Raw genomic sequence first — 71,885 nt, 5'->3', positions numbered from 1 at the left:
AAAATTAGTTATTACAGTGCAGAAGGGAATCCTCTGAAATCTCGCCGTACACATCCGAGTCACGCAAAATACGGACGGACAATAACCGCTACTGCCCTAATAAAGTGCAATCACCCTGTCCCTGTAAACCCTAACAATGTATAAAGTGCATACGAAGGAAGGCCTGATACTGATGGGGACTCCCCATCCTCCATAGTGTACAGCCCCCACACCCCTGACCACCTCACCTTGTGTATAGTTCTGTACTGATTAGTACTTACCTGCAGTTTACATGTTGTATAGTTCTGTACTGATTAGTACTTACCTGCAGTTTACATGTTTTACGTTACACGTCTTTGTTTTCTTCTCTCTTTTCTTGAACAGCCGCCACCAAAGATACCAGATAAGCAGCTGGATGAGAGAGAACATACAATAGAGGAATGGAAAGGTAATGTCTGGGCTCTAACCCTGCGCTCTCTCTGTGGTCATGTGACACACAGCACCAAGAGCGGCCGGCATCTCTGTGGTCATGTGATACAGCACCAGGAGCGGCAGGCATCTCTGTGGTCATGTGATACAGCACCAGGAGCGGCAGGCATCTCTGTGGTCATGTGATACAGCACCAGGAGCGGCAGGCATCTCTGTGGTCATGTGATACAGCACCAGGAGCGGCAGGCATCTCTGTGGTCATGTGATACAGCACCAGGAGCGGCTGGCATCTCTGTGGTCATGTGATACAGCACCAGGAGCACACAGCATCGGGAGCGGCTGGCATCTCTGTGCTCATGTGACACAGCACCGGGAGCGGCCGGCATCTCTGTGCTCATGTGACACACAGCACCTCCTACACATTCCTGCATTTATGCTCATGGTTGGCGTTTCTCCCGGCTTTAGATGTTCTCGGTGGTTTGTCAGGTCTGATCCTCTCTGTATTGATGGTTCGGTAATGGTCATCCAATGGTCATTTATGTTCCGCGTTCCTTTGATTTTGGCACATCCCTAGATGAGATCCCCAGAAAACCACAGATAGGAATCCCCTGTATCATCATGGCATGCCCACCTGTGCCAGGCTCCTCCCTCCAGTGGGCGCCGTCACCTGGCTCGCTGTTGCTGTGGGAGACTATACACCAGTATATTGGACCGCTCTGTCACACCAACCCCTCCGATACCCCTGAGGGAATTCTGAGGGCATAACCCTCTCCCTTCTTCCAGGCTCTGGGGGAACAACCTGTCTTCATTGTATTCTGTAGGTTACAGTTCACATCTAGCGTCGCTATTCTGCTTTATCAGTTTTATATGTTGTGTCTTACAGAGCTAATATACAAAGAAGTCCTGGATTGGGAGGACAGAGCAAGGAACGGTGTTATCCGGGGGCAGCCCGCACCTTTAGGTTGGTTTCATTTGCACAATGTTGCCCGGATAATGTGTGTTATGTGTATAATGTGTGTGATGTGTATGATGGGGACGGGTGGAGCAGGGGGGTACAATGCACCTGTCATTATTGATGTACAGAGGAGGGGACTGTGGGGTGGGTGGCTGCTAGAAGGCAGACAGACTTTTATCCTGTAGTGTCGGTATTACAGAACTGTAAGGCTACAGGAGAAAACTTCCAACTCTGAAAGTCATTAAAGTGATACTGCCCCCCCTTTACTCTCACTTAATTTCATCAGTGGACAGTGTCACCTGGGCGCTGGGGAGAGGGGGCCTAACTGCCGTGAAACCCCGCCTAGGTGACACTGTCTATATAGGAGAGGGCCTAACTTCCGTGAAGCCCCGCCTAGGTGACACTGTCTATATAGGAGAGGGCCCCAACTGCCGTGAAGCCCCGCCTAGGTGACACTGTCTATATGGGAGAGGGCCCAACTGCCATGAAGCCCCGCCTAGGTGACACTGTCTATATAGGAGAGGGCCCCAACTGCCGTGAAGCCCCGCCTAGGTGACACTGTCTATATAGGATAGGGCCCCAGCTGCTATGAAGCCCCGCCTAGGTGGCATAGGCCATAGGCTGTATCCATGCTTTTCTGGCAGCCCTTGGGTGGCATCCAGTTTCCCACACCGAGGGTTCGGCCATGGGACCAAGCCTGGGCACTCTTCTTACATTTGCTCATTGCTGCTTTGGAGGAATTGTCTGTGATCAGGGAGAGCGCCCCTCTTAGTTGTGTCAGGCAGTGCAAGTACAGAGTTCTGCCCATGTGACTGGGATATGTGGGGATGTTTGTGTTTTTTTAGGAACGTGATGTAGTTTGAGGACATTTACTGCAGCTAAGTCCCTTGTCTGTTTTCTCATAGCACAGGTGCAGCAGTGACTGATGGCTCCCAGCCTCAAACCTCCTCCTCATCGGCCGATGCTTCCTCCATGTCCACAGACCCGACGCTGCCCTCAGACACAGACAGCAGCCTCGAAACCTCCGCAGGGGCCCTGGGCTGCTGTCGATGATTCAGCGGGGAAACCGAAGGGGAAAGGAGGAGGTGGAGAGGGTCCTCTAGGGTAGCACTCAACCATGGCAACGGGATGCAACGTCTATTATTGTAGAGTCAATATTATTAACCCCTTAGCTACCAGACCCCCCGGTTGCGTTGCAGTTGCGGGAGAGGGGGTGGGCAAGGTCTAAGAGTTGACCTGGAGAGGAGCCTCACGATACAATGCACTCCCTGCCAGGCCTATGATGGTTAACAAAAAAGTGTAGTTTAATTTTTATTTTTTTATTTTTTGTGCTGTACTTTGAACACTTAAGTGCTGGAGGGTAAAAGCTGCCATAAATATGTATTGTATTTTTATTTCCATAGTGTGAGGACGGGATTGGGGAGGGGGGGCTTAGCGCTCCGACTTTTCAGAAAAGGTCACTTTGGTCCTGATTGTCTTGAAATTTTTACTTTTTTCATTTGATTTTTTTTTTTTCCGTTTCTTTGCTGGTGCTGCTCTTGTTTTTTTGTTTTATCCTCTAGAATTTTACAGGTCTCTTCCATATTGTAATAATTTAAAGTTGTTGTTTTTTTTTTTTAATTGTATGCGTTTTATTCACACCTAACGTTTATGCCTCTATTTGCCAGTAAACCAAAGGGAGGCAGCGCTCTTACCCACTACTTCATGTTGTATCATTGCCTGTGCTGTTGAGGTGTTGGTGCATCCACTCTTGCAAAGTCAGGAAACCTGTAAGATTTTTGTCATGTGAGTGAATTTTTGGCCTTTTTTTGTTGGTGGAGCATTGGGGGAGGTGCGTAGGCCGAGGCCATCCACATTGATACTGCACTTTATCAATGCACTTGTGGTCAGCGCGCTTCTGTCTAGTGCATGTAAGTAATGACTTTTACCGTTACCAATGCTTTCCGCTGTGAAGGGGCAGGATCTCCTCTGTGTTTCCTTCCTTTGTAAATCCTCATTTTCCCTCCGTGTTCGGTGTAGTCAGAGATTGGCCATGCTGAGTTTTCTGTGGCCTACTCTCCACGTGATGCCTGACTTGACCACGATACTTGATACATGTGCCCCCTATGGTGCTAAGCAGTTCATCAGCTTACTGCAATACAATCTGCGGTGGCAGCATGGGGTGGACGTTGGGCTGATGTAAAAATCCTACGTTTAATTCCTCTCAGGAAACTGAACAAATAGTTTTAGATGGTGGCAGCCATGTTGTGTGTGGAAATGCAAGTTATTTATTTTTTTATTCAGGGTTGGGTAAGGGTAGAAGTGTCTCTCTAGATAGGTACTGCATAGTACAGACGTGGTTGGACTGTGAGAATGAATGCACCATAGATGCCTCCCATGTCACACCTACAGAATGCATAGGACACGTTTCACGTTTGCCAGGGCCGGCCTGCCATGGAGAAGCAATCTTCACCTTGTTAGAGTCCTTTTTGTCCGTCTAAATGCACCGTATCACTGCTTTTGATTCCTCTTCTGTTTACGTTAGCAGTGTAGATCAATCATTCAGCCGCCTGTGTGCGCTGCCCATGCTGTCGACAGGCGCCCAGAGCAGCACGGCCATTTATATGATCACAGACTTGTAATAAAAGATCAATGTTGGGGAAATTCTGTCTGTTTTGTTATAGTGTGTGTATTTACTGTATATAGCACCCCCTGTGCCTTTAAAGGGGTACTCTGGGCTGGGGGGCTTTTTCACCTATGGCCGGGAAGGAGGTGGATGAGGGCAATGACATCCACTTACCTCCCCGCTTCCAGTGTGACTTCTCAAGTCCGCTCATGCAGTCTGTGGCAGAGGACTTGAGTGGACTTGAAACTTCACGTCTCAAGCCTGCGTTAGAGATCAAGGAGCGGTGCAATCCGGGATCCAGCGATGTAAACGGGGAGATAAGTGGACGTCGTTGCTCTCATTCACCTCCCCGGCCATAGGCAAAAAAGCCCCTCCGCCAGGAGTACCCCTTTAATAATAATAATGCACTGATAATAGTTGATTCTGCGGCACTTCATACATTTTGCCAATTTTGGTCCCTGTCCCTATTAGGGCTTACAATCTAGATTGACCTATCTGTATGTTTTGGGAGGAAACTGGAGAACACTGTGGGAACCCCCACAAACATGGAGAGAACATACAAACTCTTTCCAGATGTTGCCTTTGGACCCAGGACCTTGGCACAGCACGGTTACAGTACTAACCATTGAGCCGCTGTGAGCTGGTCTCGTCACATCAGTCCTGTCCCCAGTGGGACACCTCAGATTATCTTATGAGGATGTACACAGTGGAGTCCATTATTGTGACCATCATCTAATACAGAGTGACGGACGGGTGCGGAGTGACTCTGTATGGTCCTGATAGCATGGCTCCAGATACCGGTGACAACTAACTGCATCACACACAGACATCTGACTGTATTGCTTGTTATATTGTTTTACTGGACTATTTCATCCACCCAGAGGAGACAACTGGCATGAATAGATGTACGTGATCTTCAAGGTTTGATTCATACCCAGATTTTTTTCAGGGCCCCCAGACCATAATGCTGCCACCTCAGTGACTAGATAGGGAAAGTTCTGCTACTAAGTAAAATACTTTCACTCCGTGCACATTGGGAGCATCGTTTCTTTATGTAAAGGGCAGTTCTCCGATGAGTGGCAGGCTGGTGGCCGTGTGGCTATTATTTGTCAGCCAAAAATTGATGGACTACAATTAGAAGATAAATTCCATTGGAAAAAGTGTAAAATAATTACAGTTATAGTTTGGGATGGCTGAGTGACCTGTCCGTTGTCTGCTTTCTGTGCAGTACTGCTTGAGATTACAATGTGCCACCCTATTGCATGTTACACTGGTCCAATGTGCCACTCTGAAACCTATCGCCTTGGACGTTACTGATGGGAAGGTTACACTGGTCATGGTACAGACTTGTAGAGACCAGTTTATACAGCGTGGATGGATGCCGCAAATATAAACAGCCCACCCCATTGTAAATTTAGCAAATAAACCTAATTTACAAACTTTTAGCTGTTTACAAAAAAATAATACAAATCCTTCAACACAACTAAAAGTTTCCCTAAATGTAAGATAAAAGTCCCTGTATTATAAATTCTGCAGCCCGGAGTTATTTACCCTTAGGGCCGAGCGTCCTTAGTTCTTAGATTATATCCTGCAGCAAACACAATGTATAGTGGGCAGCAGCTTCTGCATTTAGTATGTGTCTTAAAGGGAAAGTGTCACCTAAATTTTCATTTACTGATTAGAGTCAGGTACTAAAACTTGTTCTTTTATGCTAATCTGTTTATATTTTCTGACTTTAAATTTAACTTTTTTCACTTTTTGTACATTGTTATGGGGGCAGCCATATTGCCAGCATTTACCCTAACGCCCTATGACGGCACCCCTGGAGAGCGCCTCCCACTGCAGGAGATAAAAGCTAGACACACATCTCAGTTTAGGTTTCTGGTCCTGCAGATGGGAGGCCTGGGAAGAGCGCTCCTGTTTGGGAATGAAGCTGAATACTTTTCCAGGGCTGCAGGCCCTCCGTTTGCTGCTTGCACAGTGGGGCTCCCTGCCGGCATAAGTCTCCTCCTTGGAACAGCTATGAAGCCTACTGGGGGTCTCATCGGACTGCCGCTCGGCTGTGTTTCTAGCTTGGGGCATAGCAGGTAGTGGCAGCACAGGACATCCAGGCATCCATGTGCGTCTGTTCTGGCTTCACGGGACTCTGAAGTCGGCGCGCGTACAATGTGCTAGTGACATCCGGCGCCGCTTGATGACGACTTCTGGGTTGGTAACGTCACTTCTGGCGCTGGGCCCGGGAAAGAGGCGTCTGAGGCCTTGTTGGTGTCCGGAGGCACCGACACCCCCACCAGCCAGCCCGTTATCCATACAGCCAGTCTGGTACACTTCCTGCAGCCATCAGGAGGGGACAAAGGACGCCATGAGAGGAGAGAGCATGATAAAAGCGATAGAAGGAGCTCCAGGACCTCTAGTCCGGTCCCATTTAGGTTGGGTGAAAGGTCCTTGTTTTTTTTTTTATATTTAGTAATTGGGTTTCTTGCTGTTTGTTTTAGAAATCTCCCAGCATAGATGCATTAATGCATAGATGCCTTGGTGGCTAGTGAGTCTGCAGCTCTGCCTGATAGTATTAAAAAGATCATCAAAGCTGAAGTAAAATTGTCTATCAGCAAGCTGACTATGCCTGCCCAGCCAGATATTGTGGGTCCAATCAGCAGATTGGGCTGATTTACAAGAAGGTGAAGTTTAGGCTAATGCATCCTCTGATGAAGAAGGGGAATCTACATCTGGTAAGCCGTAATTCCCTGCAGAGGACACAAATCGGCTCATAAAAGCAATTAGAACTTCCATGAAAATAGAAGACCTCAAACAACCTAAATCTGCTGAGTATGCTCTGTATGAAGTGTAAGGTCCGAAGAAAAGTCGTATTTCTTCATCAAAATATTAAGTCTCATAAAAAAGGAATGGGATAATTCTGATAGAAATTTTACATTCCCCGCTTCTTCGAGAGGAAATATCCCTTTGAAGAATCGGATTCTGAAGGTTGGGAGAAAACACCTTCAGTTTATGCCACCGTATCCAAAATCACAAAGAAAGATAGCATACTGTTTGAAGACCTTGGGTCCCTTCCTGATCCTATGGATTGGAAGGCGAAATATTACAATTGTAAAAACTTGGGAGGAAGCGACAGAGGCATTAAGAACAAATGTGGTTCCTACATGCGTTGCCCGCTCTCTGAGCATGGCTGGGAGACCTAAAAACTCAGTTATCTAAGGGTGGTATTACACGAAGCGATTTTTTTCAATTAACGATTAACGATAAACGATCTCCAACGATCGCAATAGCGGTTGCCTAATAATCGTTCGTTTTACTACACGGAAAGATTATCGGTTATATTGGAGCAACAAAATTCAAGAACACTCCCCTTTCAATTTGTGAATGAACAGGGAACGGCTAACGACATCTTATTCAAACGAACGATGTGCGAACGATGTGTAAAAGACAAACGATAAAAATAGATTCAAAACCTATTAAACGACCAACGACCAATCGTTCGTCGTTTAATCGTTGTCTACTATTACACTTAAAGATAATCGTTCAAATACGACCGATTGAACGATTATTCGAACGATAATCGCTTCGTGTAATACCACCCTAAAGATCATGCAAAGGCTAAAATCCTTGAAGATTTCCTGGTATTATCTAAAGCAGCTGACTTCCTAGCAGATGCCTCTGTAGACTCTAGACAGCTAGGGCTGCTGCACTATCCAACTCTGCAGTCTGAATAAAATCCTGGAAGGGGGATGCGGCATCCAAGGGTAAATTATGTGCTATACCCTGTGATGGAGAATTCCTCTTCAGCCCAGTACTAGATTCTCTTCTTGAAAAAGCCTCAGATAAGAAGGGTTTCCCAGCTCAAACGAAATCGCAAGAGTTTTTTCAAGTTAAAAGACCATTTAGATCCTGCAAGGACACTAATAAAAGGTTTAAAGTCTCCGGTAAAGTTTTATTTCCAGGAAGGACAAGTCTAAAGACTCCCAGCAATGGTGGTTGTCCGGTGGGGGGTGGCAACTGTCCTTTTTCGTCCCAGCCTGGAGGGAAATTTCCTCCAGCCCATGGGTCCTGAGTACCATCTCCTGTGCTCTGCTGTTGGAGTTCAATAGCTTCCCAACAGACAGATACTTTTCCACCAGAGTATTGTCAGACAGCAAAACAATCAGGTCTGGAGTTGGAAGTCTTGACTTTGGTAGACAAACGTCCTGACCCCGGTATATCCCTCAGAACAGTGGAAGGGATTTTATTCCTCTTAGTTTTTGGTCACGAAGCTGAACGGCTCATATCGTGTGATTATCAACCTGAAAGGTCTAAATCATTACCTAAAGTACAAACATTTTGAATGGAGTCCCTAAAGTCTGCTATACATCTATTGTTTCCAAATTTCCTGATAGCCTCAATAGACTTGGAAGACGCCTATTATCACATACCAATTCATCCCTTTCATCAAAAGTTTTTCAGTGTTTCTCTAATGGCCCTATTCCACGGAACAATTATCGTTCGTTTTCGGACGATATCGACCGCTACGGACGATAATCGTTCCGTGGAATAGAGTGCAACAATCAGCCGACATCGTTCATGTCGGCTGATCGTTGCAGTCGCTTGTTTTTCAACATGTTGAAAAACAAGCGACTGATATAGCAGCGATCTGCTGCCGTTGCTCCGTTGAATAGGAGCATCGGCAGCAGACGCTGCTATATCCTATGGGCTGCCCGGACGATCAGCGATCCTCCGAGCAGCCCCCCCGCAGCTCCCCGCCGCCCCTCCCGTACTCACCCGCTCGCTGCAGCCGCGTTGAATAGCGGCGGCAGCGAGCGGCGAACGAGGAGCAAACGAGCGCTGACAGCGCTCGTTTGCTCCTCCAACGACCCGTGGAATAGGGCCATAAGGCCAATGGACTCATTTTCAGTACAAAGCTCTTCCCATCTGGGTTTCTCAAGCTCCAAGAGCCTTCACAAAAGTAGTCGCAGATATGGCACTCTTTAAAAGAAGAAGGATACAGTACTGGTTCCATACTTGGACAACTTCCTACTAATAGCAGATTTTGTCCACACTCTTCATCTCCATCTTGATCAGGCATCTCAAGTGATAAAGTTGTTGGGATGGAACATAAATATCAAGAAATCCAATTAATTCCATCCCCTCTGGATTTTTCTGGGGGTGCTCCTGGATGAACTTTCTTCCAGAGGCTAAACAGCAGGCAGTGAGGAACAGAGTTCAAATGCTTTTTCTAACTTACAGGCCATCCTTGAGAGAGGCTATGTCAGTCTTGGGACTTTTAACTTCCTGCATCCCAGCACTAAGATGGGCACCGATCAGGTCAAGGGAGTTACAAAACAATATCCTGACAGCCTGGGATGGGACTCAGGAAACATTACATCTTCCATTTGCCCTCTCTTCCAAAGCCAGACTGTCACTGCAATCTCCAGAACCTCTCTACAGGGATTCATTGGTGTCCTTAGCCAATGGTGAGGATAACCGAGGATCCCAGTCGGTGGGGATGGGGAGCTCACCTAGGCAACCATCTGCGCCAGGGTTGTTGGACTCCTCAAGACTGAAACAATTCTTCAAACTTCAAAGGGTTACTGGCCATTATGAGGGCACTGAGGGACTTGAAATATCAAATTCAAGACAATCATGTTCTAATTTATTTGGACATGACAACAGCTGTGTCATATATAAACAAGTAGGGTGGAACAAGGTCTCACCCTCTCTTGAGTCTGTTCTTTCAGATTTTTTCCTTTGCAGAGGAGACTTTGAAGTCGCTAACAGCCGTCCATTGAAAGGGAAAGAAAATCAAGTTGCAGATTTCCTAAGTCGGGTCCATCTGCATCAGACAGAGTGGTCGCTGAACAGTCAAGTATTCCATCAAATAACACAAAGGTACGGTTCTCCAACAATAAACCTCTTTGCTACAAGAGAAAACAAGAAGGTTCATAGGTTTTGCTCTCTCAACCCGCTGGACTTTCCGTCAACAATCGATACCTTCTCCCTTCAATGGGGAAAAGAAAGGATATGCCTCCCTTTACTCCCTTCTGCCTCATCCTCAGGATCATCAAAAAGGTACGGCAGGACAAAGCAACAATTCTTCTGGTGGCACTCTTCTGGTCCAGAAGGCCATGGTTCTATTATGTAAGGACACTATCAGTAAGTCAGCCGTGGGTGCTCCCAGAGATCAAGGATCTCCTGTCGCAGGGTTCCCTGCATCTACAATTGACTGTTTGGATGCTGAACGGATCATTCTAAAAAGAAGAGGGTTTTCAGATGCGGTCATAAACACCTTACTTGCCAGCAGGAAAGATGTGACGTCAAATATCTATTTTAGTGTGTGTTGCGAGGTTTCCTTTAGATTTTCTCAGGGTCAGTAAGACCTTTTACACAAACCAAATATTCTGCTCATTCTTAATTTTCTGCAAGCAGGTTTGGAGACGGGCCTCAGCCCCAGTACCTTGAAAGTACAGATTTCTAAATTGCAAACTAACAGAAAACACTCTTGTAGAGAGGTTTATAACAGCAGCCTCTCGTTCAGTAACCTACGCTCCATTTGAGCCTTTATCTTTCAATTAAACTGCTTACATCAAGATGACCTTTTTACTAGCAATCACAACGGCTAGAAGCGTAAGTGAAATCCAGACCCTATCAGCCTTCCCTCCATACACTCAGGTCTTGGGTGATAGGGTGGTGATGAAAACTTTTTTTTTTTTTTTTTTTTTTTTTTTTTTTTAACAAAAGTTGTCTCAGAGTTTCACAAAAATCAGGAAATAATCTTACCTTCCTTCTGCAGTAATCCTAACAACCAGAAAGAGATTATTTTTCATACTCTAGACCAGTGCTTCTCAAACTGTGAGGCGCCCCCTAGTTGTTGGTGAGGCCCAGCTGGGGAGTCAGTTTTCACAAAAGTAACCTATGATCTGCACAGTCCTTTTGCTGTTTGCAAAAATGTCCATTTAAACAACATTATTAATTTATTGTGTACTTGCTTTATTAGTATATAGAACGTGGAAGATGGGTGAAAGGTAGCTCTAGTATTATTTTCAGCTTTTAAATGGACTTTCACAACAGATGGTGAGGCCCCGGCCCTATTAGTCAGTCTGGTGAGGCCCAGGCATTGCCCTGGTCTGCTGGGTGAGGCTCCAGTAGAAAAAGTTTGAGAAGCGCTGCTCTAGACGTTAGAAGATGCCTTCTAAAATATTTAGAAAAAACAAACGAATTCCGTCTGAAATTCTTCTGTTACAATTTTTGGGCCCTAACAAAGGCAAGGCTGCATCAAAAACTTCTGTGAGCAGATGGATCAAACAAGCTATCTCACTAGCATACACCAGTTGGGGGGGAAAGTCCTTCTTCCTTTTTTACAGCTCACTCTACTAGACCCATAGCAACATCCTGGGCTGAGCGAGCACACGCTTCCTTGGACCAGATCTGTAAGGCAGCCACGTTCCTTAAACATTGCAGATTACAGGTAAGACCACGGTCAGATGTTTACTGCGCGTGTGCCGATTGTCTCGAGCACGTATCCTGTTTACTGTGCAGGCGCAGAAGAGGTGACGAGACCATCGCAACAGCGCCTGCGCGGGAATTCGTCAGAAAACTGAAGACGTCAATCAAGTTCCAGGAGGCGTGGATGGGCGGTGACGAGAAGAGGACCTCATGAATAAGTTGGACTCGTCCGTCGTCTCCTATGGACGTTAGACTCATCTCAGCTCATTACCATAATTACCAAAGCAAATTTTCCCATAAGAAATAAGAGGAATGCAAACAATTGGTTCCAAACCCAAAATATGATTTTAAATTCTAAAAAAAACATGTAGAACAGATGAAACAAACAATGAAAGTCAACTGGACTGAGGGAGAGGTGATCTCCGTGTACCTTTACCCACCCAACCAAAGAACCCACACACAAACACGGTTAAATGGTAGAAAAAGGCCACGGCTTTATTGTAAACAACCATCATTTAACATGTATTCCAAGAAATAGAATATGTAATAAAAACATTATTACTTTATAAACTAAAAATATTCTAGTGCAAACTGTAACTTATCCCCTGCTACATAAAGTTCAGAGAGGGGGGTTTCCCGAAGGCACACATCCAGCAAACACCAATACTCACAGTCGTGACACACCTGACCTGCGGACACCCATCTTCCAGACCTACATCGCCCTTCCCGGGAACCCTGTCCAACAGGAATTTTCTTTTAAACTTCAAGACACCGTTATTAATATCACTCCTTCCTCAATTGCCTTTGGTTGAACTCCCAGCACCTTACTGAATATGTGATATTATAAGTTACTGTACAGTAATGGAGAAGATGGGAAACACAAGGGCCGACAGAGACTGCAGGGAGCAGGAAGGAGCAGGACAGATGTGGGCACATACATGCAGCGCTCTCTGTCCGGGGAGAAAGGGGTTACAGCTATGGAGAGATTACCTCCACAGTCCTGTCCCCTGATGTAAGCCCCAGCCTGAAGTGGATCTGCTACGATTTGGAAGGTGAGGGAGACTTCCTGGGTCAGAGTACAGGGCTGTAGACCCCGCTATGCAGACCATGCCCCTCCCCCACTCACTCTCCCACCCAGTACAGGGAGCTCTTACACCAAAGCAATGCTCTTACACCAAGTCACTATTTGGAAAATCTGTGATCTCTTCTTACAAAACACTCTCAATCCAAGTTACTCTTAAACCGAGGTACCAGTGTATATAGAAATAAAACTTGGCACACCAAGACAGTAACCGATATATAATACTTTATTAAGGATCACGAGTAATAAAATAATAACAAATCACAAAATACAGAATTCCACCCCTTAAAAACAAGGAAAGTCACCGGAGCTGTGAAGTATAGTGAGAAGAAGCAAAGGGCGCATTCTGGTGTGGTATAACCAGATGTAGGAGAGACCAGCATGCCAAGCTGTGCCCCACTCCCCTGGATGGAGGTGCTAAGGAGTGGGCAGACCACTGCCACCCTCCCAGAGACAACCATACCAACCCCGACGTAGAAGCAGCAAACATCCGCTTCAGACCCGCGGACTAAATTCCCTCGTCAATAGGAGGCGCTGGTGTGGTAGAACATTAGAGTAGAATAGACACATAGAAAACGCAGCCATAATGATGCTCGCTGCAACTCCGCTGACACCCCGACTGACTTCAATGATGACTTATTGACAGCAAGGCGTTTGGGCCTTTCTCAGGCTATACAAACACACACACTCCTCATATATATACCCTAGGACGGCGGCTGAACACTGGCGTCTGATGACCACTTCCGGGTCACGCACATTCACCGACACGCTTGTGCAGTCCAACTATATCCGAAAATCTAAACTTGACATTCAGCTTCTTTAAAAGAAATAAAATCTCCTATTACCATTTCCATGTTCCCGCCGTCCGTCCTTCAGTCGCTCGCAGTTTGGGATACGGGAGGCGGATCTGCCCTTTGTCGCTCCTCACAGCGCAGTCTGCGGAGAGAAGGTGGAAATCCCATAAGGAGCGCACTGCGCAAATAGCGTCCGGATGGTTCACGGCTCATCATATGTTATCATTGTACAACACAGGGGCAGTGCCCCGCAGGCCCCCTCTCTGTGTATATCAGTGTGATGCGGGGTCCCCCCTCTCTGTGTATATCAGTGTGATGCGGGGTCCCCCCTCTCTGTGTAGTATCAGTGTGATGCGGGGTCCCTCTCTGTGTATATCAGTGTGATGCGGGGTCCCTCTCTGTGTAGTATCAGTGTGATGCGGGGTCCCTCTCTGTGTAGTATCAGTATGATGCGGGGTCCCTCTCTCTGTGTAGTATCAGTGTGATGCGGGGTCCCTCTCTGTGTAGTATCAGTGTGATGCGGGGTCCCTCTCTGTGTAGTATCAGTGTGATGCGGGGTCCCCCCTCTCTGTGTAGTATCAGTGTGATGCGGGGTCCCTCTCTCTGTGTAGTATCAGTGTGATGCGGGGTCCCTCTCTGTGTAGTATCAGTGTGATGCGGGGTCCCCCCTCTCTGTGTATTATCAGTGTGATGCGGGGTCTCCCCTCTCTGTGTAGTATCAGTGTGATGCGGGGTCCCCCTCTCTGTGTAGTATCAGTGTGATGCGGGGTCCCTCTCTGTGTAGTATCAGTGTGATGCGGGGTCCCCCCTCTCTGTGTAGTATCAGTGTGATGCGGGGTCCCTCTCTGTGTAGTATCAGTGTGATGCGGGGTCCCTCTCTGTGTAGTATCAGTGTGATGCGGGGTCCCTCTCTGTGTAGTATCAGTATGATGCGGGGTCCCTCTCTGTGTATATCAGTGTGATGTGAGGTCCCTCTCTGTGTATATCAGTGTGATGCGGGGTCCCTCTCTGTGTAGTATCAGTGTGATGCGGGGTCCCTCTCTGTGTAGTATCAGTGTGATGCGGGGTCCCCCCTCTCTGTGTAGTATCAGTGTGATGCGGGGTCTCTCTCTGTGTAGTATCAGTGTGATGCGGGGTCCCCCCTCTCTGTGTATATCAGTGTGATGCGGGGTCCCCCCTCTCTGTGTAGTATCAGTGTGATGCGGGGTCCCTCTCTGTGTATATCAGTGTGATGCGGGGTCCCCCCTCTCTGTGTAGTATCAGTGTGATGTGGGGTCCCTCTCTGTGTAGTATCAGTGTGATGCGGGGTCCCCCCTCTGTATAGTATCAGTGTGATGCGGGGTCCCCCCTCTCTGTGTAGTATCAGTGTGATGCGGGGTCCCCCCTCTCTGTGTAGTATCAGTGTGATGCGGGGTCCCCCCTCTCTGTGTAGTATCAGTGTGATGCGGGGTCCCTCTCTGTGTAGTATCAGTGTGATGCGGGGTCCCTCTCTGTGTAGTATCAGTGTAATGCGGGGTCCCCCCTCTCTGTGTAGTATCAGTGTGATGCGGGGTCCCCCCTCTCTGTGTATATCAGTGTGATGCGGGGTCCCCCCTCTCTGTGTAGTATCAGTGTGATGCGGGGTCCCCCCTCTCTGTGTAGTATCAGTGTGATGCGGGGTCCCCCCTCTCTGTGTATATCAGTGTGATGCGGGGTCCCCCCTCTCTGTGTAGTATTAGTGTGATGCGGGGTCCCCCCTCTCTGTATAGTATCAGTGTAATGCGGGGTCCCCCCTCTCTGTGTAGTATCAGTGTGATGCGGGGTCCCCCCTCTCTGTGTATATCAGTGTGATGCGGGGTCCCCCCTCTCTGTGTAGTATCAGTGTGATGCGGGGTCCCCCTCTCTGTGTAGTATCAGTGTGATGCGGGGTCCCTCTCTGTGTAGTATCAGTGTGATGCGGGGTCCCTCTCTGTGTAGTATCAGTGTGATGCGGGGTCCCCCCTCTCTGTGTAGTATCAGTGTGATGCGGGGTCCCCCCTCTCTGTGTATTATCAGTGTGATGCGGGGTCCCCCTCTCTGTGTATATCAGTGTGATGCGGGGTCCCTCTCTGTATAGTATCAGTGTGATGCGGGGTCCCCCCTCTGTGTAGTATCAGTGTGATGCGGGGTCCCTCTCTGTGTAGTATAAGTGTGATGCGGGGTCCCTCTCTGTGTAGTATAAGTGTGATGCGGGGTCCCTCTCTGTGTAGTATCAGTGTGATGCGGGGTTCCCCCTCTCTGTGTAGTATCAGTGTGATGCGGGGTCCCTCTCTGTGTAGTATAAGTGTGATGCGGGGTCCCTCTCTGTGTAGTATAAGTGTGATGCGGGGTCCCTCTCTGTGTAGTATCAGTGTGATGCGGGGTTCCCCCTCTCTGTGTAGTATAAGTGTGATGCGGGGTCCCACGCGGTGTAGTATAAGTGTGATGCGGGGTCCCTCTCTGTGTAGTATAAGTGTGATGCGGGGGTCCCTCTCTGTGTAGTATCAGTGTGATGCGGGGTTCCCCCTCTCTGTGTAGTATCAGTGTGATGCGGGGTCCCCCCTCTCTGTGTAGTATCAGTGTGATGCAGGGTCCCCCCTCTCTGTGTATTATCAGTGTGATGCGGGGTCCCTCTCTGTGTATTATCAGTGTGATGCGGGGTCCCCCCTCTCTGTGTAGTATCAGTGTGATGCGGGGTCCCCCCTCTCTGTGTATATCAGTGTGATGCGGGGTCCCCCCTCTCTGTGTAGTATCAGTGTGATGCGGGGTCCCCCTCTCTGTGTAGTATCAGTGTGATGCGGGGTCCCTCTCTGTGTAGTATCAGTGTGATGCGGGGTCCCTCTCTGTGTAGTATCAGTGTGATGCGGGGTCCCCCCTCTCTGTGTAGTATCAGTGTGATGCGGGGTCCCCCCTCTCTGTGTATTATCAGTGTGATGCGGGGTCCCCCTCTCTGTGTATATCAGTGTGATGCGGGGTCCCTCTCTGTATAGTATCAGTGTGATGCGGGGTCCCCCCTCTGTGTAGTATCAGTGTGATGCGGGGTCCCTCTCTGTGTAGTATAAGTGTGATGCGGGGTCCCTCTCTGTGTAGTATAAGTGTGATGCGGGGTCCCTCTCTGTGTAGTATCAGTGTGATGCGGGGTTCCCCCTCTCTGTGTAGTATCAGTGTGATGCGGGGTCCCTCTCTGTGTAGTATAAGTGTGATGCGGGGTCCCTCTCTGTGTAGTATAAGTGTGATGCGGGGTCCCTCTCTGTGTAGTATCAGTGTGATGCGGGGTTCCCCCTCTCTGTGTAGTATAAGTGTGATGCGGGGTCCCTCTCTGTGTAGTATAAGTGTGATGCGGGGTCCCTCTCTGTGTAGTATAAGTGTGATGCGGGGTCCCTCTCTGTGTAGTATCAGTGTGATGCGGGGTTCCCCCTCTCTGTGTAGTATCAGTGTGATGCGGGGTCCCCCTCTCTGTGTAGTATCAGTGTGATGCAGGGTCCCCCCTCTCTGTGTATTATCAGTGTGATGCGGGGTCCCTCTCTGTGTAGTATCAGTGTGATGCGGGGTCCCTCTCTCTGTGTAGTATCAGTGTGATGCGGGGTCCCCCCTCTCTGTGTATTATCAGTGTGATGCGGGGCGTCCCTCTCTGTGTAGTATCAGTGTGATGCGGGGTCCCTCTCTGTGTAGTATCAGTGTGATGCGGGGTTCCCCTCTCTGTGTAGTATCAGTGTGATGCGGGGTCCCTCTCTGTGTAGTATCAGTGTGATGCGGGGTCCCCCCTCTCTGTGTAGTATCAGTGTGATGCGGGGTCCCCCTCTCTGTGTAGTATCAGTGTGATGTGGGGTCCCTCTCTGTGTAGTATCAGTGTGATGCGGGGTCCCTCTCTGTGTAGTATCAGTGTGATGCGGGGTCCCTCTCTGTGTAGTATCAGTGTGATGCGGGGTTCCCCTCTCTGTGTAGTATCAGTGTGATGCGGGGTCCCTCTCTGTGTAGTATCAGTGTGATGCGGGGTCCCCCTCTCTGTGTAGTATCAGTGTGATGCGGGGTCCCCCCTCTCTGTATATTATCAGTGTGATGCGGGGTCCCTCTCTGTGTAGTATCAGTGTGATGCGGGGTCCCCCTCTCTGTGTAGTATAAGTGTGATGCGGGGTCCCTCTCTGTGTAGTATCAGTGTGATGCGGGGTCCCTCTCTCTGTGTAGTATAAGTGTGATGCGGGGTCCCTCTCTGTGTAGTATCAGTGTGATGCGGGGTCCCTCTCTGTGTAGTATTAGTATGATGCGGGGTCCCTCTCTGTGTAGTATCAGTGTGATGCGGGGTCCCCCCTCTGTGTAGTATCAGTGTGATGCGGGGTCCCCCCTCTCTGTATAGTATCAGTGTGATGCGGGGTCCCCCCTCTCTGTGTAGTATCAGTGTGATGCGGGGTCCCCCCTCTCTGTGTAGTATCAGTGTGATGCGGGGTCCCCCCTCTCTGTGTATATCAGTGTGATGCGGGGTCCCCCCTCTCTGTGTAGTATTAGTGTGATGCGGGGTCCCTCTCTGTGTAGTATCAGTGTGATGCGGGGTCCCTCTCTGTGTAGTATTAGTATGATGCGGGGTCCCTCTCTGTGTAGTATCAGTGTGATGCGGGGTCCCCCCTCTCTGTGTAGTATCAGTGTGATGCGGGGTCCCCCCTCTCTGTGTATATCAGTGTGATGCGGGGTCCCCCCTCTCTGTGTAGTATTAGTGTGATGCGGGGTCCCCCCTCTCTGTATAGTATCAGTGTAATGCGGGGTCCCCCCTCTCTGTGTAGTATCAGTGTGATGCGGGGTCCCCCCTCTCTGTGTATATCAGTGTGATGCGGGGTTCCCCTCTCTGTGTATTATCAGTGTGATGCGGGGTCCCCCCTCTCTGTGTAGTATCAGTGTGATGCGGGGTCCCCTCTCTCTGTGTAGTATCAGTGTGATGCGGGGTCCCTCTCTGTGTAGTATCAGTGTGATGCGGGGTCCCTCTCTGTGTAGTATCAGTGTGATGCGGGGTCCCTCTCTGTATAGTATCAGTGTGATGCGGGGTCCCCCTCTCTGTGTAGTATCAGTGTGATGCGGGGTCCCTCTCTGTGTAGTATCAGTGTGATGCGGGGTCCCCCCTCTCTGTGTAGTATCAGTGTGATGCGGGGTCCCCCCTCTCTGTGTATTATCAGTGTGATGCGGGGTCCCTCTCTGTGTATATCAGTGTGATGCGGGGTCCCTCTCTGTATAGTATCAGTGTGATGCGGGGTCCCCCCTCTGTGTAGTATCAGTGTGATGCGGGGTCCCTCTCTGTGTAGTATCAGTGTGATGCGGGGTTCCCCTCTCTGTGTAGTATCAGTGTGATGCGGGGTCCCTCTCTGTGTAGTATCAGTGTGATGCGGGGTCCCCCCTCTCTGTGTAGTATCAGTGTGATGCGGGGTCCCTCTCTGTGTAGTATCAGTGTGATGCGGGGTCCCTCTCTGTGTAGTATCAGTGTGATGCGGGGTCCCCCCTCTCTGTGTAGTATTAGTATGATGCGGGGTCCCTCTCTGTGTAGTATCAGTGTGATGCGGGGTCAGGGAGGGGTCTGTATACAGGGAGGGGTTGTCCTGTGGGGTCTGTATACAGGGAGGGGGCTGTCCTGTGGGGTCTGTATACAGGGAGGGGGCTATCCTGTGGGGTCTGTATACAGGGAGGGGCTGTCCTGTGGGGTCTGTATACAGGGAGGGGGCTGTCCTGTGGGGTCTGTATACAGGGAGGGGCTGTCCTGTGGGGTCTGTATACAGGGAGGGGGCTGTCCTGTGGGGTCTGTATACAGGGAGGGGGCTGTCCTGTGGGGTCTGTATACAGGGAGGGGGCTGTCCTGTGGGGTCTGTATACAGGGAGGGGGCTGTCCTGTGGGGTCTGTATACAGGGGAGAGGACTGGTGTGTGGGGTCTGTATACAGGGAGGGGCTGTCCTGTGGGGTCTGTATACAGGGGGGGCTGGTGTGTGGGGTCTGTATACAGGGAGGGGGCTGTCCTGTGGGGTCTGTATACAGGGAGTGGGCTGTCCTGTGGGGTCTGTATACAGGGAGGGGGCTGTCCTGTGGGGTCTATATACAGGGAGAGAGGACTGGTGTGTGGGGTCTGTATACAGGGAGGGGCTGTCCTGTGGGGTCTGTATACAGGGAGTGGGCTGTCCTGTGGGGTCTGTATACAGGGAGGGGGCTGTCCTGTGGGGTCTATATACAGGGAGAGAGGACTGGTGTGTGGGGTCTGTATACAGGGAGGGGCTGTCCTGTGGGGTCTGTATACAGGGAGGGGGCTGTCCTGTGGGGTCTGTATACAGGGGGGGCTGGTGTGTGGGGTCTGTATACAGGGAGGGGCTGTCCTGTGGGGTCTGTATACAGGGAGGGGCTGTCCTGTGGGGTCTGTATACAGGGAGGGGGCTGTCCTGTGGGGTCTGTATACAGGGAGGGGTTGTCCTGTGGTGTCTGTATACAGGGAGGGGGCTGTTGTGGGGTCTGTATACAGGGAGGGGGCTGTCCTGTGGGGTCTGTATACAGGGAGGGGGCTGTCCTGTGGGGTCTGTATACAGGGAGGGGCTGTCCTGTGGGGTCTGTATACAGGGAGGGGGCTGTCTTGTGGGGTCTGTATACAGGGAGGGGGCTGTCCTGTGGGGTCTGTATACAGGGGAGAGGACTGGTGTGTGGGGTCTGTATACAGGGAGGGAGCTGTCCTGTGGGGTCTGTATACAGGGAGGGAGCTGTCCTGTGGGGTCTGTATACAGGGAGGGGCTGTCCTGTGGGGTCTGTATACAGGGAGCGGATAACTGTGGGGTCTGTATACACGGAGGGGCTGTCCTGTGGGGTCTGTATACAGGGAGGGGTTGTCCTGTGGGGTCTGTATACAGGGAGGGGGCTGTCCTGTGGGGTCTGTATACAGGGAGGGGGCTGTCCTGTGGGGTCTGTATACAGGGAGGGGGCTGTCCTGTGGGGTCTGTATACAGGGAGGGGCTGTCCTGTGTGGTCTGTATACAGGGAGGGGGCTGTCCTGTGGGGTCTGTATACAGGGAGGGGGCTGTTGTTAGGTCTGTATACAGGGAGGGGGCTGTCCTGTGGGGTCTGTATACAGGGAGAGGTTGTCCTGTGGGGTCTGTACACAGGGAGGGGGCTGTCCTGTGGGGTCTGTATACAGGGAGGGGGCTGTCCTGTGGGGTCTGTATACAGGGAGGGGGCTGTCCTGTGGGGTCTGTATACAGGGAGGGGCTGTCCTGTGGGGTCTGTATACAGGGAGGGGCTGTCCTGTGGGGTCTGTATACAGGGAGGGGCTGTCCTGTGGGGTCTGTATACAGGGAGGGGCTGTCCTGTGGGGTCTGTATACAGGGAGGGGCTGTCCTGTGGGGTCTGTATACAGGGAGGGGGCTGTCCTGTGGGGTCTGTATACAGGGAGGGGGCTGTCCTGTGGGGTCTGTATACAGGGAGGGGGCTGTTGTTAGGTCTGTATACAGGGAGGGGCTGTTGTTAGGTCTGTATACAGGGAGGGGCTGTCCTGTGGGGTCTGTATACAGGGAGGGGCTGTCCTGTGGGGTCTGTATACAGGGAGGGGGCTGTCCTGTGGGGTCTGTATACAGGGAGGGGCTGTCCTGTGGGGTCTGTATACAGGGAGGGGGCTGTCCTGTGGGGTCTGTATACAGGGAGGGGGCTGTTGTTAGGTCTGTATACAGGGAGGGGCTGTCCTGTGGGGTCTGTATACAGGGAGGGGCTGTCCTGTGGGGTCTGTATACAGGGAGGGGCTGTCCTGTGGGGTCTGTATACAGGGAGGGGCTGTCCTGTGGGGTCTGTATACAGGGAGGGGCTGTCCTGTGGGGTCTGTATACAGGGCTCTGGTCACCCGCTCCAGGGATACATGTTACTGCCTATAAATAACTATAGGAGTAACAAGAAGCGAGGTTAGTGCAGCTCTCCTATGCTGTGACAGGCGGCGGCCATTTTGTCAGAGCCCATAGAGCGCGGAAGTAGTTGGCCCCGCCCCCTCACCCTCTAGTAAACAACGCTCCGGCGTCCACCAATCACAGCCTCGCGGCTCATAAGGAAATAACTAGAGCGCAGGACTCGGGGCAGCCTGACATGGGCGGAGAAAAACTTTTCAGCCAATCACAGGGAGAGAGGTACGCAGCCGCTATTGACGTCATTGTCGTAACCGTCCAATCAGAGCTGACTAGGCCCGAGAGCTAGTTGAGTGAAGTCCCGAGGAGAGGCGAGCGAGCGGAGGCGACAGCGGAGGAGACTGAGCGCAGCGTATCGCGATAGACGGCCCGATCGTATGTGGGTGGGGCCAGGGACGACATCTCCACCCCTTCATTGCCAGGTAGGAATAAGAGTCAGCCGCTCGCGCCCGTCAGTCCTGGTTCTCATATCGACCCGGAATAGAAGCGACTATCGCGATCCCGGCGACTCCTGACACTGTCTGTGTGTCACCTGAGGGGGTCGGCTATCGCCAGGGGCCCCCATCACCAGTGTATGACCAGGGCCCCCCCCCCCCATCACCAGTGTATAACCAGGGCCCCCCATCACCAGTGTATGACCAGGGCCCCCCCATCACCAGTGTATAACCAGGGCCCCCCATCACCAGTGTATGACCAGGGGCCCCTATCACCAGTGTATGACCAGGGGCCCCCATCACCAGTGTATGACCAGGGGCCCCCCATCACCAGTGTATGACCAGGGCCCCCCCATCACCAGTGTATAACCAGGGCCCCCCCATCACCAGTGTATAACCAGGGCCCCCCATCACCAGTGTATGACCAGGGGCCCCTATCACCAGTGTATAACCAGGGGCCCCCATCACCAGTGTATGACCAGGGGCCCCCATCACCAGTGTATGACCAGGGGCCCCCATCACCAGTGTATGACCAGGGGCCCCCATCACCAGTGTATGCCCAGGGGCCCCCCCATCACCAGTGTATGACCAGGGGCCCCCATCACCAGTGTATGACCAGGGGCCCCCCATCACCAGTGTATGACCAGGGGCCCCCATCACCAGTGTATGACCAGGGGCCCCCATCACCAGTGTATGACCAGGGGCCCCCATCACCAGTGTATGACCAGGGGCCCCCCCATCACCAGTGTATGACCAGGGGCCCCCCATCACCAGTGTATGCCCAGGGGCTCCCATCACCAGTGTATGACCAGGGGCCCCCATCACCAGTGTATGACCAGGGGCCCCCATCACCAGTGTATGACCAGGGGCCCCCCATCACCAGTGTATGACCAGGGGCCCCCCATCACCAGTGTATAACCAGGGGCCCCCATCACCAGTGTATGACCAGGGGCCCCCATCACCAGTGTATGACCAGGGCCCCCCATCACCAGTGTATGACCAGGGGCCCCCATCACCAGTGTATGACCAGGGGCCCCCATCACCAGTGTATGACCAGGGGCCCCCATCACCAGTGTATGCCCAGGGGCCCCCATCACCAGTGTATGACCAGGGGCCCCCATCACCAGTGTATGACCAGGGGCCCCCCCCATCACCAGTGTATAACCAGGGCCCCCCCCCATCACCAGTGTATGACCAGGGGCCCCCATCACCAGTGTATGACCAGGGGCCCCCCCATCACCAGTGTATGCCCAGGGGCCCCCCCATCACCAGTGTATGACCAGGGCCCCCCCATCACCAGTGTATAACCAGGAGCCCCCATCACCAGTGTATGACCAGGGGCCCCCCATCACCAGTGTATAACCAGGGGCCCCCCATCACCAGTGTATGACCAGGGGCCCCCCCCCCATCACCAGTGTATGACCAGGGCCCCCCCCCCCATCACCAGTGTATGACCAGGGGCCCCCCCCATCACCAGTGTATGACCAGGGGCCCCCCCCCCCATCACCAGTGTATGACCAGGGGCCCCCATCACCAGTGTATAACCAGGGGCCCCCATCACCAGTGTATGACCAGGGGCCCCCCCATCACCAGTGTATGACCAGGGCCCCCCCCCCCCCCATCACCAGTGTATGACCAGGGGCCCCCATCACCAGTGTATGACCAGGGGCCCCCCCATCACCAGTGTATGACCAGGGCCCCCCCCCCCCCCCCATCACCAGTGTATGACCAGGGGCCCCCATCACCAGTGTATAACCAGGGGCCCCCATCACCAGTGTATGACCAGGGGCCCCCCCATCACCAGTGTATGACCAGGGGCCCCCATCACCAGTGTATGACCAGGGGCCCCCATCACCAGTGTATGACCAGGGGCCCCCCCATCACCAGTGTATGACCAGGGCCCCCCCCCCCCATCACCAGTGTATGACCAGGGGCCCCCATCACCAGTGTATGACCAGGGGCCCCCCCCATCACCAGTGTATGACCAGGGGCCCCCATCACCAGTGTATGACCAGGGGCCCCCATCACCAGTGTATGACCAGGGGCCCCCCCATCACCAGTGTATGACCAGGGCCCCCCCCCCCCCCATCACCAGTGTATGACCAGGGGCCCCCATCACCAGTGTATGACCAGGGGCCCCCCATCACCAGTGTATGCCCAGGGGCTCCCATCACCAGTGTATGACCAGGGGCCCCCATCACCAGTGTATGACCAGGGGCCCCCATCACCAGTGTATGACCAGGGGCCCCCCCATCACCAGTGTATGACCAGGGGCCCCCCATCACCAGTGTATAACCAGGGGCCCCCATCACCAGTGTATGCCCAGGGGCCCCCCCATCACCAGTGTATGCCCAGGGGCCCCCCCATCACCAGTGTATGACCAGGGGCCCCCATCACCAGTGTATGACCAGGGGCCCCCATCACCAGTGTATGACCAGGGGCCCCCATCACCAGTGTATGACCAGGGGCCCCCATCACCAGTGTATGACCAGGGGCCCCCATCACCAGTGTATGACCAGGGGCCCCCATCACCAGTGTATGACCAGGGGCCCCCATCACCAGTGTATGACCAGGGGCCCCCCATCACCAGTGTATGAGGAGGCGGTGTATACACTAGACTGTGCACTGACCAGAGGCGGTGTATACACTAGACTGTGCACTGACCAGAGGCGGTGTATACACTAGACTGTGCAGTGACCGGGGGCGGTGTATACACTAGACTGTGCACTGATTAGGGGCGATGTATACACTAGACTGTGCACTGACCAGAGGCGGTGTATACACTAGACTGTGCACTGATTAGGGGCGATGTATACACTAGACTGTGCAGTGACTGGGGGCGGTGTATACACTAGACTGTGCACTGATTAGGGGCGATGTATACACTAGACTGTGCACTGACCGGAGGCGGTGTATACACTAGACTGTGCACTGACCAGAGGCGATGTATACACTAGACTGTGCACTGACTGGGGGCGGTATATACACTAGACTGTGCAGTGACCGGGGGCGGTGTATACACTAGACTGTGCACTGATTAGGGGCGGTGTATACACTAGACTGTGCACTGACCGGGGGCGGCATATACACTAGACTGTGCACTGACCGGGGGCGGCATATACACTAGACTGTGCACTGACTGGGGGCGGTATATACACTAGACTGTGCACTGACCGGAGGCGGTGTATACACTAGACTGTGCACTGACTGGGGGCGGTGTATACACTAGACTGTGCACTGACTGGGGGCGGTGTATACACTAGACTGTGCACTGACCGGGGGCGGTATATACACTAGACTGTGCACTGACCGGGGGCGGTATATACACTAGACTGTGCACTGACCGGAGGCGGTGTATACACTAGACTGTGCACTGACTGGGGGCGGTGTATACACTAGACTGTGCACTGACTGGGGGCGGTGTATACACTAGACTGTGCAGTGACCGGGGGCGGTGTATACACTAGACTGTGCACTGACCAGAGGCGGTGTATACACTAGACTGTGCACTGACCAGAGGCGGTGTATACACTAGACTGTGCACTGACTGGGGGCGGTGTATACACTAGACTGTGCAGTGACTGGGGGCGGTGTATACACTAGACTGTGCACTGACTGGGGGCGGTGTATACACTAGACTGTGCAGTGACCGGGGGCGGTGTATACACTAGACTGTGCACTGATTAGGGGCGATGTATACACTAGACTGTGCACTGACCAGAGGCGATGTATACACTAGACTGTGCACTGACTGGGGGCGGTGTATACACTAGACTGTGCACTGACTGGGGGCGGTGTATACACTAGACTGTGCAGTGACTGGGGGCGGTGTATACACTAGACTGTGCAGTGACCGGGGGCGGTGTATACACTAGACTGTGCACTGACTGGGGGTGGTGTATACACTAGACTGTGCAGTGACCGGGGGCGGTGTATACACTAGACTGTGCAGTGACCAGGGGCGGTGTATACACTAGACTGTGCACTGACCAGAGGCGATGTATACACTAGACTGTGCACTGACTGGGGGCGGTGTATACACTAGACTGTGCAGTGACTGGGGGCGGTGTATACACTAGACTGTGCAGTGACCGGGGGCAGTGTATACACTAGACTGTGCAGTGACCAGGGGCGGTGTATACACTAGACTGTGCACTGATGCTGCAGTTGTATACAGCCCTCTATGTATTGGTGATTCCTGCAGTAGGTAGGTGACCTCGGGTGGTGGATGACATGTGGGTGTGGTGTTTTTATCACCGCAGACACACGATCCTGTTAGTAGAAATCCCTTTTAGCAGTAATTGGCTTTAGTGTCGGCTTCTTGTAGATTAGTCTGCGCTCTGTGATATCGCCTAAAAATACAAGGTTGTGGGTGATTTTTTTTAATTTTTATTTTCCTAAATAAGCAGAAAATTTCACTTCTTACCTGTGAAATATCACCTCAAACAGTAACAGTGCCCCCCTGTGCCCCCCATAGAGTATAAGTCTACCCTGTGCCCCTATATAGTATAGGTCTCCTCTCTGCCCCCATATAATATAGGTCTCCTCTCTGCCCCCATATAATATAGGTCTCCTCTCTGCCCCCATATAATATAGGTCTCCTCTCTGCCCCCATATAGTATAGATTTCCACTCTGCCCCCATATAGTATAGGTTTCCACTCTGCCCCCATATAGTATAGGTCTCCTCTCTGCCCCCATATAGTATAGGTCTCCTCTCTGCCCCCATATAGTATAGGTCTCCTCTCTGCCCCCATATAGTATAGGTCTCCTCTCTGCCCCCATATAGTATAGGTTTCCACTCTGCCCCCATATAGTATAGGTCTCCTCTCTGCCCCCATATACTATAGGTCTCCTCTCTGCCCCCATATAATATAGGTCTCCTCTCTGCCCCCATATAGTATAGGTCTCCGCTCTGCCCCCATATAGTATAGGTCTCCTCTCTTCCCCCATATAGTATAGGTCTCCTCTCTGTCCCCATATAGTATACTTTTCCTCTGTGCCCCCATATAGTATAGGTTTCCTCTGTGCCCCCATATAGTATAGGTTTCCTCTGTGCCCCCATATAGTATAGGTCTCCTCTGTGCCCCCATATAGTATAGGTCTCCTCTGTGCCCCCATATAGTATAGGTCTCCTCTCTGCCCCCATATAGTATAGGTTTCCACTCTGCCCCCATATAGTATAGGTCTCCTCTCTGCCCCCATATAGTATAGGTCTCCTCTCTGCCCCCATATAGTATAGGTCTCCTCTCTGCCCCCATATAGTATAGGTCTCCTCTCTGTCCCCATATAGTATACTTTTCCTCTGTGCCCCCATATAGTATAGGTTTCCTCTGTGCCCCCATATAGTATAGGTCTCCTCTGTGCCCCCATATAGTATAGGTCTCCTCTGTGCCCCCATATAGTATAGGTCTCCTCTGTGCCCCCATATAGTATAGGTCTCTTCTCTGCCCCCATATAGTATAGGTCTCCTCTCTGCCCCCATATAGTATAGGTCTCCTCTCTGCCCCCATATAGTATAGGTCTCCTCTCTGCCCCCATATAGTATAGGTCTCCTCTCTGCCCCCATATAGTATAGGTCTCCTCTCTGCCCCCATATAGTATAGGTTTCCTCTGTGCCCCCATATAGTATAGGTCTCCTCTGTGCCCCCATATAGTATAGGTCTCCTCTGTGCCCCCATATAGTATAGGTCTCCTCTCTGCCCCCATATAGTATAGGTCTCCTCTCTGCCCCCATATAGTATAGGTCTCCTCTCTGCCCCCATATAGTATAGGTCTCCTCTCTGCCCCCATATAGTATAGGTCTCCTCTCTGCCCCCATATAGTATAGGTCTCCTCTCTGCCCCCATATAGTATAGGTCTCCTCTCTGCCCCCATATAGTATAGGTCTCCTCTGTGCCCCCATATAGTATAGGTTTCCTCTGTGCCCCCATATAGTATAGGTCTCCTCTGTGCCCCCATATAGTATAGGTCTTCTCTGTGCCCCCATATAGTATAGGTCTCCTCTCTGCCCCCATACAGTATAGGTCTCCTCTCTGCCCCCATATAGTATAGGTCTCTTCTCTGCCCCCATATAGTATAGGTCACCTCTCGCCACACAAAATGTAGACAGACAAACAAACAAACACAATGGAGGATAGTCAGCTAGCCGAGTCAAAACCAAACGGACAACGGAGTACAAAATCAGAAAGAGAGCAGATAGTCGGAGGTCAGAACACGGTCAAAACAATAGCGAGGGTTAGGACAGGGAACTCTGGAGAGCAATGGCAGGTGAGTTGCTGACATTACCCCCCCTCTTATGAGGGGCCTCAGGAACCTTATCAGAAGGACCCGGCCTGGAAGGGTTACGCATGTGGTATTGCCGAACAAGGTGAGGTGCATGCATGTCTCTGCTCACCACCCAAGTTCGATCTTCCGGACCAAAATATTTCCAGTGAATTGAGTTAATACAGAGAAATCTGGACCCAACGAGAATCCAAAATTCTTTCCACTTTGTATTCCAGCTCACCTTGAACGACCAAGGGAGCAGGGAGAGTAGATGGTAATACAGGGTTAACATACTTTTTAACAACGTTTTATGAAAAACATCATGGATTTTAAAACTCTTGGGCAATTGCAATTTAAAAGAAAGCGGATTAATGATTTTCACTATCACATAAGGACCGATGTTTCTAGGAGATAGTTTACCAGAAGCAGTTCTCAATTCCAAAGCCAAACCTTATCCCCTACCACGTATTCTGGGCCAGATCTGAGTCTTATGTCGGCTTGTTTTTTAAAACCTTTTTGGGCTGTGCACAGTTTTCTATAGATCTTTTCAGCAGATGGATTAACTGATTCGGCGGCATGTACTGATGAGCACCTCGGATTAAACTAAAAATTACAGAAGAACAGCGACATGTTCAGAGATTGGCTTTCTCAGTTATTCAATGCAAATTCAGCTAGAGGCAAGTATTCCTTCCACTTGTCTTGTAAACCTGCAACAAAACACCTCAAAAACTGTTCCAAGGACTGGTTACCCTTTCTGTTTGACCATTGGATTGAGGATGGAAAGCGGAGGAAAAAGACAAAGAAATACACAAACGACCACAGAATTCTTTCCAGAATTTAGATATGAATTGCAACCCCCTATCAGATACAATATTCTCAGGAACACCACGGGGGCGCAAAATATGGTTAATGATTAAGGAAGCTAATGTTCGAGCACTAGGAAGTTTACTGAGAGGAATGAGGTGACACATTTTTGAGAATCTGTCAATGACGACCCAGATCACCGTTTTCCCTTTGGAGGGGGCAAATCCATAGATATGTGGGTCCAAGGTCTAGCAGGCAGCGGTAGGTGTTGATGCAAACCCTCAGGGAGTCTGCGAGATACCTTGGACCTGGCACAGATCTCACAAGCTTCCACAAATCACTCAGTATCCCGAGCCCATGAAGGCAACCAATAATGTTCGGATAACAGATATTTAGTACCAGCTATACCTGGATGACCTGCTAACATGGAGCAATGTGTTTCTTCAAGAACTCTTAAACGAAGTTTGGGAGGAACGAAGAGCTTGTTTTCAGGGGTATTCCTAAGGGCCAGGGACTGAGACTCTACCAATTGGGCAGCGAGATCGGACTGTAGAATGGCTACCACAACCCCGGGAGCTAAAATAGTCTCTGATTCCCTGGTAGGGACCTTGCTGGTATCAAAGCTACGGGACAAGGCGTCAGCTCTTATGTTTTTGTAACCGGGTCTAAAGGTTATCTCAAAATCAAAATGTGTAAAAAAGAGAGCCCATCTAGCCTGGCGAGGAGTAAGACGCTTGGCCTTGTCGAGATACACCAGGTTTTTGTGATCTGTTAGGTCCTTAATTTTGTTCTTAGCCCCCTCTAGAAAATGTCTCCATTCATCAAATGCCCATTTTATGGCAAGGAGCTCTCGGTTGCCTTTGCAATAGGTCTGAGATTGGTGAGTGTCTCCGGACCCTGTGAAAGAACAGCTCCCACCCCCACCTCCGAGGCATCTACTTCTATCACAAAAGGTTTTTTGAAGTCAGGTTGAGTCAAGACCAGTGCCACCGAAAAACATCTTTTAAGCTTGTCAAATGGCTGAATGGCTTCAGGAGTCCAGTTTACCAAATCAGCCCCTTTCCTACTTAGATCAGTTAGGGGTTTAGCAATTACAGAAAAACCCTTAATAAATTTTCTATAGTAGTTAGCGAACCCCAAGAATCTTTGCAAAGCTTAAAGACAATTAGGGCGCTCCCATTTTTCAATAGCTGCCACTTTTATAGGGTCCATTCAAAAAGAATTTGGTGTGATTCTGTACCCCAAAAATGAAACCTCCTGAACACCGAACACACACTTTGACAATTTTGCAAATAAATGATTTTGTCTTAAAAGTTCCATAACCTTACGGACATCACCGGTCAGTAAAGAAAATCAATATGTCATCCAAATACACCACTACAAATTGTCCTAGGTATTCACAAAACACATGATTTACCAGGTGTTGAAAGACCGCGGGCGCTTTGCATAATCCGAAGGGCATAACAAGGTACTCGAAGTGCCCCTCGGGAGTATTAAAAGCAGTCTTCCACTCATCACCCTCTCTTATCCTGATCAGATTGTAGGCCCCCCGCAGGTCAGTTTTAGAGAATCACTTAGCCCCAACAATCTGATTAAACAAATCAGGAATAAGAGGAAGAGGGTGCTGGTTTTTTTAACCGTAATTTTATTTAGCTCACAATAGTCAATTTAGGGACGCAGGCCCCCATCTTTTTTCCCCACAAAGAAAAATCCCGCACACATAGGAGAAGAAGAAGCGCAAATATGACCTTTACGTAAACTATCTTTGACGTATTCACGCATTGCCTCTCTCTTTGGCCTAGTCAAATAAAAAATTCTTCCCCTAGGGTATTTGGACCCTGGAACCAAATCAATAGTACAATCATATGGATGATGTGGCGGTAAGACAGCTACTGCTTTTTCATCTAGCACATCGGCAAAATCGGACAAAAACTCCGGGATTTCTCCTACTGGAGAACAATCTGCGACATTCAGCGCAACACAATGCGAAGCACAGTTAGGTCCCCATCTGATCAATTCCCTGGTGGACCAATGAAATGTTGGGTTGTGTTGTGCCAACCAAAGTAACCCCAGAATAATGTCTGAAGACAAATTGTCCATAACTAAAAATTCCAACGACTCAAAGTGAATTGAACCCACCCTTACATCAAGAGAGGGAGTTATATATTTCACCTTACCCTGAGCCAATGGGGTAAAATCCGCTCCAGTAATACTCAGCGGGCACTTAAGCTGAAGCGGACATACCCCAGAGAGGACCAGAACCCAGAATTAATAAAATTAGCAGATGCCCCACAATCCACATGGGCAAACCCAGAAATGCATTTCTCACCCCAAAATAGTGAAATGGGCACCATTAATTTATTTTTCTTATCGAGCGGTACCTGTGTGCCTGAATGACCCCCTCGACAATCATTCAGGCGCTGGAGTTTTCCGGCGGTGATCCAGGTCTGGAGGTACATTCCTGTACACGATGTCCGGCCTTTCCACAGTATAAGCACAGATTGTGCTGTAGTCGATTCATCTGTCGCTCCATAGGTTCTTCTTGAGATAGTGACAGAGGAGAAGAAGACTTAGAAGAAGAAACAACAGAGGACAGGGCTTTAAAAGAATCAGGCGTCTGTCCCGCATAAGTTTATCAACTCTTATAGCTAAGGTCATGGTCTCCTCCAAGGTCTCTGGAGGGGGGTAGGCCACTAGTAAGTCCTTCAACTGGTCCGAAAGACCCAGCCGAAACTGATACCGCAAGGCAGAATCATTCCAGGTGGAAGGGATACACCACTGCCAGAATTCTGTGCAGTAGTCTTCTACTGGTCTCTTACCCTGACGTAAGGAGGTTAGTTGGCGTTTGGCCACCACAGTCTGGTCACGGTCATCATACAACAGCCCTAGGGCTGAAAAAAACTGAAGTCAACTTAATTGCATTGGGAGGTATGAAAAATGCCCACTCCTGCGGTGGGTCTTGTAGAATGGACATTATAATTCCCACTTTTTGGCTCTCATCCCCAGAAGAGCGAGGGCGGAGCCCAAAAAATAGTCTACACCCCTTTCTGAAGCATTGGAAAAATTTCCTATCTCCCTTAAATTTTTCAGGGAGCTGAACAGGTGGTTCTGGACGTGTGGGGGTTGTCATGGTCACCTGACGGGGTGTAGCCTTAAGGGCTGGCAACAAACTAGACTTATACTGGAACAGGAGCCCGGACCAGCTACTATTGGTCCGGCCTCCTGAACCCAGATACAACTCAGCTGATACACTGCAGACTGCCCCTCTGCCCTCTGCAGACCGATCTGCCCCTCGGCCTGAGTGAGATGCCGTTCAGCTGCAGGCTGGGCGGCCGCTAGGAGTGACACAGAGCCGTGGTGTCCCTGGTTGCTAGGGACGCTGTCGGGTCTCTGTGACGTCACTCAGCTCCGGCGTGCAAGGCAGCGCTGCATCCCAGCGCCGTCCGCTGGACCAGAGGCTGAGGAGGACGCCGCTGGAGCCATCACAGGTGAGTTACTGACAATAGGTCTCTTCTCTGCCTTCATATAGTATAGGTCTCCTCTGTGCCCCTATATAGTATAGGTCTCCTTTGTGCTCCCATATAGTATAGGTCTGCTCTCTGCCTCCATATAGTATAGGTCTCTTATGTGTCCCTATACAGTATAGGTCTCCTCTGTGCCCCCAGATAATGTAGGTCTCCTCTGTGCCCCCATATAGTATAGATCTCCTTTGTGCCCTAATATAGTCTAGGTCTTCTCTTTGCCCCTATATAGTATAGGTCCCCTCTGTGCCTCCATATAGTATAGGTCTCTGTACCCCCACATAGTATAGGTCTCCCCTGTGCTTCCATATAGTGTATTCTCTGTGCCTACATATAGTATAGATCTCCTCTCTGCCACTATATAGTATAGGTCTCCTCTGTGCCTCCATATAGTGTAAGTCCACCCTGTGTCCCTATATAGTATAGGTTTATTCTCTGCCTCTATATAATATAAGTATCCTCTGTGCCTCCATATAGTATAGGTCTCCTCTCTGCCCCCATATAGTATAGGTCTCCTTTGTGCCTCCATATAGTATAGGTCTCCTCTGTGCCTCCATATAGTATAGGTTTCCTCCGTGCCTTCATATAGTATAGGTCTCCTCTGTGCCTCCATATAGTATAGGTTTCCTCCGTGCCTTCATATAGTATAGGTACCCTCTGCATCAATATAGTATAGGTCTCTATAAGTCCCATTTTTGCCCCTTTATGGAAGCACACAGTTGAGCTATACTATATAGTATAGGTATTCTTTGTATTTCCATATAGTATAGGTCTCTTCTGTGCCTCCATATAGTATAGGTCCGCTCTGTGGCCCATATAGTCTAGGGCTCCTTTGTGCCCCCCTATAGAATAGGTCTCCTCTGTGCCCCTATTTAGTATAGGTCTCCTCTTTGCCTCCATATAGTATAGGTCTCCTCTCTGCCCCCATATAGTATAGGTTTCCTCTGTGCCCCCATATAGTATAGGTCTCCTCTCTGCCCCCATATAGTATGGGTCTCCTCTCTGCCCCCATATAGTATGGGTCTCCTCTCTGCCCCCATATAGTATAGGTCCCCTCTGTGCCCCCATATAGTATAGGTTTCCTCTGTGCCCCATATAGTATAGGTTCCCTCTGTGCCCCCATATAGTATAGGTCCCCTCTGTGTTCCCATATACAATTGTGCTCAAAAATTTACATACCCAGCAGAATTTTTCCTTTCTTGTTCTTTTTTCAGAGAATATGAATGATGCCACAAAAACTCCCCCCCTCCTCATGGTCAGTGGTTTATTCATAATGACAACCAAAAACATCCAAATGACCCTGATCAAAAGTTTCCACCTCCCATTCTTTAATCCCCTGTATTACCCCCTCTAGCATCAATGACAGTTTAAAGATTTTTTTGGTAGTTGTGGATGAGGCTCTTTATGTTCTCAGATGGTAAAGCCGCCCATTCTTCTTGGTTTCTGTAAAGTCCTGGGCTGTCCTGCATGAACAGCGCTCTGGAGATCTCACCAGAGTGGCTCAATGATACTGAGGTCAGGCTGCACAATAAGGAGGCGCGTGAAGAAAAATGGACTGCATGGTCGGGTCACCAGAAGAAGCCATTACTGCCAACCAGCCCAGAGACACAAGCCTCAAATTAGCCCAGAGACACAAGCCTCAAAATAGCCCAGAGACACAGGCCGCCAAAGAGCCCAGAGACACAGGCCACCAAAGAGCCCAGAGACACAGGCCACCAAAGAGCCCAGAGACACAGGCCACCAAAGAGCCCAGAGACACAGGCCACCAAAGAGCCCAGAGACACAGGCCGCCAAAGAGCCCAGAGACACAGGCCGCCAAAGAGCCCAGAGACACAGGCGGCAAAACAGCCCAGAGACACAGGCTGCGAAACAGCACAGAGACACGGGCCGCCAGACAGCCCAGAGAAATGAGACGCCAAACAGCCCAGAGAAATGAGACGCCAAACAGCCCAGAGACACGGGCCGCCAAACAGCCCAGAGACACGGGCCGCCAGACAGCCCAGAGACACGGGCCGCCAAACAGGTCAGAGACACGGGCCGCCAGACAGCCCAGAGAAATGAGACGCCAAACAGCCCAGAGACACGGGCCGCCAAACAGCCCAGAGACACGGGCCGCCAGACAGCCCAGAGAAATGAGACTCCAAACAGCCCAGAGACACGGGCCGCCAAACAGCCCAGAGACACAGGCGGCAAAACAGCCCAGAGACACGGGCCGCCAAACAGCCCAGAGACACAAGCCTCAAAATAGCCCAGAGACACAGGCCACCAAAGAGCCCAGAGACACAGGCCGCCAAAGAGCCCAGAGACACAGGCGGCAAAACAGCCCAGAGACACAGGCGGCAAAACAGCCCAGAGACACAGGCTGCGAAACAGCACAGAGACACGGGCCTCCAAACAGCCCAGAGAAATGAGACGCCAAACAGGTCAGAGACACGGGCCGCCAAACAGCCCAGAGACACGGGCCGCCAAACAGCCCAGAGACACGGGCCGCCAAACAGCGCCAAAGCAGAGACTAGCCTCAAAACTTCTGGAACAAGGTAATTTGGAGCGATGAGACCAAATTCAAACTTTTTTGCCACAACCATAAATGTTACATTAGGAGAGGTGTCACCAAGGCCTATGATAGTAACATTGTTAATAAGGTTGAAAGAAGACAAGTGTCCATCAGGTCCAACCTACAGAAACCCTACTGTGTTGATCCAGAGGAAGCAAAAACCCCTATGAGGCAGTTGATAATTGCCCCATCACAGGGAGAAATTCCTTCCCAACTCCAGTGGCATCGGAATAATCCCGGGATCAGCGTATCACCAGAGATACAAGGGCCCTATTACATGGAGCAATAATCGACAAATTGGCCTGACTCAGCCGATTATTGCTCAGAGACAACGATCAGCCAATGAAATGATCACCGGCTGATTGTTTCTTTAGGCCCAAACCTAAAATCATGGGGTGCCGACCGAGCATCGCTACATATAATAGCCGCAGTGTTCCCAGGCAGTGATTGACTGAGCGTCCAGACAGGCTGCTCTGAAGCTGCAGCGCATGGGATTGTGGAGGAAGCAGACCGCAGGAGGAGCCCTGGACCGAAGATGGGTAATGTATACTGTTTGAGCAAGGGCTGCAAGGACATCAGTAACGATGTCCATGCAGCCCTTGCTAAATGATAATCCAGCAGTGTAATAGGCCCAGTAGACAAACGCCTCCATCGGCCTATGTAATAGGACCCTAATGCCCTTAACTTGTAGTATTATAAAATGGAAGGAACACCATTCCTACTGTAAAGTGGTGCATCGCTGATGTTTTGGGGATGTGTAAGCTACAAAGTTTCAGGAAACTTGGTCAAAGATGAAGGAAAGATGAATGTAGACGGTTATCAGCAAATACTGCACTCAAATGTGCACTCATCAGCCCGGAATCTGCACATAGGACATACTGGGACATTCCAAAAATGACAATGATCCAAAACACAAGGCCAAGTCAACCAGTCATTGGCTACAGCAGAACAAAGTGAAGGTTCTGGAGCGGCCATCTCAGTCTCCTGACCTCGGTATCATTGAGCCCCTTTGGGGAGATCTCCAGCGCGCAGTTCATGCAGGACAGCCCAGGGATTTACAGGAACCAAGAAGAATGGGCGGCTTTACCATCTGAGAACTTAAGGAGCCTCATCCACAACTACCACAAAAGACTTCAAGCTGTCATTGATGTTAGAGGGGGAAATACACGGGATTAAGGACTGGGGGATGGGAACTTTTAATAAGGACCATTTTGGATTTTTTTGGTTGTCATTATGACAATAAATAAACCACTAACTATGAGTTGAAAAAAGAAAGGAAAAATTCTGCTGGGGTATGTAAACTTTTGAGTACAACTGTAGTATTGGTCCCCCCTGTGCCCCTATAAAGTATAGGTCTCCTCTGTGTCTCCATATAGTATAGATCACCTCTGTGCCCCTATATAGTATAGGTCTCCTCTGTGTCTCCATATAGTATAGATCTCCTTTGTCCCCCATATAGAATAGGTCTCCTCTGAGCCCCCATATTGTATAGGTATCCTCTGTGTCTCCATATAATATAGGTCTCCTCTGTGTCTCCTTATAGTATAGGTCTCCTCTGTGTCTCCATATAGTATAGGTCTCCTCTGTGTCTCCATGTAGTATAGGTCTCCTCTGTGTCTCCATATAATATAGGTCTCCTCTGTGTCTCCATGTAGTATAGGTCTCCTCTGTGTCTCCATATAATATAGGTCTCCTCTGTGTCTCCATGTAGTATAGGTCTCCTCTGTGTCTCCATGTAGTATAGGTATCCTCTGTGTCTCCATATAATATAGGTCTCCTCTGTGTCTCCATGTAGTATAGGTCTCCTCTGTGTCTCCATGTAGTATAGGTCTCCTCTGTGTCTCCATGTAGTATAGGTCTCCTCTGTGTCTCCATGTAGTATAGGTATCCTCTGTGTCTCCATGTAGTATAGGTCTCCTCTGTGTCTCCATGTAGTATAGGTATCCTCTGTGTCTCCATATAATATAGGTATCCTCTGTGTCTCCATGTAGTATAGGTCTCCTCTGTGTCTCCATGTAGTATAGGTCTCCTCTGTGTCTCCATGTAGTATAGGTCTCCTCTGTGTCTCCATGTAGTATAGGTCTCCTCTGTGTCTCCATGTAGTATAGGTCTCCTCTGTGTCTCCATATAATATAGGTCTCCTCTGTGTCTCCATGTAGTATAGGTCTCCTCTGTGTCTCCATGTAGTATAGGTCTCCTCTGTGTCTCCATGTAGTATAGGTCTCCTCTGTGTCTCCATGTAGTATAGGTCTCCTCTGTGTCTCCATGTAGTATAGGTCTCCTCTGTGTCTCCATGTAGTATAGGTCTCCTCTGTGTCTCCATATAATATAGGTCTCCTCTGTGTCTCCATGTAGTATAGGTCTCCTCTGTGTCTCCATGTAGTATAGGTCTGTACTAAGCCCCCTCCTATGTAGGTAATTGTCCCATGTCGGCATCCCCCTATAACAAACAAACACTGGTTCCTGGGCAGGATGGTTTCTTCCTGGTGATTACTCCTGATGGAGCTGTAGGCCTAGTACGGCTGCACCCGGAGGTCTTTGTTCTCCAGTTATTACTCCTAATGGAGCTGTAGGCCTAGTACGGCTGCACCCGGAGGTCTCGGTTCTCCAGTTATTACTCCTAATGGAGCTGTAGGCCTAAAACTGCTGCACCTGGAGGTCTCGGTTCTCCAGTGATTACTCCTGATGGAGCTGAGGCCTGGCACAGCTGTACCTGGAGGTCTCGGTTCTCCAGTGATTACTCCTGATGGAGCTGAGGCCTGGTACGGCTGCACCCAGAGGTCTCTGTTCTCCAGTGATTACTCCTGATGGAGCTGAGGCCTGGTACAGCTGCACCCGGAGGTCTTTGTTCTCCAGTGATTACTCCTGATGGAGCTGTAGGCCTGGTACGGCTGCACCCGGAGGTCTCGGTTCTCCAGTGATTACCCCTGATGGAGCTGTAGGCCTGGTACGGCTGCACCCGGAGGTCTCGGTTCTCCAGTGATTACTCCTGATGGAGCTGAGGCCTGGTACAGCTGCACCCGGAGGTCTCTGTTCTTCAGTGATTACTCCTGATGGAGCTGTAGGCCTGGTACAGCTGCACCCGGAGGTGTGGGCTGTGGTGTGGACACGTGCGCTCTAATTACTCACATGTTACTCATATGTTGTGTCATCTTCCTTCTTGGATACATCACTCATAGGGACGGGCAGATTCTTTACCTTTCTGGTTTGGGTTCACATGAGGTCCAGCGAGACAGAGAAGACGCAGAGTGGAAAGCAAGCAGCAGACCTTACTCCACTCTGGGGCTCCAAAATCTCATGCAAATCCCCCCCACACACACACAAACCTCCGTCCAGGCACCCCTCTTATTAATTGGAAGACTGGAGAGTAGGGACAGAGGAGTCAGAATTGGATAGAGGAGTTTGGAGGAGGAGAGAGGGCTCTTGGAAAATGGTATAGAGGAGTCTGGAAGAGGATCGAGCATTCTGGAGAAGGCCAAAGGATGAGCAAGCAGGGGCCATATTATAGGGGATTAAGAAGTAGTGGGTATATGGCTGGTGATGCCCCTTGGACCCCTGTTGTGGGAATGTTTGGTGATGTCCATGCGGCCCCCAGTAATGTGTGGGGGTTGGATTGGTCATGACATGTCTACTGCATGTTATGCCGTCACCCCTGAAACTGTGGCCACACGTGCTGTGTGTGATAGTCTTTATACACTGCCACTGCTGGAGGGTGGTAGTGCCGAGCTCAGTGCCAGCATGAGAACAAGCCTGGGCCTAGCACCCAGCATCGCTATCAGCCTCCTACAGTGTTACTGAACGTGCCTGATTATGGTTTACACCTGTGTGTTGTATGTACTTTATATGACGTCTCGTGTCTCGGTGTAGTGTGTAGTTTATATGACGTCTCGTGTCTCGGTGTAGTGTGTTGTTTATATGACGTCTCGTGTCTCGGTGTAGTGTGTAGTTTATATGACGCCTTGTGTCTCTGTGTAGTGTGTAGTTTATATGACGCCTCGTGTCTCGGTGTAGTGTGTAGTTTATATGACGCCTCGTGTCTCGGTGTAGTGTGTTGTTTATATGATGCCTTGTGTCTCGGTGTAGTGTGTTGTATGTACTTTATATGACGTCTCGTGTCTCGGTGTAGTGTGTAGTTTATATGACGTCTTGTGTCTCGGTGTAGCGTGTTGTTTATATGACGTCTTGTGTCTCGGTGTAGCATGTAGTTTATATGACGACTTGTGTCTCGGTGTAGTGTGTTGTTTATATGACGTCTCGTGTCTCGGTGTAGCGTGTTGTTTATATGACGTCTTGTGTCTCGGTGTAGTGTGTTGTTTATATGACGTCTCGTGTCTCGGTGTAGTATGATGTTTATATGACGTCTCGTGTCTCGGTGTAGTGTGTTGTTTATATGACGTCTTGTGTCTCGGTGTAGCGTGTTGTTTATATGACGTCTTGTGTCTCGGTGTAGCGTGTTGTTTATATGACGCCTCGTGTCTTGGTGTAGTGTGTAGTTTATATGACGTCTCGTGTCTCGGTGTAGCGTGTTGTTTATATGACGTCTTGTGTCTCGGTGTAGCGTGTTGTTTATATGACGTCTTGTGTCTCGGTGTAGCGTGTTGTTTATATGACGCCTCGTGTCTCGGTGTAGTGTGTTGTTTATATGACGTCTTGTGTCTCGGTGTAGTGTGTTGTATGTACTTTATATGACGCCTCGTGTCTCGGTGTAGTGTGTTGTATGTACTTTATATGACGCCTCGTGTCTCGGTGTAGTGTGTTGTATGTACTTTATATGACGCCTCGTGTCTCGGTGTAGTGTGTTGTTTATATGACGTCTCGTGTCTCGGTGTAGTGTGTTGTTTATATGACGTCTTGTGTCTCAGTGTAGTGTGTTGTTTATATGACGTCTTGTGTCTCGGTGTAGTGTGTAGTTTATATGACGCCTCGTGTCTCGGTGTAGTGTGTTGTTTATATGACGCCTCGTGTCTCGGTGTAGTGTGTTGTTTATATGATGCCTCGTGTCTCGGTGTAGTGTGTTGTTTATATGACGCCTCGTGTCTCGGTGTAGTGTGTTGTTTATATGAAGCTTTGTGTTTGTTATATGATGTGTGGCTGTAGCGTTTTGTTCATATGATGTGTTGTGTGTTGTTTATATGACGTCTTGTGTCTCAGTGTAGCGTGTTGTTTATATGACGTCTTGTGTCTCGGTGTAGTGTGTTGTTTATATGACGTCTTGTGTCTCGGTGTAGTGTGTTGTTTATATGACGTCTTGTGTCTCGGTGTAGTGTGTTGTTTATATGACGTCTTGTGTCTCGGTGTAGTGTGTTGTTTATATGACGCCTCGTGTCTCGGTGTAGCGTGTTGTTTATATGAAGCCTTGTGTCTCGGTGTAGCGTGTTGTTTATATGACGCCTCGTGTCTCGGTGTAGTGTGTTGTTTATATGACGCCTCGTGTCTCGGTGTAGCGTGTTGTTTATATGACGACTTGTGTCTCGGTGTAGCGTGTTGTTTATATGACGTCTTGTGTCTCGGTGTAGTGTGTTGTTTATATGAAGCTTTGTGTTTGTTATATGATGTGTGGCTGTAGCGTTTTGTTCATATGATGTGTTGTGTGTTGTTTATATGACGTCTTGTGTCTCGGTGTAGTGTGTTGTTTATATGACGCCTTGTGTCTTGGTGTAACGTGTTGTTTATATGACGCCTCGTGTCTCGGTGTAGTGTGTTGTTTATATGACGTCTTGTGTCTCGGTGTAGCGTGTTGTTTATATGACGTCTTGTGTCTCGGTGTAGCGTGTTGTTTATATGACGCCTTGTGTCTCGGTGTAGCGTGTTGTTTATATGACGTCTCGTGTCTCGGTGTAGCGTGTTGTTTATATGACGTCTTGTGTCTCGGTGTAGCGTGTTGTTTATATGACGTCTTGTGTCTCGGTGTAGCGTGTTGTTTATATGACGCCTTGTGTCTCGGTGTAGCGTGTTGTTTATATGACGTCTCGTGTCTCGGTGTAGTGTGTTGTTTATATGACGTCTTGTGTCTCGGTGTAGCGTGTTGTTTATATGACGTCTCGTGTCTCGGTGTAGTGTGTTGTTTATATGAAGCTTTGTGTTTGTTATATGATGTGTGGCTGTAGCGTTTTGTTCATATGATGTGTTGTGTGTTGTTTATATGACGTCTTGTGTCTCGGTGTAGTGTGTTGTTTATATGACGTCTTGTGTCTCGGTGTAGTGTGTTGTTTATATGACGTCTTGTGTCTCGGTGTAGCGTGTTGTTTATATGACGTCTTGTGTCTCGGTGTAGCGTGTTGTTTATATGACGTCTTGTGTCTCGGTGTAGCGTTTTGTTCATATGATGTGTTGTGTGTTGTTTATATGACGTCTCGTGTCTCGGTGTAGTGTGTTGTTTATATGACGTCTTGTGTCTCGGTGTAGCATGTAGTTTATATGAAGCTTTGTGTTTGTTATATGATGTGTGGCTGTAGCGTTTTGTTCATATGATGTGTTGTGTGTTGTTTATATGATGCCTTGTGTCTCGGTGTAGTGTGTTGTTTATATGACGTCTTGTGTCTCGGTGTAGCGTGTTGTTTGTATGATGCCTTGTGTCTCGGTGTAGTGTGTTGTTTATATGAAGCTTTGTGTTTGTTATATGATGTGTGGCTGTAGCGTTTTGTTCATATGATGTGTTGTGTGTTGTTTATTTGACGTGTGGCTTTAGTGTGTTGTTTATATGATGTTTTTTGTATTGTTTATATGACATGAGACTGTAGCGTGTTGTTCATATGATGTGTTGTGTGTTGTTTATATGACGCTTTGTATTGTTTATATGACGTTTCGTTGCAGCGTGCTTCACCATGTCATCGTTGTCTCTCTGCAGGTTGTGCATTAATCCAGGAGTGCAGCTCGGACACGGACCCCCGCCCCCGGTGTCATCAGCCACATGGATTACCAAGGGATTACTGCAAGGAGGGAGACGGACTAATAAGAGGAGGGGGCCAAGGGCTGCAAGACATTGCTGCTCCCCTCACTCTGGAGATTGGAGGAGGGGAGGCTTTCACTATCAGAGACCCCCGGATTCTTAGGCACTGACATGTGGGGAGGTCTGTAATAGCCGTGTTTCTCGCCTTGCCTCGGAGTGCGCTGTGGGGATATGCTGTACCCCCTGGTCCCATCCGCCCATCCTCACCATGCCTGCAGGAACTGTCAAGTCATTCAAACCCAGCAAGTACATCCCGGTCTCCGCAGCCACCGTCTTCCTGGTGGGCTCCACCACACTCTTCTTCACCTTCACGTAAGTGCGACCGTCTGTGCTCTCTCTGTGGCCCTCCATGCTGCCGCCCTCCTTATATACCTCGCTTTATTCTCTGTTACCTGTTCCTCCCCACGTCTCCTCCTTTATTCTCCATGTATTCCTCCGACTGACACCCCCATCTGGCCCTTTAATTCTGTCCCAGATTTTGGGATTACTCAGTATATACAAACCATCTAAAGAGATTACAGCCGTCTGAACCTCATGATATATCCATCAGGGCCGGAGCGCTCCAGCATAAAACATCTCCGTGACCTCCCCGTAATCGTCTGGTCACGTGACCACCAAGCGGGGATCATCTGCTGCCGCCCACCGGGATGAATAGGAGGAGAGAAGAATCATAACCTGGAAAACAGGGAATATAGCACCTATAATATAATGCAAAAGTAGTACAAATCACTATCCGTCATATAACTAATAGTCAGGATAATGACAATGGGTGAAAGATTATCAACTAATAGAGACTGAAAGTAAGTAAATAGCGGTGACGTACCCTGCGAGTCTAATAGTGAAAGGAAAAAACTCTGACTGTATATCCAGGGAGCTAAAGGAAACACAAAAATATCCTAAATTTATAGATGTACATGCAAATAATTCCTGCCACAAAGTGCGAATAACAACCACACAATAGAATAAACAACAAAACAATCGAAAGTGCATCAGCTGGACTTTGTGTGAGTATATGACATAACCGTACGACCTAAGGGAAGACAGGCAGCACTTCTATACAATCACATAGTCAGGATGTCACCCAGGACCCTACGCCTACTGTCACACCCAAATGGTGACTATGTCCGGGTGATCCTGTTATATATAATATAGTATATACCTGTAGGGATCCGGATACAGGGGTAACCCCATCATATATAATATAGTATATACCTGTAGGGATCAGGATACAGGGGTAATCCCATCATATATAATATAGTATATACCTGTAGGGATCAGGATACAGGGGAAACCCCATCATATATAATATAGTATATACCTGTAGGGATCAGGATACAGGGGTAATCCCATCATATATAATATAGTATATACCTGTAGGGATCAGGATACAGGGGAAACCCCATCATATATAATATAGTATATACCTGTAGGGATCAGGATACAGGGGTAACCCCATCATATATAATATAGTATATACCTGTAGGGATCAGGATACAGGGGTAACCCCATCATATATAATATAGTATATACCTGTAGGGATCAGGATACAGGGGTAACCCCATCATACATAATATAGTATATACCTGTAGGGATCAGGATAGAGGGGTAACCCCATCATATATAATATAGTATATACCTGTAGGGATCAGGATACAGGGGTAACCCCATCATATATAATATAGTATATACCTGTAGGGATCAGGATACAGGAGTAACCCCATCATACATAATATAGTATATACCTGTAGGGATCAGGATACAGGGGTAACCCCATCATACATAATATAGTATATACCTGTAGGGATCAGGATACAGGGGTAACCCCATCATATATAATATAGTATATACCTGTAGGGATCAGGATACAGGGGTAACCCCATCATATGTAATATAGTATATACCTGTAGGGATCAGGATACAGGGGTAACCCCATCATATATAATATAGTATATACCTGTAGGGATCAGGATACAGGGGTAACCCCATCATATGTAATATAGTATATACCTGTAGGGATCAGTATAGAGGGGTAACCCCATCATATATAATATAGTATATACCTGTAGGGATCAGGATACAGGGGTAACCCCATCATACATAATATAGTATATACCTGTAGGGATCAGGATACAGGGGTAACCCCATCATATGTAATATAGTATATACCTGTAGGGATCAGGATACAGGGGTAACCCCATCATATATAATATAGTATATACCTGTAGGGATCAGGATACAGGGGTAACCCCATCATATGTAATATAGTATATACCTGTAGGGATCAGGATAGAGGGGTAACCCCATCATATATAATATAGTATATACCTGTAGGGATCAGGATAGAGGGGATCCCCATCATATATAATATAGTATATACCTGTAGGGGGTCAGGATACAGGGGTAACCCCATCATATATAATATAGTATATACCTGTAGGGATCAGGATACAGGGGTAACCCCATCATATATAATATAGTATATACCTGTAGGGATCAGGATACAGGGGGATCCCCATCATATATAATATAGTATATACCTGTAGGGATCAGGATACAGGGGTAATCCCATCATATATAACATAGTATATACCTGTAGGGATCAGGATACAGGGGGATCCCCATCATATCTAATATAGTATATACCTGTAGGGATCAGGATACAGGGGTAACCCCATCATATATAATATAGTATATACCTGTAGGGGTCAGGATAGAGGGGTAACCTCATCATATATAATATAGTATATACCTGTAGGGATCAGGATAGAGGGGTAACCCCATCATATATAATATAGTATATACCTGTAGGGATCAGGATACAGGGGTAACCCCATCATATATAATATAGTATATACCTGTAGGGATCAGGATACAGGGGTAACCCCATCATATGTAATATAGTATATACCTGTATGGATCAGGATACAGGGGGATCCCCATCATATATAATATAGTATATACCTGTAGGGATCAGGATACAGGGGTAACCCCATCATATATAATATAGTATATACCTGTAGGGATCAGGATACAGGGGGATTCCCATCATACATAATATAGTATATACCTGTAGGGATCAGGATACAGGGGGATCCCCATCATATATAATATAGTATATACCTGTAGGGATCAGGATACAGGGGTAACCCCATCATATATAATATAGTATATACCTGTAGGGATCCGGATACAGGGGTAACCCCATCATATATAATATAGTATATACCTGTAGGGATCAGGATAGAGGGGGATTCCCATCATATATAATATAGTATATACTTGTAGGGATCAGGATAGAGGGGTAACCCCATCATATATAATATAGTATATACCTGTAGGGATCAGGATACAGGGGGATCCCCATCATATATAATATAGTATATACCTGTAGGGATCAGGATAGAGGGGTAACCCCATCATACATAATATAGTATATACCTGTAGGGATCAGGATACAGGGGTAACCCCATCATATATAATATAGTATATACCTGTAGGGATCAGGATACAGGGGGATCCCCATCATATATAATATAGTATATACCAGTAGGGATCAGGAGAGAGGGGTAACCCCATCATATATAATATAGTATATACCTGTAGGGATCAGGATACAGAGGTAACCCCATCATATATAATATAGTATATACCTGTAGGGATCAGGATAGAGGGGTAACCCCATCATATATAATATAGTATATACCTGTAGGGATCAGGATACAGGGGTAACCCCATCATATATAATATAGTATATACCTGTAGGGATCAGGATACAGGGGGATCCCCATCATATATAATATAGTATATACCTGTAGGGATCAGGATAGAGGGGGATCCCCATCATATATTATATAGTATATACCAGTAGGGATCAGTAGTACTGTGTATACAGATTAGCACTGTTATCGCACTAATAGCGATCTCTTCCTCTTTGTGCGGTATCCAAGTGATATGACATAATAGTATGAGCCTCATCCAGATTCACACAGACACTAATAGCAATTATTATCCATGGAAAAGGATTCTGCTTTATTACCCAAACAACAGTTCTTACACTAGTTATGACGTACAGGGACAGGTGGTTACATCATGGGTTAATACTGGCACAATTGGCTATCTGCCTGCTCGGGAGGGTCTTATGCTGATGAGTTCCTAAGTTATCTGACACCCCAGACCACTTATACCCCCCCCTCTCCCAAGTCCTAAGAGAAGAAAGACACATTCTAGTATATATATAATGATTACCATATGGCAGTACGAGCTATACCTGAGTATACATAGAGAGATTTGTCAGACTATATCTCTCACAGTATATTATACAGTATATATATCTAATATGTGGGACTCTTCTACTCAGGATTGTGGATATTTTGTTCCTATATCTTGTGACTGATTTATTAGGATGTAGCTGCGCCATAGTGACCGCACCAGTACTGACCAGACGTAGGCCCACACCAGTACTGACCAGACGTAGGCCCGCACCAGTACTGACCAGACGTAGGCCCGCACCAGTACTGACCAGATGCAGGCCTGCACCAGTACTGACCAGACGTAGGCCCGCACCAGTACTGACCAGACGTAGGCCCGCACCAGTACTGACCAGACGTAGGCCCGCACCAGTCCTGACCAGACGTAGGCCCGCACCAGTACTGACCAGACGTAGGCCCGCACCAGTACTGACCAGACGTAGGCCCGCACCAGTACTGACCAGACGTAGGCCCGCACCGGTACTGACCAGACGTAGGCCCGCACCAGTACTGACCAGACGTAGGCCCGCACCAGTACTGACCAGATGTAGGCCCGCACCGGTACTGACCAGACGTAGGCCCGCACCGGTACTGACCAGACGTAGGCCCGCACCAGTACTGACCAGACGTAGGCCCGCACCAGTACTGACCAGACGTAGGCCCGCACCAGTACTGACCAGACATAGGCCCGCACCAGTACTGACCAGACGTAGGCCCGCACCAGTACTGACCAGACGTAGGCCCGCACCAGTACTGACCAGACGTAGGCCCGCATCAGTACTGACCAGACGTAGGCCCGCACCAGTACTGACCAGACGTAGGCCCGCATCAGTACTGACCAGACGTAGGCCCGCACCAGTACTGACCAGACGTAGGTCCGCACCAGTACTGACCAGACGTAGGTCCGCACCAGTACTGACCAGACGTAGGCCCGCACCTGTACTGACCAGACGTAGGCCCGCACCAGTACTGACCAGACGTAGGCCCGCACCAGTACTGACCAGACGTAGGCCCGCACCAGTACTGACCAGACGTAGGCCCGCACCAGTACTGACCAGACGTAGGCCCGCACCAGTACTGACCAGACGTAGGCCCGCACCAGTACTGACCAGACGTAGGCCCGCACCAGTACTGACCAGACGTAGGCCCGCACCTGTACTGACCAGACGTAGGCCCGCACCTGTACTGACCACACGTAGGCACGCACCAGTACTGACCAGACGTAGGCCCCGCACCAGTACTGACCAGACGTAGGTCCGCACCAGTACTGACCAGACGTAGGCCCGCACCAGTACTGACCAGACGTAGGCCCGCACCAGTACTGACCAGACGTAGGTCCGCACCAGTACTGACCAGACGTAGGCCCGCACCAGTACTGACCAGACGTAGGCCCGCACCAGTACTGACCAGACGTAGGCCCGCACCAGTACTGACCAGACGTAGGCCCGCACCAGTACTGACCAGACGTAGGCCCGCACCAGTACTGACCAGACGTAGGCCCGCACCAGTACTGACCAGACGTAGGCCCGCACCAGTACTGACCAGACGTAGGCCCGCACCAGTACTGACCAGACGTAGGCCCGCACCAGTACTGACCAGACGTAGGCCCGCACCAGTACTGACCAGACGTAGGCCCGCACCAGTACTGACCAGACGTAGGCCCGCACCAGTACTGACCAGACGTAGGCCCGCACCAGTACTGACCAGACGTAGGCCCGCACCAGTACTGACCAGACGTAGGCCCGCACCAGTACTGACCAGACGTAGGCCCGCACCAGTACTGACCAGACGTAGGCCCGCACCAGTACTGACCAGACGTAGGCCCGCACCAGTACTGACCAGACGTAGGCCCGCACCAGTACTGACCAGACGTAGGCCCGCACCAGTACTGACCAGACGTAGGCCCGCACCAGTACTGACCAGACGTAGGCCCGCACCAGTACTGACCAGACGTAGGCCCGCACCAGTACTGACCAGACGTAGGCCCGCACCAGTACTGACCAGACGTAGGCCCGCACCAGTACTGACCAGACGTAGGCCCGCACCAGTACTGACCAGACGTAGGCCCGCACCAGTACTGACCAGACGTAGGCCCGCACCAGTACTGACCAGACGTAGGCCCGCACCAGTACTGACCAGACGTAGGCCCGCACCAGTACTGACCAGACGTAGGTCCGCACCAGTACTGACCAGACGTAGGCCCGCACCTGTACTGACCAGACGTAGGCCCGCACCTGTACTGACCAGACGTAGGCCCGCACCAGTACTGACCAGACGTAGGCCCGCACCAGTACTGACCAGACGTAGGCCCGCACCAGTACTGACCAGACGTAGGCCCGCACCAGTACTGACCAGACGTAGGCCCGCACCAGTACTGACCAGACGTAGGCCGCACCAGTACTGACCAGACGTAGGCCCGCACCTGTACTGACCAGACGTAGGCCCGCACCAGTACTGACCACACGTAGGCACGCACCAGTACTGACCAGACGTAGGCCCGCACCAGTACTGACCAGACGTAGGCCCGCACCAGTACTGACCAGACGTAGGCCCGCACCTGTACTGACCAGACGTAGGCCCGCACCTGTACTGACCAGACGTAGGCCCGCACCAGTACTGACCAGACGGAGGCCCGCACCAATACTGACCAGACGTAGGCCCGCACCAGTACTGACCAGACGTAGGCCCGCACCAGTACTGACCAGATGTAGGCCCGCACCAGTACTGACCAGACGTAGGCTGCCCGCACCAGTACTGACCAGACGTAGGCTGCCCGCACCAGTACTGACCAGACGTAGGCTGCCCGCACCAGTACTGACCAGACGTAGGCCCGCACCAGTACTGACCAGACGTAGGCCCGCACCAGTACTGACCAGACGTAGGCCCGCACCAGTACTGACCAGACGTAGGCCCGCACCAGTACTGACCAGACGTAGGCCCGCACCAGTACTGACCAGACGTAGGCCCGCACCAGTACTGACCAGACGTAGGCCCGCACCAGTACTGACCAGACGTAGGCCCTCACGAGTACTGACCAGACGTAGGCCCGCACCAGTACTGACCAGACGTAGGCCCGCACCAGTACTGACCAGACGTAGGCCCGCACCAGTACTGACCAGACGTAGGCCCGCACCAGTACTGACCAGATGTAGGCCCGCACCAGTACTGACCAGACGTAGGCTGCCCGCACCAGTACTGACCAGACGTAGGCCTGCACCAGTACTGCATAGACGTAGGCTGCCCGCACCAGTACTGACCAGTTGTAGGCCCGCTCCAGTACTTACCAGGCTTAGGCCCACCCCGGTACTGACCAGGCGTAGGCCTGCTCCAGTACTTACCAGGCTTAGGCCCGCCCCGGTACTGACCAGATGTAGGGCCGCACCAGTACTGACCAGGCTGACCAGATGTAGGCCCAAACCTGTTTTTGTATCAGTCAGCTAGCCAGACCTTCCTCCGGGAAGGAACAATCAATTCAGGGAATGTCTCCAGTCAAGGAAACCACCCAAGTCCGGTTTCCATCCACAGACAGCTGTTTCGGGGTGTTTGCCCCTCATCAGTGTGGAGCAGGATTCTGGCTAGTGGGAGCAATGACTAGTAAGTGCATGTGTCGAGACATGTGATGGTGTCTTTGCACCTGTTTTTGTGACTTTTTAATAAGTCACACATGATAAATTGGGTGCTAATCCCTGATTATGTGAATTCTTGGGTGAAAACTCAAAACGGGCAGATTAACCCCTTCACGTCCACACGACATATATATACGTTCCTGACAGTGAGGGGCTTTAGATGAGTGCAGGGCGGCTGCAGTGAGAGCGGTCCTGCACACATCAGTGTGGATGGGGCCGGAGATAATGACAGGCAGCCACGATCCTGCAGCTGCCTGTCATGAACCCCTTACATGCTGCAATCTGTAATGAGCGCAGCGTTTATGGAAGTCAGTGACAGGTTACGCCATACTCATACCGACGAGCGGGGGTAAGCCACTAAGCCCGTCCTCTTGGATCGTCCATCTGTGCATAGAGTCTGCTCTCAGGCCGCTCTCAGGCAGAGTACTGTTATTGAGGGTCCTCCTCCTGCTGTGACTGTACAGAATCCTTCCCGGTATTGTTATTGAGGGTCCTCCTCCTGCTGTGACTGTACAGAATCCTTCCCGGTATTGTTATTGATGGTTCTCCTCCTGCTGTGACTGTAGAGAATTCTTCCCAGTATTGTTATTGAGTGTTTTCCTCCTGCTGTGACTGTACAGAATCCTTCCCGGTATTGTTATTGATGGTTCTCCTCCTGCTGTGACTGTAGAGAATTCTTCCCGGTATTGTTATTGAGTGTTTTCCTCCTGCTGTGACTGTACAGAATCCTTCCCGGTATTGTTATTGATGGTTCTCCTCCTGCTGTGACTGTAGAGAATTGTTCCCAGTATTGTTATTAAGTGTTTTCCTCCTGCTGTGACTGTAGAGAATCCTTCCCTGTATTGTTATTGAGTCTTCTCTTGCTTGTAGTGACGCTTGTACGTTCCTCCCAGGAGTCTTTTATCCCTTTCATCTCCGGTCGTCTTAGAACCTTCTCCGCTTTCGCTTTGTTTCTGTATTTTTATGAGGTGGTTGTGCCCCGGCCTCACGTGTCTCCAGAGCCGCCCCCGTACCTGCTCGTACACACGGGAGGTGACTCAGCAGGTGTAATATACCTGTCAGGAGCTTTACTACCACCTTGTAAATCCTAAGGCAGTGTGTCACTGGGTCATTACCGGAGGCTGGCAAAGGGTGACAGGAGGGTGACGGGAGGAGGACAGGAGGGTGACGGGGGGGAGGACAGGAGGGTGACGGGGGGGAGGACAGGAGGGTGACGGGAGAAGGACAGGAGGGTGACGGGAGAAGGACAGGAGGGTGACGGGAGGAGGACACGAGGGTGACGGGAGGAGGACAGGAGGGTGACGGGAGGGTGACGGGAGGAGGACAGGAGGGTGACGGGAGGAGGACAGGAGGGTGACGGGAGGAGGACGGGAGGGTGACGGGAGGAGGACAGGGGAGTGATGGGGGAGGACAGGAGGGTGACGGGGGGGAGGACAGGAGGGTGACGGGAGGAGGACAGGAGGGTGACGGGAGGAGGACAGGAGGGTGACAGGAGGAGGACAGGAGAGTGACGGGAGAAGGACAGGAGGGTGACGGGAGGAGGACAGGGGAGTGACGGTAGGAGGACAGGAGGGTGACAGGAGGAGGACAGGAGGGTGACGGGGGGGAGGACAGGAGGGTGACGGGAGGAGGACAGGAGGGTGACGGGAGGAGGACAGGGGAGTGATGGGGGAGGAGGACAGGAGGGTGACGGGAGGAGGACAGGAGGGTGACGGGAGGAGGACAGGAGGGTGACGGGAGGAGGACAGGAGGGTGACGGGAGGAGGACAGGGGAGTGATGGGGGAGGAGGACAGGAGGGTGACGGGAGGAGGACAGGAGGGTGACGGGAGGAGGACAGGGGAGTGATGGGGGAGGAGGACAGGAGGGTGACAGGGGGGAGGACAGGAGGGTGACGGGAGGAGGACAGGAGGGTGACGGGAGGAGGACAGGAGGGTGACGGGAGAAGGACAGGAGGGTGACGGGAGGAGGACACGAGGGTGACGGGAGGAGGACAGGAGGGTGACGGGAGGGTGACGGGAGGAGGACAGGAGGGTGACGGGAGGAGGACGGGAGGGTGACGGGAGGAGGACAGGGGAGTGATGGGGGAGGACAGGAGGGTGACGGGGGGGAGGACAGGAGGGTGACGGGAGGAGGACAGGAGGGTGACGGGAGGAGGACAGGAGGGTGACAGGAGGAGGACAGGAGAGTGACGGGAGAAGGACAGGAGGGTGACGGGAGGAGGACAGGGGAGTGACGGTAGGAGGACAGGAGGGTGACAGGAGGAGGACAGGAGGGTGACGGGGGGGAGGACAGGAGGGTGACGGGAGGAGGACAGGAGGGTGACGGGGGGGAGGACAGGGGAGTGATGGGGGAGGAGGACAGGAGGGTGACGGGAGGAGGACAGGAGGGTGACGGGAGGAGGACAGGAGGGTGACGGGAGGAGGACAGGAGGGTGACGGGAGGAGGACAGGGGAGTGATGGGGGAGGAGGACAGGAGGGTGACGGGAGGAGGACAGGAGGGTGACGGGAGGAGGACAGGGGAGTGATGGGGGAGGAGGACAGGAGGGTGACAGGGGGGAGGACAGGAGGGTGACGGGAGGAGGACAGGAGGGTGACGGGAGGAGGACAGGAGGGTGACGGGAGGAGGACAGGAGGGTGACGGGAGGAGGACAGGAGGGTGACGGGAGGAGGACAGGAGGGTGACGGGAGGAGGACAGGAGGGTGACGGGAGGAGGACAGGGGAGTGATGGGGGAGGAGGACAGGAGGGTGACGGGAGGAGGACAGGAGGGTGACGGGAGGAGGACAGGAGGGTGACGGGAGGAGGACAGGAGGGTGACGGGAGGAGGACAGGGGAGTGATGGGGGAGGAGGACAGGAGGGTGACAGGAGGAGGACAGGAGGGTGACGGGAGGAGGACAGGGGGGTGACGGGAGGAGGACAGGAGGAGGACGGGAGGAGGACAGGAGGGTGACGGGAGAAAGACAGGAGGGTGACGGGAGGGTGACGGGAGGAGGACGGGAGGGTGACGGGAGGAGGACGGGAGGGTGACGGGAGGAGGACAGGAGGAGGACGGGAGGAGGACAGGAGGGTGACGGGAGAAAGACAGGAGGGTGACGGGAGGAGGACGGGAGGGTGACAGGAGGAGGACGGGAGGAGGACGGGAGGAGGACAGGAGGGTGACGGGAGGAGGACGGGAGGGTGACAGGAGGAGGACGGGAGGAGGACAGGGGAGTGACGGGAGGAGGACAGGAGGGTGATGGGAGGAGGACAGGAGGGTGGTGGGAGGGAACATGAGGGAATGGGAGGGTGACGGTAGATGGACGGGAGGGTGACGGTAGATGGACGGGAGGGTGACGGTAGATGGACGGGAGGGTGACGGTAGATGGACGGGAGGGTGACTGTAGATGGACGGGAGGGTGGCGGTAGATGGACGGGAGGGTGACGGTAGATGGACGGGAGGGTGGCGGTAGATGGACTGGAGGGTGGCGGTAGATGGACGGGAGGGTGACGGTAGATGGATGGGAGGGTGGCGGTAGATGGACAGGAGGGTGACGGGAGGAGGACAGGAGGGTGACGGGAGGAGGACAGGAGGGTGACGGGAGGAGGACAGGGGAGTGATGGGGGAGGAGGACAGGAGGGTGACGGGAGGAGGACAGGAGGGTGACGGGAGGAGGACAGGAGGGTGACGGGAGGAGGACAGGGGGGTGACGGGAGGAGGACAGGAGGAGGACGGGAGGAGGACAGGAGGGTGACGGGAGAAAGACAGGAGGGTGACGGGAGGAGGACGGGAGGGTGACAGGAGGAGGACGGGAGGGTGACGGGAGGAGGACGGGAGGGTGACAGGAGGAGGACAGGAGGAGGACGGGAGGAGGACAGGAGGGTGACGGGAGAAAGACAGGAGGGTGACGGGAGGAGGACGGGAGGGTGACAGGAGGAGGACGGGAGGAGGACGGGAGGAGGACAGGAGGGTGACGGGAGGAGGACGGGAGGGTGACAGGAGGAGGACGGGAGGAGGACAGGGGAGTGACGGGAGGAGGACAGGAGGGTGATGGGAGGAGGACAGGAGGGTGGTGGGAGGGAACATGAGGGAATGGGAGGGTGACGGTAGATGGACGGGAGGGTGACGGTAGATGGACGGGAGGGTGACGGTAGATGGACGGGAGGGTGACGGTAGATGGACGGGAGGGTGACTGTAGATGGACGGGAGGGTGGCGGTAGATGGACGGGAGGGTGACGGTAGATGGACGGGAGGGTGACGGTAGATGGACGGGAGGGTGACTGTAGATGGACGGGAGGGTGGCGGTAGATGGACGGGAGGGTGACGGTAGATGGACGGGAGGGTGGCGGTAGATGGACGGGAGGGTGGCGGTAGATGGACGGGAGGGTGGAGGTAGATGGACGGGAGGGTGGCGGTAGATGGATGGGAGGGTGGCGGTAGATGGACGGGAGGGTGGCGGTAGATGGACGGGAGGGTGGCGGTAGATGGACGGGAGGGTGACGGTAGATGGACGGGAGGGTGACGGTAGATGGACGGGAGGGTGACGGTAGATGGACGCTTTTGCTCACTCTGCTGACGTTTCGGTCTCGTCCCCTCAGATGTCCGTGGCTGAACGCAGAGGTGTCCCCGGCTCTTCCTGCTTATAATGCTGTCATGTTCCTCTTTGTTTTGGCCAATTTCAGTATGGCCACATTCATGGATCCCGGAATATTCCCGCGAGGTAAGAGCTGCTGTTTCCTACTCAAAGAACCTGTACACATCATATACCTGTAATCGTCACTCACCTGAACATGTCATATACCTGTACACATCACTCACCTGAACATGTCATATACCTGTACACATCACTCACCTTTACACGTCATATGACGTGTACAGATATATGACGTGTACAGATATATGATGTGTACAGGTGAGTGATGTGTACAGGTATATGGCGTGTACAGGTATATGACGTGTACAGATATATGATGTGTACAGGTATATGACGTGTACAGATATATGACGTGTACAGATATATGACGTGTACAGATATATATCTGTACACGTCATATACCTGTACACATCATATATCTGTACACGTCATATACCTGTATACGCCATATACCTGTACACATCACTCACCTGTACACATCATATATCTGTACACGTCATATACCTGTACACATCACTCACCTGTACACGTCATATACCTGTACACATCACTCACCTGTACATGTCATATACCTGTACACATCACTCACCTTTACACGTCATATACCTGTACACATCACTCACCTGTACACGTCATATACCTGTACAAATCACTCACCTGTACATGTCATATACCTGTACACATCACTCACCTGTACTCTTCACTCACCTTTACACGTCATATACCTGTACACATCACTAACTTGTACACGTCATATATCTGTACACATCACTCACCTGTACACCTCATTTACCTGTACACATCACTCACCTGTACACGTCATATACCTGTACACGTCGTTCTCCTGTACACGTCATATACCTGTACACATCACTCACCTGTACACATCATATACCTGTCCTCGTCACTCATCTGTACACGTTATATACCTGTACACATCACCCATCTGTACATGTCATATACCTGTATTCGTCACTCACCTGTACACATCATATACTCATACACGTCATATATCTGTACACATCACTCACCTGTACACGTCATATACCTGTACACATCACTCACCTGTACACGTCACTCACCTGTACACATCACTCACCTGTACACGTCATATACCTGTACACATCATATATCTGTACACGTCATATACCTGTACACGTCATATATCTGTACACGTCATATATCTGTACACGTCATATATCTGTACACGTCATATACCTGTACACATCATATATCTGTACACGTCATATACCTGTACACATCACTCACCTGTACACATCATATATCTGTACACGTCATATACCTGTACACATCACTCACCTGTACACATTATATATCTGTACACGTCATATACCTGTACACATCACTCACCTGTACACGTCATATACCTGTACACATCACTCACCTGTACATGTCATATACCTGTACACATCACTCACCTTTACACATCATATACCTGTACACATCACTCACCTGTACACGTCATATACCTGTACAAATCACTCACCTGTACATGTCATATACCTGTACACATCACTCACCTTTACACGTCATATACCTGTACACATCACTCACTTGTACACATCATATATCTGTACACATCACTCACCTGTACAGGTCATATACCTGTACATGTCATATACCTGTACACATCACTCACCTGTACACGTCATATACCTGTACACGTCGTTCTCCTGTACACGTCATATACCTGTACACATCACCCATCTGTACACGTCATATATCTGTACACATCACTCACCTGTACACATCATATACCTGTCCTCGTCACTCATCTGTACACGTTATATACCTGTACACATCACCCATCTGTACATGTCATATACCTGTATTCGTCACTCACCTGTACGCATCATATACTCATACACGTCATATATCTGTACACATCACTCACCTGTACACGTCATATACCTGTACACATCACTCACCTGTACACGTCACTCACCTGTACACATCACTCACCTGTACACGTCATATACCTGTACACGTCATATACCTGTACACATCACTCACCTGTACACGTCATATACCTGTACACATCACTCACCTGTACACGTCACTCACCTGTACACGTCATATACCTGTACACATCACTCACCTGTACATGTCATATACCTGTACACATCACTCACCTGTACACGTCATATACCTGTACACATCACTCACCTGTACACGTCCTGTATCTGTACACATCACTCACCTGTACACGTCATATACCTGTACACATCACTCACCTGTACACGTCATATACCTGTACACATCACTCACCTGTACACATCACTCACCTGTACACGTCATATACCTGTACACATCACTCACCTGTACATGTCCTGTATCTGTACACGTCACTTACCTGTACACGTCATATACCTGTACACATCACTCACCTGTACATGTCCTGTATCTGTACACGTCACTCACCTGTACACGTCCTGTATCTGTACACGTCACTCACCTGTACACGTCCTGTATCTGTACACGTCACTCACCTGTACACGTCCTGTATCTGTACACGTCACTCACCTGTACACGTCCTGTATCTGTACACATCACTCACCTGTACACGTCCTGTATCTGTACACGTCACTCACCTGTACACATCACTCAGGTGTACACGTCCTCTACCTGTACACGTCATATATACTCCGGCTATTCAGGGGAGAAAACACTTAATCCCACAAAGCGGGGGACACTGGATCCGACCAATTTACCGAATATACCGTACACTTAATAATCCTCTGTGTTATATCATCCCTAACCTACTAACAATGGAGGGACCCCCCACCCCATGTACTCCTCCCCAAAGGGTCCCAGGGGTAGAACGTCAGTAAAGGGTTAATCCTTGGGTTTGTTGCTTCCTTCCCCCCCAGCGGAAGAGGATGAAGATAAGGAGGACGATTTCCGGGCGCCATTATATAAGACAGTGGAGGTGAGAGGTGTCCAGGTCCGCATGAAGTGGTGCTCCACCTGCCGCTTCTACAGACCTCCGCGATGTTCACACTGCAGCGTGTGCGACAACTGTGTGGAGGTGAGTCCTGTGTGTGTGCGAGGGTTGTCAGCTGCTACTATGTATGCCACCAGCGTGTGCGACAACTGTGTGGAGGTGAGTCCTGTGTGTGCGAGGGTTGTCAGCTGCTACTATGTATGCCACCAGCGTGTGCGACAACTGTGTGGAGGTGAGTCCTGTGTGTGCGAGGGTTGTCAGCTGCTACTATGTATGCCACCAGCGTGTGCGACAACTGTGTGGAGGTGAGTCCTGTGTGTGCGAGGGTTGTCAGCTGCTACTATGTATGCCCCCAGCGTGTGCGACAACTGTGTGGAGGTGAGTCCTGTGTGTGCGAGGGTTGTCAGCTGCTACTATGTATGCCACCAGCGTGTGCGACAACTGTGTGGAGGTGAGTCCTGTGTGTGCGAGGGTTGTCAGCTGCCACTATGTATGTCACCAGCGTGTGCGACAACTGTGTGGAGGTGAGTCCTGTGTGTGCGAGGGTTGTCAGCTGCCACTATGTATGTCACCAGCGTGTGTGACAACTGTGTGGAGGTGAGTTCTGTGTGTGCGAGGGTTGTCAGCTGCTACTATGTATGTCACCAGCGTGTGCGACAACTGTGTGGAGGTGAGACCTGTGTGCATGAGGGTTGTCAGCTGCCACTATGTATGCCACCAGCGTGTGCGACAACTGTGTGGAGGTGAGTCCTGTGTGTGCGAGGGTTGTCAGCTGCTACTATGTATGCCACCAGCGTGTGCGACAACTGTGTGGAGGTGAGTCCTGTGTGTGCGAGGGTTGTCAGCTGCCACTATGTATGTCACCAGCGTGTGTGACAACTGTGTGGAGGTGAGTCCTGTGTGTGCGAGGGTTGTCAGCTGCTACTATGTATGTCACCAGCGTGTGTGACAACTGTGTGGAGGTGAGTCCTGTGTGTGCGAGGGTTGTCAGCTGCCACTATGTATGCCACCAGCGTGTGCGACAACTGTGTGGAGGTGAGTCCTGTGTGTGCGAGGGTTGTCAGCTGCTACTATGTATGCCACCAGCGTGTGCGACAACTGTGTGGAGGTGAGTCCTGTGTGTGCGAGGGTTGTCAGCTGCTACTATGTATGCCCCCAGCGTGTGCGACAACTGTGTGGAGGTGAGTCCTGTGTGTGCGAGGGTTGTCAGCTGCTACTATGTATGCCACCAGCGTGTGCGACAACTGTGTGGAGGTGAGTCCTGTGTGTGCGAGGGTTGTCAGCTGCCACTATGTATGTCACCAGCGTGTGCGACAACTGTGTGGAGGTGAGTCCTGTGTGTGCGAGGGTTGTCAGCTGCCACTATGTATGTCACCAGCGTGTGTGACAACTGTGTGGAGGTGAGTTCTGTGTGTGCGAGGGTTGTCAGCTGCTACTATGTATGTCACCAGCGTGTGCGACAACTGTGTGGAGGTGAGACCTGTGTGCATGAGGGTTGTCAGCTGCTACTATGTATGCCACCAGCGTGTGCGACAACTGTGTGGAGGTGAGTTCTGTGTGTGCGAGGGTTGTCAGCTGCTACTATGTATGCCACCAGCGTGTGCGACAACTGTGTGGAGGTGAGTTCTGTGTGTGCGCGAGGGTTGTCAGCTGCTACTATGTATGTCACCAGTGAATAATGCTATATGATAAGAGTACTGACAGGTGATGTGATGGGCACTAGTAGGAGGGTACTGACAGGTGATGTGATGGGCACTAGTAGGAGGGTACTGACAGGTGATGTGATGGGCACTAGTAGGAGGGTACTGACAGGTGATGTGATGGGCACTAGTAGGAGGGTACTGACAGGTGATGTGATGGGCACTAGTAGGAGGGTACTGACAGGTGATGTGATGGGCACTAGTAGGAGGGTACTGACAGGTGATGTGATGGGCACTAGTAGGAGGGTACTGACAGGTGATGTGATGGGCACTAGTAGGAGGGTACTGACAGGTGATGTGATGGGCACTAGTAGGAGGGTACTGACAGGTGATGTGATGGGCACTAGTAGGAGGGTACTGACAGGTGATGTGATGGGCACTATTAAGAGGGTGGTGTCTGGAAGTAGGAAGGGGTAGATATATAGTGGGCCAGAGCTGTCACTTCTTGTGTGATGACATGTAGTAGTAGTATGTGTATATATATATATATATATATATATATATATATATATAATATGTAGTGTACGTTTCTTCTCGTTGCAGGAGTTTGATCACCATTGTCCGTGGGTAAATAACTGCATCGGACGTCGCAATTACCGATACTTCTTCCTCTTCCTGGTGTCCCTGACGTTGCATATTATGAGCGTCTTCATCTGTGGCCTTTTCTACACATTAGGACATCCGGACCAGCTCAGAGACATCCCCGCAGTCGTCACGTATCCTTCTGTGCACCTTCAGGGGGCGCTGTCCCTATAAGTGGTCATAACATGACCTTATGGGGCTTCTCTGCTATTCCTAACCACTCATTCCTCCTGCTGTCCCTGTTTTATCCCTCCAGTCCCTGTTTTATCCCTCCAGACGCTGCTGTCCCTGTTTATCCCTTCAGTCCTTGCTGTCCCTGTTTTATCCTTTTAGTCCTTGCTGTCCCTGTTTTATCCCTTCAGCCCCTGCAATCCGTTTTATCCCTTCAGCCCCTGCAATCCCTTTTATCCCTTCAGCCCCTGCTGTCCCTGTTTTATCCCTTCAGCCCCTGCTGTCCCTGTTTTATCCCTTCAGCCCCTGCTGTCCCTGTTTTATCCCTTCAGCCCCTGCTGTCTCTGTTTTATCCCTTCAGTTCCTGTTTTATCCCTTCAGCTCCTGCAATCCGTTTTATCCCTTCAGCCCCCGCTGTCCCTGTTTTATCCCTTCAGTTCCTGTCTTATCCCTCCAGACACTGCTGTCCCTGTTTTATCCCTCCAGTCCCTGTTTTATCCCTCCAGTCCCTGTTTTATCCCTCCAGTCCCTTCTGTCCATGTTCTATCCCTCCAGTCCCTGCAATCCCTGTTTTATGCCTCCAGTCCCTGCTCTCCATTTTATCCCTCCAGTCCCTGCTGTCCCTGTTCATAAGGTCGTATTGTCTTAACTCACTCTCAGTATTTCAGTCATGTGCGTTGCGGGCCTGTTCTTCTTCCCGGTGGCCGGTCTCACAGGATTCCACATTGTCCTGGTTTCCCGTGGTCGCACCACAAATGAACAGGTCAGGCTCCTAATCTCGGTGTCCTAATCTAGCCTCTGTGTTCTAGTCTCATTTGTCTAGTCTCGGTGTTCTAGTCTTCTAGTCTCAGTCCTCTAGTCTCTGTTTTCTAGCCTCGGTGTTCTAGTCTCCATGTTCTAGTCTCTGCATTCTTGGTTCAGTGTTGCAGTCTCAGGGTTCTAGTTTTGGTCTCTAGTCTCTGTGTTCTAGTCTCAGTTGTCTAGTCTCTGTGTTGTAGCCTCTCTGTTCTAGTCTCTGTCGTCTAGTCTCTGTTTTAGTCTCTGTGTTCTAGTTTCCATCTTCTCGTGCCTGTGTTCTAGTTTCGGTGTTCTAGTCTCAGTCGTCTAATCTCAGTGTTCTAGTCAGTGTTCTACCTTCTGTGTTCTAGTCTCAGTCATCTAGTCTCTATGGTCCAGTCTCAGTAATCTATTTTTGATGTTCTAGTCTCAGTCATCTAGTCTCGGTGTTCTAGTCTCTTGTGCTCTAGTCTCAGTCCTCTAGTCTGTGTATTCTAGTCTTTGTGTTCTAGTCTCAGTATTCTAGTCCCAGTCCTCTAGACTCTGTGTTCTATCCTTTGTCTTCTAGCCTCTGTGTTCTATTCTCGATGTTTCTAGTTTCTGTGTTCTAGTCTTGGTGTTCTATTGTCTGTGTTCTAGCCTCAGTCGTGTAGTCTCTATGTTCTAGTCTCTTTGTTCTAGTCTCAGTCTCAGTTTTCTCGTCCCGGTGTTCCAGTCTCAGTGTTCTAGTCTCGGTGTTCTAGTCTCAGTCTAGGTGTTCTAGTCTCAGTCTAGGTGTTCTAGTCTCAGTCTCGGTGTTCTAGCCTCTGTGTCCTAGTCTCAGTCTCGGTGTCCTAGTCTCGGTGTTCTAGTCTCCTTCTCGGTGTCCTAGTCTCGGTGTTCTAGTCTTAGTGCTCTAGTCTCAGTCTCGGTGTCCTAGTCTCTGTGTTCTAGTCTCAGTCTCGGTGTTCTAGTCTCAGTCTAGGTGTTCTAGTCTCAGTCTCGGTGTTCTAGCCTCGGTGTTCTAGTCTTAGTCTTGGTATCCTAGCCTCGGTGTTCTAGTCTCAGTCTCGGTGTCCTAGTCTCGGTGTCCTAGTCTCGGTGTCCTAGTCTCGGTGTCCTAGTCTCGGTCTCGGTGTCCTAGTCTCTGTGTTCTAGCCTCTGTGTTCTAGTTTTTTTGTTCTAGTCTCTGTGTTCTAGTCCCAGTCCCAGTCCTCTAGTCTCTGTGTTCTAGTCTTTGTCTTCTAGCCCCGGTGTTCTACTCTCGATGTTTCTAGTTTCTGTGTTCTAGTCTCAGTCTCGGCGTTCTAGTCGCAGTCTCGGCGTTCTAGTCGCAGTCTCGGTATTCTAGTCTCAGTTTCGGTGTTCTAGCCTTGGTGTTCTAGTCTCAGTCTCGGTGTCCTAGTCTCAGTGTCTAGTCTCAGTCTCGGTGTCCTAGCCTCTGTGTTCTAGTCTCGGTGTTCTATTCTTGGTGTCTTAGTCTCGATGTCCCAGTCTCAGTCTTGGTGTCCTAGTCTCTGTGTTCTAGTCTCAGTCATCTGGTCTCAATTGTCTAGTCTTGGTCGTCTGGTCTTGGTGTTCTAGTCTTAGTTGTCTAGTCTCAATGTTTTAGTCTAGTTCTAGTTTTAGTCATTTAGTCTCATTTGTCCTGTCTCGGTGTTCTAGTCTCGGTCATCTACTCTTGGTGTTCTAGTCTCAGTCCTCTAGTCTCCGTCTTCTAGTCTCAGTCGTCTAGTCTCTGTTTTCTAGTCTCAGGGTTTTAGTCTCTGTCTTCTAGCCTCGGTGTTCTATTCTCCGCGTTCTTGGTTTAGTGTTCTAGGTTCAGTGTTGCAGTCTCAGGGTTCTAGTTTTGGTCTCTAGTCTCTGTGTTCTAGTCTCAGTTGTCCAGTCTCTGTGTTGTAGCCTCTCTGTTCTAGTCTCTGTCGTCTAGTCTCCATGTTTTAGTCTTTGTGTTCTAGTTTCCATCGTCTTGTGTCTGTGTTTTAATCTCGGTGTTCTAGTCTCAGTTATCTAGTCTCTATGTTCTAGTCTCTTGTGTTCTAGTCTTGATGTTCTACTCTCAGTCCTCTAGTCTCTGTGTTCTAGTCTTTGTCTCCTAGCCTCGGTGTTCTACTCTCAGTCTCGGTGCCCTAGTCTCGTTGTTCTAGTCTCAGCCTCTGTGTTCTAGTCTCAGCCTCTGTGTTCTAGTCTCAGCCTCTGTGTTCTAGTCTCAGCCTCGGTGTTCCAGTCTCAGCCTCTGTGTTCTAGTCTCAGCCTCGTTGTTCCAGTCTCAGTCTCGGTGTTCTAGTCTCAGTCTCGGTGTTCTAGTCTCGGTGTTCTAGTCTCGGTGTTCTAGTCTCAGTCTCGGTGTTCTAGTCTCAGTCTCGGTGTTCTAGTCTTAGCCTCTGTGTTCTAGTCTCAGCCTCGGTGTTCTAGTCTCAGTCTCGTTGTTCTAGTCTCAGTCTCGGTGTTCTAGTCTCAGTCTCGGTGTTCTAGTCTCAGTCTCGGTGTTCTAGTCTTAGCCTCTGTGTTCTAGTCTCAGCCTCTGTGTTCTAGTCTCAGTCTCGGTGTTCTAGTCTTAGTGTTCTAGTCTCAGTCTCGGTGTTCTAGCCTCTGTGTTCTAGTCTCAGCCTCGGTGTTCTAGTCTTAGTGTTCTAGTCTCAGCCTCGGTGTTCTAGTCTCAGTCTCAGTGTTCTAGTCTCAGCCTCTGTGTTCTAGTCTCAGTCTCGGTGTTCTAGTCTCAGTCTCGATGTTTTAGTCTCAGTCTCGGTGTTCTAGTCTCAGTCTCTGTGTTCTAGTTTCAGCCTCGTTGTTCTAGTCTCAGTCTCGGTGTTCTAGTCTCAGTCTCGGTGTTCTAGTCTCAGTCTCGGTGTTCTAGTCTCAGTCTCGGTGTTCTAGTCTCAGTCTCGGTGTTCTAGTCTCAGTCTCGGTGTGTTCTAGTCTCAGTCTCGGTGTTCTAGTCTCAGTCTCGGTGTGTTCTAGTCTCAGTCTCGGTGTGTTCTAGTCTCATTCTCGGTGTGTTCTAGTCTCAGTCTCGGTGTGTTCTAGTCTCAGTCTCGGTGTGTTCTAGTCTCAGTCTCGGTGTGTTCTAGTCTCAGTCTCGGTGTGTTCTAGTCTCAGTCTCGGTGTGTTCTAGTCTCAGTCTCGGTGTTCTAGTCTCAGTCTCGGTGTGTTCTAGTCTCTGTCTCGGTGTGTTCTAGTCTCAGTCTCGGTGTGTTCTAGTCTCAGTCTCGGTGTGTTCTAGTCTCAGTCTCGGTGTTCCAGTCTCAGTCTCGGTGTGTTCTAGTCTCAGTCTCGGTGTGTTCTAGTCTCAGTCTCGGTGTGTTCTAGTCTCAGTCTCGGTGTGTTCTAGTCTCAGTCTCGGTGTGTTCTAGTCTCAGTCTCGGTGTGTTCTAGTCTCAGTCTCGGTGTGTTCTAGTCTCAGTCTCGGTGTGTTCTAGTCTCAGTCTCGGTGTTCTAGTCTCAGTCTCGGTGTTCTAGTCTCAGTCTCGGTGTGTTCTAGTCTCAGTCTCGGTGTGTTCTAGTCTCAGTCTCGGTGTGTTCTAGTCTCAGTCTCGGTGTTCTAGTCTCAGTCTCGGTGTGTTCTAGTCTCAGTCTCGGTGTTCCAGTCTCAGTCTCGGTGTTCCAGTCTCAGTCTCGGTGTGTTCTAGTCTCAGTCTCGGTGTGTTCTAGTCTCAGTCTCGGTGTTCTAGTCTCAGTCTCGGTGTTCTAGTCTCAGTCTCGGTGTTCCAGTCTCAGTCTCGGTGTTCCAGTCTCAGTCTCGGTGTGTTCTAGTCTCAGTCTCGGTGTGTTCTAGTCTCAGTCTCGGTGTGTTCTAGTCTCAGTCTCGGTGTTCCAGTCTCAGTCTCGGTGTGTTCTAGTCTCAGTCTCGGTGTTCTAGTCTCAGTCTCGGTGTGTTCTAGCCTTGGTGTTCTTGTCATCCAGCATCTGATCTTTCATTTCTCAATTTTTAACATCTTAAAGGTCACCGGGAAGTTCCGAGGAGGCGTCAATCCTTTTAGTAATGGATGTTGTCGAAACGTCAGCCACGTCCTGTGCAGCTCCCCCCCACCCAGGTAGGTCCAAAGCCTCCGTCCTCGCTGAGGGGACTCCGCATCCCCGCTCTATAATACCCCTGTATATGATCTGTATACTGCCCCCCTCTATAATACCCCTGTATATGATCTGTATACTGCCCCCCTTTATAATACCCCTGTATATGATCTGTATACTGCCCCCCCTGTATAATACCCCTGTATATGATCTGTATACTGCCCCCCTTTATAATACCCCTGTATATGATCTGTATACTGCCCCCCCTGTATAATACCCCTGTATATGATCTGTATACTGCCCCCCCTGTATAATACCCCTGTATATGATCTGTATATGATCTGTATACTGCCCTCCTCTATAATACCCCTGTATATGATCTGTATACTGCCCCCCTGCTCTATAATACCCCTGTATATGATCTGTATACTGCCCCCCCTGTATAATACCCCTGTATATGATCTGTATACTGCCCCCGCTCTATAATACCCCTGTATATGATCTGTATATGATCTGTATACTGCCCCCTCCTCTATAATACCCATGTATGTGATCTGTATACTGCCCCCCGCTCTATAATACCCCTGTATATGATCTGTATACTGCCCCCCTCTATAATACCCATGTATATGATCTGTATACTGCCTCCCCGCTCTATAATACCCCTGTATATGATCTGTATACTGCCCCCCTCTATAATACCCCTGTATATGATCTGTATACTGCCCCCGCTCTATAATACCCCTGTATATGATCTGTATACTGCCCCCTCCTTTATAATATCCCTGTATATAATCTGTATACTGCCCCCCCCTCTATAATACCCCTGTATATGATCTGTATACTGCCCCCTCCTTTATAATATCCCTGTATATAATCTGTATACTGCCCCCTCCTTTATAATATCCCTGTATATAATCTGTATACTGCCCCCCGCTCTATAATACCCCTGTATATGATCTGTATACTGCCCCCCCGCTCTATAATACCCCTGTATATGATCTGTATACTGCCCCCCTCTATAATACCCCTGTATATAATCTGTATATGATCTGTATACTGACCCCCCCCTTTTATATGATCTCTATACCACACCCACCCCATCCCCGTATATGATCTGTATACTGACCCCTATAACCTGTATGTTGTCTCCCCAGGTATATAAAGCGCGCTCATAATCAGCCGGTTCTCTCTATTTCGCCTCCGTTTTTACGTCCTGAAGTGTCAGAGAGTCAGATTGGCGTTAAGGTCCTGGATAACGGTATACAAAGCCCCCTGCAGCACTACCAGGTACGAGAGTACACAGACTGACCAACCCCATCACCGCTCCCGGCTCCAAACTACAACTCCCATCATGCACTGCGAGCAACCGAGCCCCAGGGTCAGTCCTGACCCTCCTGCTATTGTTACTTTGCAGCAGTTGTAAAGTGAGCGTAGTCCGTCTCTCCAGCCATCCGGCCATGCTGGGAGTTGTAGTTTTATAGCAGTTGGAAATCCACAGGCCGGAAGAGCTATAGAGCTGATATATTCCTATACAGCTTTGCAGCAGGCTGTAAAGTGTCCTCCAGCTGGCCAGGGGTTTATAATGGTCTCCCTGTTATTACGCTCTTACAGTCTCGGAGCAGTCTCGAGTTAACAGAATCTCAGTCGGCAGATGCTGAACCCCCGCCGCCCCCAAAACCTGACCTGAGCCGCTACGCGGGACTGAGAGGCCAACTAAGCCTGGGCGAGAGAGAAGGTGAGTAACCATCCCAGCCACCACCGTGACTCCTATCCCAGCCGCTACCCTGTCCCCCATCCCAGCCGCCATTGTGACCCCCATCCCAGCCTCCATCCTGACCACCATCCCAGACGCCATCGTGGCCCTCCATCCCAGCTGGCATCGTGACCCCAGACGCTATCTTGTCGGTGTTAATCCTGCAGTCAGCCATTATATTATCCGGGATTCCTGGGGGCACGGATCAAGCCTCTCTTAAAGGGACTGTCTGATCTTGGAATCGCCTATGAAATCTTGGCGAATCGGGGAGGAGGGGGAGGACCCCCCATCCAGGATCAGTTATGCATCTCTGCCCATTGATTCCTATGGGAATGGTGTAATGCAGCCCTTCTCCTGCGGAGGCGCTGCTGGTAGCTGTCTTGTCTTGTCTGTACATGGTCTCGTGTCTCTGTGGTTTTTATTACAACATCTTGTATAACTTTAACCAGACAATTCCCTATTGAACGCAGAAAGTCCTCCTACCCCCACCATGTACAGATTCCGGCCCGGCTTCAGCAGTGGAAGTGGTGGCCCCGCCCCCGGCTCCAAGGTAAGACCCCAGTACTGTGAGGGGGGATCCGTATCCCTCCTGTCCTCCACCTTGCAGCAGGTTGTAAAGTGATTCTAGTCTGGGCGGCTGGGGCAGATACTGGGCGGCATTGAGTAACTTGGGGCAGATGCTGGGCACCATAGAGTAATCCGGGCAGATACTGGATGCCATGGAGTAACCCAGGGCAGATACTGGACACCATAGAGTAACCAAGGGCAGATACTGGGTGCTATACAGTAACCTGGGGTAGATACCGGGCGCCAAACAGTAACCCAGGCCAGATGCTGGGCACCATAGAGTAATCCTCTGCTCTCTCTTGCAGCTGCCCCGTGTAGACAGTCTACAGGACTCTCCGATGCCAAACTCAGATCTGTCTCGTCCCCCAAGTTCCCGCTCGGAGCCGAGTCTAGAGCCTGACTCCTGCCACGCACCACCAGCCCGGTCCTCCAGCCTGCGCTCCGCCACAGGCACCCCAGCACCACTGCCCTCTCTTCCATCAGAAGGAACGACGTCCACGTCCTACAAGAGTCTGAATCAGACGCAGAACGGAAGTCTGTCCTACCAGAGTCTACTGAGCCCCTCTGACGAGACCGAGCCCGAGACCGCCGGCTACTCCTCACCGTATCTCTCAGCTCGAGAGCGCCTGAGACCGGCCTGTCCTCCTCCAATTGCCCCCCGCTATGGCAAACCACGGATCACTCACCACCGCTCGGTCGATACAGATGCAGCCGCTCTGCCATTGTTAACATTAAAGTAAGTTCACTGCCTGTACTGCCCTCCATGTTCTGTGACGTCTCCAGGCTCCGACCTCTGGGGTCTGTTACGTCTCTGGGGTCTGTGGTGTCTCCAGCCTTTGGGGTCTGTGACATCTCTGGGGTTTGTGATGTCTCCGGACTTCGGCCTCTGGGGTCCGAGCATGATCGAACAGCGGAAAAAGCTAGGTTCAATCGAACCTAGCCAGACCTTCCGCATTTGATTCCTGATGCCTTCCCGGTCCGTGCAGAAGGAGGAGACATCCCGAGGACCGCCTGGAATTCCGGGATTCACCCTAGGTAATGGGGGTAGTATATAGCAGCATTGGATGGCAGTATAATCTGTATACTGTATGGCGGTATTATTTTATCCATAGCGGCACCTTGTTATAGTTTTCTCTCGTATTGGTCGATGTTTCAGTCACCTCTTGTTTCTCCGCAGGGACGATTCCCCTATGAAGTCGGTGCACTCTCGCAGCAATGGCCAAGCCACTGTCTCCCCCCCAGTGAGCCCCTCTCGTCCGGGAGGTGTAAAGACTGTGTCAGGCGTGGGGGGAACCACATACGAGATATCTGTATGAGACCCTGAGAACTTCCGGACACCCAGATGGTCAGAGTGACCAAAGTGAGGAGTGTGAGAGTCCACCGCGGCCAACGCCGGACCCCTCTGTGTGCGCCCCCCTCCCTTCCATGGAGTCGCTTGTGGGATCTACTTTAAACTTTTACAATTTTTCCCAATTTACCACTTTCCTGAGGTTTTTTTTTTTTTTGGAGGGGGGGGGGGGGGGGGGGGGGGGGGGGGGGGCGCCTTTTTTTTACTGAGCGCCACCTGTATTTCATGGATGAAACGGTTCGGCCAGGTGTGGCGGGTCACCAGGCCGTCTTTCTGAGGCCTGGAAGCTGGGGGCATTTCTTTTTTTAATATTTTATATTTTTTTTATTTTCTGTATCTGAGAAAGAGGAGGAAGAAGAGGAGAAGAAGGAACGCAATCCGCACAAGTTTATAAATACAGAGGAGTCTAGGATCTGGGGAGCAGGCAATAACTACCCCTCCCCCTCCACAAGAGGGCGACACGAGGGGGGGTGCCTTCATTTTTATGATTTCATTTAAAAATAAATAAGAAAGACCAAGTTGTTGAGACATGTATGATGGGTGTGATAGTCCGTGACTTACATGTGTGATGGGTGTAATAGTTCGTGACTTACATGTGTGATGGGTGTGATAGTCTGTGACTTACATGTGTGATGGGTGTGATAGTCCGTGACTTACATGTGTGATGGGTGTGATAGTTCGTGACTTACATGTGTGATGGGTGTGATAGTCTGTGACTTACATGTGTGATGGGTGTGATAGTCCGTGACTTACATGCATGATGGGTGTGATAGGCCGTGACTTACATGCATGATGGGTGTGATAGGCCGTGACTTACATGTGTGATAGGTGCAATAGTCTGTAACTTACATGTGTGATAGGCTGTGACTTACATGTATGATGGGTGTGATAGTCTGTGACTTACATGTGTGATGGGTGCAATAAGCCGTGACTTACATGTGTGATGGGTGTGATAGTCTGTGACTTACATGTGTGATGGGTGTGATAGTCTGTGACTTACATGCGTGATGGGTGTGATAGTCTGTGACTTACATGCGTGATGGGTGTGATAGTCTGTGACTTACATGTGTGATGGGTGCGATAGGCCGTGACTTACATGTGTGATGGGTGTGATAGTCTGTGACTTACATGTGTGATGGGTGCGATAGGCGCGATAGGCTGTGACTTACCTGTGTGATAGGCTGTGACTTACATGTGTGATGGGTGTGATAGTCTGTAACTTACATGTGTGATAGGCTGTGACTTACATGTGATGGGTGTGATAGTCTGTGACTTACATGTGATGGGTGCGATAGGCCGTGACTTACATGTGTGATAGGCAGTGACTTACATGTGTGATAGTCTGTGACTTACATGTGATGGGTGTGATAGTCTGTGACTTACATGTGTGATGGGTGCGATAGGCCGTGACTTACATGTGTGATAGGCTGTGACTTACATGTGATGGGTGTGATAGTCTGTGACTTACATGTGTGATGGGTGCGATAGTCTGTGACTTACATGTGTGATGGGTGCGATAGGCCGTGACTTACATGTGTGATAGGCAGTGACTTACATGCGTGATGGGTGCGATAGTCTGTGACTTACATGTGTGATGGGTGTGATAGTCTGTGACTTACATGTGTGATGGGTGCGATAGGCCGTGACTTACATGTGTGATGGGTGTGATAGGCCGTGACTTACATGTGTGATGGGTGCAATAGTCTGTAACTTACATGTGTGATAGGCTGTGACTTACATGTGTGATGGGTGTGATAGTCTGTGACTTACATGTGTGATAGGCTGTGACTTACATGCGTGATGGGTGTGATAGTCTGTGACTTACATGTGTGATGGGTGCGATAGGCCGTGACTTACATGTGTGATGGGTGTGATAGGCCGTGACTTACATGTGTGATGGGTGTGATAGTCTGTGACTTACATGTGTGATAGGCTGTGACTTACATGTGTGATGGGTGCGATAGGCCGTGACTTACATGTGTGATGGGTGTGATAGGCCGTGACTTACATGTGTGATGGGTGTGATAGTCTGTGACTTACATGTGTGATAGGCTGTGACTTACATGTGTGATAGTCTGTGACTTACATGTGTGATGGGTGCGATAGGCCGTGACTTACATGTGTGATAGTCTGTGACTTACATGTGTGATGGGTGCGATAGGCTGTGACTTACATGTGTGATAGGCTGTGACTTACATGTGTGATAGGCCGTGACTTACATGTGTGATGGGTGATAGTCTGTGACTTACATGTGTGATAGTCTGTGACTTACATGTGTGATAGGCTGTGACTTACATGTGATGGGTGTGATAGTCTGTGACTTACATGTGTGATGGGTGCGATAGTCTGTGACTTACATGTGTGATGGGTGCGATAGGCCGTGACTTACATGTGTGATAGTCTGTGACTTACATGTGTGATAGGCCGTGACTTACATGCGTGATGGGTGTGATAGTCTGTGACTTACATGTGTGATGGGTGTGATAGTCTGTGACTTACATGTGTGATGGGTGTGATAGGCCGTGACTTACATGTGTGATGGGTGTGATAGTCTGTGACTTACATGTGTGATAGGCCGTGACTTACATGTGTGATGGGTGTGATAGTCTGTGACTTACATGTGTGATGGGTGCGATAGGCCGTGACTTACATGTGTGATGGGTGTGATAGGCTGACTTACATGTGTGATAGGCCGTGACTTACATGTGTGATGGGTGCGATAGGCTGTGACTTACATGCGTGATGGGTGCGATAGGCTGTGACTTACATGTGTGATGGGTGTGATAGTCTGTGACTTACATGCGTGATGGGTGTGATAGTCTGTGACTTACATGCGTGATGGGTGTGATAGGCCGTGACTTACATGTGTGATGGGTGCGATAGGCTGTGACTTACATGTGTGATAGGCCGTGACTTACATGTGTGATAGGCCGTGACTTACATGTGTGATGGGTGTGATAGTCTGTGACTTACATGTGTGATGGGTGCGATAGGCCGTGACTTACATGTGTGATGGGTGCGATAGGCCGTGACTTACATGTGTGATGGGTGCGATAGGCTGACTTACATGTGTGATAGGCTGTGACTTACATGTGTGATGGGTGCGATAGGCTGACTTACATGTGTGATGGGTGCGATAGGCTGTGACTTACATGTGTGATTGGTGCGATAGGCTGTGACTTACATGTGTGATGGGTGTGATAGGCCGTGACTTACATGCGTGATGGGTGTGATAGTCTGTGACTTACATGCGTGATGGGTGTGATAATCTGTGACTTACATGCGTGATGGGTGTGATAGGCCGTGACTTACATGCGTGATGGGTGTGATAGGCCGTGACTTACATGCGTGATGGGTGTGATAGTCTGTGACTTACATGCGTGATGGGTGTGATAGTCTGTGACTTACATGTGTGATGGGTGCGATAGGCTGTGACTTACATGTGTGATGGGTGTGATAGTCTGTGACTTACATGTGTGATGGGTGCGATAGTCTGTGACTTACATGTGTGATGGGTGCGATAGGCTGTGACTTACATGTGTGATAGGCCGTGACTTACATGTGTGATGGGTGTGATAGTCTGTGACTTACATGTGTGATGGGTGTGATAGTCTGTGACTTACATGTGTGATAGGCTGTGACTTACATGTGTGATGGGTGTGATAGTCTGTGACTTACATGTGTGATAGTCTGTGACTTACATGTGTGATAGGCTGTGACTTACATGTGTGATGGGTGTGATAGTCTGTGACTTACATGTGTGATAGGCCGTGACTTACATGTGTGATGGGTGTGATAGTCTGTGACTTACATGTGTGATGGGTGTG

General features: G+C 50.4%; 2 protein-coding genes across 5 annotated transcripts in view; both read left to right on the top strand.

Annotated features, from left to right (window-relative positions):
* LOC138798950 (mitogen-activated protein kinase 8) overlaps positions 1-4,006 on the top strand; it is a 23,693-nt gene extending 19,687 nt beyond the window's left edge. For 2 of the 3 annotated variants that reach the window (XM_069979583.1, XM_069979584.1), the window contains exons 10-12: positions 364-427; positions 1,292-1,369; positions 2,274-4,006. In XM_069979583.1, coding sequence (XP_069835684.1) covers positions 364-427; positions 1,292-1,369; positions 2,274-2,416 — 285 coding nt within the window. In that variant the 3' untranslated portion in view covers positions 2,417-4,006. Of the gene's footprint in view, positions 1-363; positions 428-1,291; positions 1,370-2,268 lie in introns of all 3 variants that reach the window. The other variant, XM_069979585.1, reaches the window with a different exon arrangement.
* Positions 4,007-21,420: 17,414 nt separating this feature from the next.
* ZDHHC5 (zinc finger DHHC-type palmitoyltransferase 5) lies at positions 21,421-68,231 on the top strand. Of its 2 annotated transcripts, none has more exons than XM_069979582.1 (12): positions 21,421-21,592; positions 41,596-42,009; positions 54,147-54,268; positions 57,094-57,251; positions 59,411-59,583; positions 60,281-60,383; positions 64,319-64,410; positions 65,545-65,677; positions 66,002-66,125; positions 66,614-66,693; positions 67,016-67,446; positions 67,888-68,231. In XM_069979582.1, exons 2-12 carry the CDS (start codon positions 41,906-41,908, stop codon positions 68,024-68,026), a joined length of 1,659 nt encoding a protein of 552 aa, XP_069835683.1. In that variant the 5' UTR covers positions 21,421-21,592; positions 41,596-41,905; the 3' UTR covers positions 68,027-68,231. The 2 variants fall into 2 exon arrangements, with proteins under 2 accessions (XP_069835683.1, XP_069835682.1); XM_069979581.1 differs by having other exon boundaries at positions 66,593-66,693.
* The last annotated feature ends 3,654 nt before the right edge of the window (positions 68,232-71,885 follow it).

The sequence above is a fragment of the Dendropsophus ebraccatus genome, chromosome 8 (assembly GCF_027789765.1).
Source record: "Dendropsophus ebraccatus isolate aDenEbr1 chromosome 8, aDenEbr1.pat, whole genome shotgun sequence".
NCBI classification, from domain to species: Eukaryota; Metazoa; Chordata; class Amphibia; order Anura; family Hylidae; genus Dendropsophus; species Dendropsophus ebraccatus.
The sequence above is the reverse complement of the archived record's forward strand: the minus strand, read 5'-3'. Positions and strand labels throughout refer to the sequence as shown.

What these genes read in the sequence shown, in the direction of transcription:
- ZDHHC5 (XM_069979581.1), top strand. Translation starts at nt 41,906, where the DNA reads ATGCCTGCAGGAACTGTCAAGTCATTCAAACCCAGCAAGTACATCCCG. An exon ending in GACATCCCCGCAGTCGTCAC is followed by an intron (nt 59,584 to 60,280) that starts GTATCCTTCTGT and finishes ACTCACTCTCAG; the next exon opens with TATTTCAGTCATGTGCGTTG. An exon ending in TGCAGCTCCCCCCCACCCAG is followed by an intron (nt 64,411 to 65,544) that starts GTAGGTCCAAAG and finishes TTGTCTCCCCAG; the next exon opens with GTATATAAAGCGCGCTCATA.